The 68,678-nt window shown below is 44.6% G+C and overlaps 1 protein-coding gene across 1 annotated transcript; it reads right to left on the bottom strand.

The window, feature by feature from the left end:
• Positions 1 to 22,939: 22,939 nt before the first annotated feature.
• On the bottom strand, positions 22,940 to 64,548 carry Slc17a8 (solute carrier family 17 member 8). Its single transcript, XM_041671788.1, has 12 exons — positions 64,433 to 64,548; positions 53,553 to 53,808; positions 46,728 to 46,846; positions 44,338 to 44,452; positions 43,023 to 43,110; positions 36,195 to 36,281; positions 35,731 to 35,870; positions 34,792 to 34,941; positions 33,223 to 33,355; positions 28,190 to 28,300; positions 26,870 to 26,997; positions 22,940 to 25,309 (listed from the first exon to the last, which is right to left on the bottom strand). Exons 1-12 carry the CDS (start codon positions 64,531 to 64,533, stop codon positions 24,956 to 24,958), a joined length of 1,782 nt encoding a protein of 593 aa, XP_041527722.1. The 5' UTR covers positions 64,534 to 64,548; the 3' UTR covers positions 22,940 to 24,955.
• Between the last annotated feature and the right edge of the window lie 4,130 nt (positions 64,549 to 68,678).

Raw genomic sequence — 68,678 nt, 5'->3', positions numbered from 1 at the left:
CAGTGTGAGAAATCGCTGAGTCACAGGAGCCCAGGCTGGGACAAAGGGTAGCCAAGGAGGGATAGTGAGATAACTTACAGTTGGAAAGGCTTTGGCTGCAAGTAAGATCTTGTCACAACCCTGGAGAAGTTTGGTGACTAGAGAAAGGGTTCCACGGATAAAGCGCGCTTGCCGCACAAGCATGGGCGTGGGAGTCTGGAGCCTCCAGGCAGGTAGAGCAGCCTGCCTGGCTGGAATCCAAGCCAGGAAGCAAAGACAGGGATCCATTGGGCAATTGTCTAGCTAGGCTAATCTCTTCAGGTTCCATGAGAGACCCTACCTTAGTAATAAATAAAGCGAAGGGTAGTTGGTGAAGACTCCTGACTTCAACGATTTACTTCCACACAGACACAGGTACATGCACTGCATATGTATGCACGCGTGTGCACGTATGTATACACACACACACACACACACACACACACACACCATATCCTTGCTAGCATTTGTTCATTTTCCTGGTGCTAGCCATTTTGCCAGTCTTGAGTCTTCGGTAGATGTCGACCTGGTTACTCATGCCTCCAACACCTGGTGGGGGAGTGGGGGTCCTAATTGTGCGGTTGTGGCTTCATTTTTCCTTCCTGAGCCATGCTCTGCTTCTTCCACTGTGTAGGGCCTGGACAATAGGCAGAAGATCAGCTGGCTATCTGCACTAATCTGTGGGGTTCTGCGTTTCAGAAACAAACTCAAGCTCTTACAGCTACCATTTATCACCGTTTATCATACTGGGAAGATATAAGAAAAGGCGGCGCTCTGGGGAGGCACTCGCTGCAGAGTGATGAATCACTGAAGATCTGTGTGGGCCCAGCCCGCTATTTCCTGTCCCTAGGCAGAGGATGTGAGTGTATCTGTATCAAGCTTGACAATCTGCTATCTAGCAGAGATAAAGCTAAAAAGACCGAATGGCCTGTTATTTTATCAAAGCTCATTTTGAAATTGTTATCTTTCCCTGATACTGTTTTTGACAAAGGTAATCAGATCATCATTAGAACAAGGCTCAGCATTGCTTTATTAAAAAAAAAACAACAACAACTGGATCATTACTCATTGGATTTTAATTACCTAGTCTAATTTGTTCATGGATGCTGCCTTTAATTCTCTTCCTCTGATGAAAATTCTTGGAAGGTGCTCCTGTTAGCTGATTTTATTACCTATCTATGAAAATTAGATACTTAGTTTATTAACACTCTAAACTGATTTTTAATTCAGTCCTAACATCAGTCTCTATTAATCATTTTGGTAGTATCAAAAGACTTTGTCTTTGGGTAGTCATAGCCAATGATCAGCTACAACTACTATGGGCTTTAAAAAATTAATGACTAATTTATTAACATACTACCTTTAAAATATTAGGCACCTATCAGCAAATGAGGACTTCTCTGTACTTAAATGTTGAGCATATTTTATCAAAAACCGAAGTTTCTATCTGTTTAATAAATAAGCAAGTGTGTCCCTTGTGACCATACATAAGCTGTAAAGTTATCCTCAGAAACGGGAGCCATTTCTCCTCTGGAAGAGGACAGGAGGACTGGAAAAACCGAGCGAGTCTGTGGGCAACAGTGGAGAAGGAATAGACAAATATTCAGCTAGTAAACAGGCCAGGAGAAGTTATTTCCCTCAGCTCCTTCAAAAGCACACGATATCCTGTACCCTGCATTTAATGGACCTTGATTTGTGAACTCGGGAGCCTCAGTGCATTGTGTGATGAGGAAGAGGGTAGCTGTGGACACAAACCCTTCCTTCTTCAGTCTGTCATTCCTGCACTAACTCGTCCATTCACTTGGTGCACAGGTTGTGGGGAGGGGCTGTACTCTGTGGGAGTCCCCCGCCATTCAACAGTGCAGAAGTCTGGTATAGTTCCTGTCTAAAAACATCCTATCATGTAAAAAAAAGACTGAAATGGGAAAAAAAACTATAAAATTGCAAAACAGCTGAAAAAAATAGAGGTAAATATTAATTTAAACCTCCATGGCTTCACATATGAGACTCAAAGAAAATCGGATAAGCATCTGTGTTGGTTACTTTTCTCATCGTTGCAGCAAAATCCCTGATAAAAGTAACTCACGTATGGGAGGATCTCTTCCGGCTCACAGTTCAAGGCTCTAATCATTCATGGTGGGGAAGTCATGGCAGCCAGAGTATAAGGTGAGCATTGAGTCCACAATGAGAAAGGAGAGAGAGAGAGGGGGAGAGAGAGAGAGAGAGAGAGAGAGAGAGAGAGAGGCACTGGTGTTCAACTTAATTCTTCCTTTCTATTGAGTCTGGGACCCCAGTCCACAGTGATGGCGGCACCCACAGGCAAGGTGAGTCTTCCCCTCTCACTGGGCCGGTTCGGGAAACACTTGCATAGACACACTCATGGATGTCTCTCCATGGTGATTAACTCCCGCCCAGTTGACAGTGAGGATGAATCACCACGTCATCCTACGTGTCCTGTATCGACTGCCACTTTCACGTAACTATTTTAACCCCTACGCAAACTTTCCGAAGTGGATCCAGCTCCCTTTCTTCACAGTTGACACCAGGTCAGAGCTTGTCAAAAGCCAAAGGTTAGCAAACCCATCCAGTGACACTTGAACAGAGGCCACACCAGTCTCCTGGCATGACACTCTCTCTCTAGAGGAATCTCCGGGAAGGAGTTTGTCCCCCACTATGAACCAGAGACTGTAGAATGACCCGCTAGGCAGTAAGACATGCCCCTCAGTCTAAGCAGAAAACCTGCACAAGACAGTGTCCCTCGTCTGCTTTGTCACACTCCGTATTATTGGCCAAAGTTATCTAGGTGCCCACCTGAGCATACTCCCTTCTGCCCCTCCTGCTTAGTGGTGGCTGGGTTGGGAGAAGGCAAGGATGGTTCTTTCCTGATCAGATATTAGAAAACACAACACACAATAGCCCATGCGGCCATTCTTAACTGATCTCAGCGTTTGTCTGTAAATACAATGGAGAAGGTAAAAGGAGAGAAAAGACCAAAATGATGTGAAGGGGGACTAGATTGGGACCTTGGTCATTTAATATCCTATCTACCGACTCTCTCACCTGACTCCATTACACTTCATCGGGTCTAGGGGAGGCTGTGATTTCTTATCAGCCCGAGTCTGTTGTGATTCTACAATGTCTGAGATCCGTTATTGCATGAACTAGCGCAATAGGAGACAGGGATACCGAGAGTTAGTTTATTTCTTCATAAAAATGTTTCATAGGGATTTGCCAAGCATTTTTAAACGTCATGAAAATGGATTTCAGGAATGAATAATCTCAATTTCTTCAGAAATGATGTCTTCCCATTTATGTTATCCTGTCGTTAATGTCCTCATGATAAACTGTTTTACTAAGTTTGTTTATATGCCTTTTTATGCCAGGTATAGAACTCACATGTTTCCCTCTTTGCTACTAAATTTAATCTGGCTAATTTTAGCTTAGTTTGTTAATCTATTTGCTCAATAACTATTTCTGTGGGAAACTATCAGTTTTATGGCATTGCTCCTTCTTGAAAGAGCTTTTGGCTCCCCTTTCCTCATCATAGCTGCTGTCTATATACATTTATTAAAGTGCTTTTTTCTATACACATGTTTTGGAAGAAGCATATAAATATACACCACGGACAGCTAAACAGTCCTATTGTAAAGATTACAGGAGCTGAGGCTCAGAATGAAGCTCATCCCTGCCCCTCCGGCAGCAGAAAGTGAACAAACTCTGCTTTCCAAGCCTCAGTTTCCACTCTGTGAAACGAGACTAAGAACCCCTAGGCAGCATGTTTAAGAAAACTGAGACTGTGTATGAAAAGCCTGGCATTGTCTGGCACACAACTTTCGATAGTTACTACTTATATTTTGAAAAGCAACTAGTTATACAATGGGATCTTCTCTCTAGTTCCTGAGATGGGTTGAGCTTGGTATTAATGAAAATCAAAAAGCTTTCTTTTCTTTCTTTCTTTCTTTTTTTTTTTTTTTTTTTTTTTTTTTGCCTTTTGAGACAGGGTTTCTCTGTAGCTTTAGTGCCTGTCCTGGAACTAGCTCTTCTAGACCAGGCTGGCCTCCAACTCTCAGAGATCCACCTGCCTTTGCCTCCTGAATGCTGGGATTAAAGGCGTGTGCCACCACCGCCTGGCCCAAAAGACATTTTTAAAAGCTGAATTTTAAATTAATTTCAAACTGCTTCCTTTCCGTTTTCTGTCAGATTCTTAGCCACGTTCCATCTCCCCTTATTGCCTTGCTGTCGGGCCTCTTGTCTAATTATAAACTAAAATTTGGCTCGTTAGCAGCAGAGATTTTTTCTCAGGCTCCGTCCTATAAACAATACCAAGAAATCCCAGATGCTTTGGAAACCATAAGGGCTCTCCCAGTCTGCGGTTTTGCTTTCTTGGTTTTTTTTTTTTTTTTTTTTTTTATTTCCTCTTCAATCTGAAAGACACCACAAATTACTGCAGCTTTAAAACTTGTGTGTTTGGCATCAACAGGCATAGCCCATTAAGTTTTTCCACTCTGTAGCAACCTAGCTCTGTCTTGGATTGTTCTCCATGGCTGCCTGGCCTCTGGCAGAGTCTTTGGAAGCTGACAGACATCTCGCTCCTCATTCACAGACTGCTCCTGGCTCAGTGGCAGATGCAGATAACAGATGCTCACAAATACGTGTTACTGTCACATGGAGACTCAACACAGTGTTCACCAAAGAGCTGGTCACATGAACGAAGGCATTAAACCGACCTAGGTGTTTATCCGTGCAGGAATGGATAAAGAAGATGTGATATGCACACACACAATGGCAAACTTTCCAGCCCCAAAGAAAGAACAAATTTATGTCGTTTGCAGATTAATGGAGACGGCTGGAGATAATCATAAGAAGGGAATTAAGTCAGCCTCTGGAAGACAAATACTATGCTTTCTTTTCTATGTAGCTCTTAGGATCCATTCAGACACATGAAATCACATGTGTGTATGTGACATGAAAGTGAGAGGAAGGGGGACCAATGGGAAGGGGATGAGAAAGATAAGGGGCATATGGGGAACATGCTCAATGTAAAACACATAAGTTTTATAATAAATCCTTATAAAATGCCCTCACATAACACAACACCATGTGCAATGAATATATGTGACAAAAACGTTAATGAATTTGTTGAATTAATAACAGTCAACTAAAAGCTTTAAATGATTGACTCTCACTTACTAGGTCTACTTGGGATATATAGAACATTCAAAGCATTATTGACTTCAACATTATTTTTAACCTTAAGCTACACAACAAAAGCTTTTTAAATCACAGAAGCCGCCTGCATCCAAGACATTGACAATTTTATTCATGACTGTTTTGGTGATGATTTTCACCCAAATTCTAAACCAGTATTACTAACACAAGTGTGTTGAACTCAGACAGTGTTCCGGCGTGGAGTCCTGGTTCTGTGCTGTTTCTCTAGTGATGAGAGCCTGGGCTTTGTACGTCTCACGAGTGAAGGCTGTGGTGTTCTTTCTAGTGCCGAGGCATAGCAGCATGACTGAAGAAGACACCCTGAAGTGAGTCTTGGGAAATAATGCTTCCCAATAAAACTGGATTCACAGGTGACGGTTGAGCATGATGCTGAGGGTGGTGGTGAGTACACTGGTTTTGGAAGATTCGTTCTGGCATTCTCACAGATACCCAAATCTGCAGGTGCACAAGGCCCTCATGTAAAATGGTATAGTGTTAGCATATAACCTGCCCACACTTTCCTGTATACTTTCAATCAGTTTGAGGTTACTTGAAGTACCTACTACAACATGAATGTTGCTATATTGTATTGTCTATGGCATAATCACAAGAAAAATTATCTGTGTCTGTTCAGTTCAGTCGAAAACATTTTGTGTCGTGGTTGGTTGTATCCAAGGGTGTAGAACTGATGTATCAAGTGTACCCCTATGCTACCCCTTGTGAACTGGTCCATTCATGCACAATATTTGATCCCATGGGTAATCAATTCTCCTCCTGGACCCATATATAAAATTCAGTCTCGCAGAGCCTTTCCTTGTGTGGCAGACCTAAATAAATTTGAGGTGTTCGGGCTTGGATAATGGAACTTGACACTCTTCTGTATCCCCTCCTCACAAATAAAAATAATCCTCGCATATTAATTTAACTTTAGAGAGAAGCATCCAGATATCCTTTACTCTGCCTTCTCTTTGCCATTGTCCTGTTTCTTTCTGTCTGCACACCCTAATAACCCATAAAGCTTTCATTACTAAAGAAAGGTTTTTCTTTCACTTAGAAGATTCTCATATCAACTGGTGAAGAGTTTCTTTTGTGATTTGAGCAGAAATTTCAAATTGTTGTCAAACATCTATACTTGCCTTTCTACTGAGGGCAACTGTATTTTAGAGGGGCACATAGACCGCTCGTAATAAAAACTGTCTCAGCCTCCCTTGCAGCTAGGTTGCAGTCGTGGAATAAATGCAGAACCGACGTAAGTGACTTGCATGGAGCATGTGCCCTTGTCTTCCTCTTCCTCCTGTGTGTCGGTTGAAGGGATGATGATAGCCAGAGCTGCACCATCGAGGACAGTACAAGCTGAGAATAATAAAACCGATCTGGAGAGATAACGCAGTACAGAAAGTGCTAGCCTTGCAAACACTTGGACCTGAGCCCCAGCACCACCCTCCTAACAGGCACGTGGGCTGCGGGGCGATGTGCATGGACAGACAGACGGACGGACGGGGACACACACACACACACACACACACACTGCAGACAGAACAAAAAGCCCAAGGAACACTTCTGAACACCTTTGCCAGCATCACTTAAGGAGGGAGGGCAGGGGAGATGCTTTCCCTTGTTTGAGCTGTCTTACTAGTTCCCAGTGGCAGGCACTAGAACAATACCCGACCTGATAGACATTTGACTCAAACACTGGCGAACATCGGCAGCCCCCATGGCTGTCATGACAAGCATTCTAACTGGATTACCTAAGCATAAATTCTGCTCATTTATTTCCTTCCTCTTTTTTTTGTCTCACTCTTTATGAAAAATCACCCCACAGGCTTTTTATCAAGTCAACAGACCTTTGTTGTTTTTGTCACAAATAAGAAATTTTGCAGTCTACATGCACCGAGCTATTTATCAACTAACTAATTAATGTAGCACGCTTCTAAATTTAACTTCAGCTTACATTTCGGTACCATTTAAATTTTATATTTAGATTTCAGCAAGTTTACAAGTTCTACTCCCTCAAGACTTCCATCTTTTTAAAAATAATTAAATGTCTTCAAATATTCAGGAACAAATATGTATTTTTGAACCTCAAGAAGTCAAAAGCCAAGGGGCTGGGGAAATGACTTCATGGGTAAGACGGTTTCCACAAAAACCTGAATTCAAATTTAACAGTACCCACATAAAAACAAATTGTGGCTGTGTGTGCCTGTAACCCGGTGCTTGGAGGCAGAAACAGGTAGATTCTGGGTCCCCGATGATCAACCAGCCTAGTCCATAGGATGTTGTTCAGGTTCACGAAGAGACCCTATCTCAAAAAAATGAGGCTGACAGCAATACGGAGAGATGCTTAATGTCTTCCTTTGGCCGCCAAACATACATAAGGGCATGTGCACCTATACATACATGGATACACACACACACAGACCATGGCAAGCTTTGTCTGTGACTATTGCTTTATACATTTTTACATCCTCGTAGCGTGTCTACTCATAAACCACTTATCTCATTCTTTATGGTGTTTTCAAAGTTTTGGTTAGTAAGATCTCATAAAGGTTGTTTTTCCTTTACACAGATTCAGTCAGTGCTGTAGGAAGGTTCTTACGTTCAACCTTAGGTGCCTCGGTTTCGATATCCTTTAGGATTGTATCTGGTAAGCGAAGTTGTAGTGTTGTGTGTACACACATTGTGAAGCTGCAGTGTTGTGTTGTACACACACTGTGAAGTTGTAGTGTTGTGTGTACACACATTGTGAAGTTGTAGAGTTGTGTGTACACACACTGTGAAGTTGTAGTGTTGTGAGTACACACACTGTGAAGTTGTAGTGTTGTGTGTACACACATTGTGAAGTTGTAGAGTTGTGTGTACACACATTGTGAAGTTGTAGAGTTGTGTGTACACACACTGTGAAGTTGTAGTGTTGTGTGTACACACATTGTGAAGTTGTAGTGTTGTGTGTACACACATTGTGAAGTTGTAGAGTTGTGTGTACACACATTGTGAAGTTGTAGAGTTGTGTGTATACACATTGTGAAGTTGTAGTGTTGTGTTGCACACACATTGTGAAGTTGTAGTGTTGTGTTGCACACACATTTTCAACTTTAAGTGACTTCATATTGGCTCCACCAGTTCATGCTCCCCCTTCACTGCCTCTTCTCTAGCATATGGTATTATCAGGTTTTAAAATATTTTTCTCAATGGAATAGGTTCAGAATAACACGCCTTTCATTTTAATTTGTATTTCTTTGATTATTTTTTAGGTTTCTTTGCTGTTCAGGTTTTTTTTTTTTTTTTTTATTTTTATTTTCGAGACAGGGTTTCTCCGAAGCTTTTGGTTCCTGTCCTAGAACTAGCTCTTGGAGACCAGACTGGCCTTGAACTCACAGAGATCCGCCTGCCTCTGCCTCCCAAGTGCTGGGATTAAAGGCGTGCGCCACCAACCAACGCCTGGCCAGGTTTTTTATTCTATTCTTTTCCTCTGATTTTTGCCTACTTTATCACTGGGTTGTTTGACTCTTGGCTGATGTGTAGTTATTCTTTATATCTTTTTTTTTTTGGCTGTGTGAACTGATACCATTATCTCTCTAGTCTTTTAATTTTAATATGTGGCTGTTAATTTTTTTTTCTTTCTGAGTTACAGATTCTGTCTTCTGATTAAGAAATCCTCCTTTATGAGAACATTCTTTCTTATTTTCAATCATTTTAAACTTTTACTTTTCAAATACAGGGATTTGATTTGAGGGGAAATAAATGAAAATTTTAAATGTAAAAGTTCTAATTCTAAGTACACCAGATGATGGCATTTTGAGGAATTAAAAGAGAAACTAATGATAAATTTTTGAAAAAGTAGGAATGACCGAAGAAAACAGAAACCAAACATAACTTGGAATTTTGTCCTCTGTGTGTATGTTGTGTGCCTGTGTGTGTCTTTTCCTGTGTTTATCTTTCTCTGTGTGTATTTGTGTGTATGTGTCTGTGTGTCTTTCTGTGTGTGTTTCTCTGTGTGTGTCTTTATATATGTCTGTCTGTTTCTCTCTCTCTCTGGTATGACTTTTCCTTACATCAAATTTTAAGCCCCTTAGGATCCCCACTCTTCACGTGACCCGACTGATGCTTGGTGCTTGTGTTAAAATCACTCCATGCCCTGCTGAAGATCCGGCCGCCCTCATGGGTTCTCCAGCCTTGGCTGTTTGCCTCTCTGCCCAGTAGCATCAGTTACAGAGATGGCTTGTGTCCCAGACACTGCCACCGTCGCCTCATACCCTACTGTTTCCAATTTTCTCTCCTCAGAGATAAGGTCTGGGCATGGAGCACAGGCTGACTGTTGACAAACCCACGGAGACTGTCTCTAAGCCGATCGTTTTTTGTCCAAATGAACTATCACTATAAAGAGCAAGAGGGTGAGTGTAGTTGTTCGTTTGTTTTAACTCTTTGGGATCCCCACCCAGCTCTAAAATAAATACGTGGAGACTTATTCTTTCCTTATGACTGCCTGGCCCTAGCTCAATTTGTTTCTAGCCAGTTTTTCTAACTTAAATTATCCTGTTTCTCTTTAACTGTATTTGCCCCTGGACTTTTTGCCCTTCCTTCTCCTGTATCTTCTTTATTCTTACTCCGTGACTGACTGTGTGGCTGGGTGGTTGGCCCCTGATGTCCTTCTTTCCTTGCCCAGCAGCCCCGCCAATGCCTTACCTGCCTTGCTATTGGCCGTTCAGCTCTTTATTAGACCAGTCAGGTGGTTTAATAAAGACAGGCAAGATAACAACAGTTTCGCAGTGTTAAACAAATGTGCCCTAAAAGAATGCAGCACATCTTTGTATCATTAGACAAATATCCCACCACGTAAATGAAGGTAATGCGCCTTAAACTAAAATTCCATGACAGAGGATACTGACTGCCAATGCTCGCTCACTGATGTGGCAAAGATACTCGGTGAGTGCGTGGAATCGCTACTCCTCAGAACAGGGGAATGTGGAGCAAGGAGGCAAGAAACTGATCTGCGAGCTCATTCGTAAAAACCCGCGACTTCATCAAAACCTGACCCTTGTGGCACCGAATTCCATTGTTTTGTTTTGTTTTGTTTTTTTAAGAAGTCAGGAAAAAAAAAAAACGCCAACGTTAAAAGGCAGAGAAGAATCTGGCAAGGGCTATGACAAAGATTCGCCCAGGGGATACCAGCACTCCACAGCACCGCGGGTCCTGAAAGCGCTGTGGTAAAGGAAAGAGTGGGAAGAAACGGGGCTTTGAAAACGCCGTGTGGTGGCGTGAGAAGACGCGAAGCCTCGTGCGCACATCCCAACTCACAGACAGTGCATTTCCAGGCGTAAACCATACGGAATTCAGGCGGTGATGTTGTGTGGGCTCCTCAGGTATAACCAAGGTGGCGTCGGGTGGGGGACACCGATGACTGCGGAAGCTGCCACATCAGGGAAGGAAGGCATATGCGGCGAGCTTCTACAGCCTGCTCTCAATGGCACTGTGATGCCCAAACTGCCCCAAACCGTAAAGTCATTTAAAGGAAATACAGCTTGAAATTACCGATTTAACTTTTCAATCGCAACTCTGTTCCAATATTTAGCTAAAGGCACTGGGGGGGGGGGGGGGGGGGGAAGAGTTGGGAACATGGAGACCACAGGTTTTTGAAAATGTGTGTTTTTCTCGAAATTTCTGGAAACTACCATCATACTTATTTCCCCACCACCACCACACTGTTTGAATCAAGAATCCGCTTGAAGTCATTTGAGTAGAAAAAGCATCTTTAGCATCCACGCTCATGGAATTCGCTTGGCACTAGAAGGATAATTGCCTCTCAGCCTCCGGCTAGGCTGATGAATAACTGTGACAACGTCACATGCCGAATTAGTGAACTGGCCAGCTTCGCGTCCCTCTTCTAGCTCCTGCTCTTGCCAAGTCTAATTGTGCAGGGAAACGATAAGCTAGCCCTCTTCCGTCACTTAGAATTAAATATTTGTAAGCTCTCTGACATTGCACTGTATGTGTAGCGCGTCTCCTCTTCTGTGGCTCCGTGGTGTCTTCAAGGAGCCATGTTCTTGCTGGAAGGGGGAACAGCAAATGAGGTCAGGGTTCGCTTTAGGCGAGATAGTTGTGGACTTCTGGAAATGCCTGAGGTAAACTAATTTAGCACAAGGGGGAAGAAAGGGCATGGGAAGGAAGATAGACAGGGTTTGGTGTTGAATTTTGACCCCACTTAGAAACTGAAATTAAGTAAGTCTCTCATTTTCCTAAGTCTGCTCTCCATCAGTCAGATGAGAATTAAAATATCAGCTCCAGAGAACTGCTCCGTGAACTAAGGTTGTGCCTCTCAAGAGCTAGCCCACTGCCTAGCGCGCCCATTGCTAAATAGTTTACAGGCTTGGTCCAGCTAGCCCAACAGTGGCTGTCTACCAACAGAAGGGCCAATAATCCAGTAGCTGCTCAGTCCATAAGGCTGGGCGTCTCAAGTAGTCTTCAGTATATGCTGGAATCCAGAAGAAGTCGGTTCCAATGTCAGTGAAGGCATGGATTTGCCAGTGAGAGCAAGCAGGCAAAGACAGCAAGCTCCTGTCTTCCATGTCCTTATAAGATAGAGGCTGCCAGAGTTGCTGAGGAATTCCATCTGGACGGAACCTTCATCTGACGATGGATGGAGATAGAGACAGAGACCCACACTGGAGTACTGGACTGAGCTCCCAAAGTCCCAATGAGGAACAGAAGGAGGGAGAAGACGAGTAAGGAAGTCAGGACCAAGAGGGGTGCACCCACCCATGGAGACAGTGGGGCTGATCTATTGGGAGCTCACCAAGGCCAGCTGGACTGTGACTGAAAGAGCAGGGGATAAAACCGGACTCTCTGAATATGGCGGACAATGAGGGCTGCTCAGAAGCCAAGGACAATGGCACTGGGTTTTGATCCTACTTCATGTTCTGGTTGTGTGGGAGCCTAGCCAGTTTGGATGTTCACCTTCCTAGACCAGGATGGGGGGGGGGGGGAGGACTTTGGACTTTCCACAGGGCAAGGAACCCTGACTGATCTTCAGACTTGAGAGGGAGGGGGAGAGGAGTGGGGGAAGAGGGAGAGGAGTGGGGGGACCGGGAGAGGAGTGGGGGGGGAGGAGTGGGAGGCTGGGAGGAGGCGGAAATTGTTTTTTTCTCAATAAAACAAAAAGAAAGTTAAAAAAAAAAAAAGATAGAGGTTGCCAGCAGAAGATGTGACCCAGATTACAGGTGGCTCTTCTCATCTCAAAAGATTCAGATTCAACTGGGTCTTCGCACTTCAAAAGATTTAGTTAAGAAAAAAAAATCCTCCAGTGTGGGTCTCTGTCTCTGTCTCCATCCATCACCAGATGAAGGTTCTATGATGATATGCAAGATATTCGTCAGTATTGTTCTCGGATAGGGTCATTTCAGGTTCCCAATCCTCAGCTACCCAAGGAACTAACTGGGAACCTCATGTTGGGCACTTGGGAGCCCCTCTAGGGTCAAATCTCTTGCTCACCCTAAAGTGGTTCCCTTAACTAAGAATTGTGGTTCCGTGCTCCCCTATCCACCTTTCCTTTATCCCAATTCTCCTGATTCCCCAAGTCCCCCCTCCTTCCCTTCTACCTTTTCTCTCCCCATCTCCCCTTACCCCCATCCCACCCCACCCCCAAGATCCTAATTTTCTCCCCGGCAATTGGGTCTACTTCCCTTAGCCAAGAGGATAACTATATGTTTTTCCTTGGGTTCACCTTCTTACTTAGCTTCTTTAGGTTCACCTATTGTAGACTCCGTGGCCCTAATTTATGGCTAGAAACCAATTATGAGCGAGTACATCCCATGTTCATCTTTTTGGGTCTGGGACACCTCACTCAGGATAGTGTTTTCTATTTCCATCCATTTGCCTGCAAAGTTCGAGAAGTCATTGTTTTTTACCACCCACTGAGACAGTGGAGCTGATCTACTGGGAGCTCACCAAGGCCAGCTGGACTGTGACCGAAAAAGCATGGGATAAAACCGGACTCTCTGAACATGGCGAACAATGAGGGCTGATGAGAGGCCAAGGACAATGGCACGGGGTTTTGATCCTACTTAATGTGCTGGCTTTGTGGAAGCCTAGCCAGTTTGGATGTTCACCTTCCTAGATATGGACGGAGGGGGGAGGACCTAGGACTTACCACAGGGCAGGGAACCTGGACTGCTCTGTGGACTGGAGAGGGAGGGGGAGAGGAGTGGGGGGAGGGGTAGAAGGGTGGGAGGAGGGGGAGAAGGGTGGGAAGAGGGGGAGGGAAATGGGAGGCTGGGAGGAGGTGGAAACTTGTTTTTTGTTTATGTTTTTTTTCTTCTTTTCTTAATAAAAAAATTATTAAAAAAAATAAAAAAAAAGAAAAAAAAATCCTTCACAAGTATACCCAGACACTTGTGTTTTAGTTAATTCAAGATGTAGTCAAGTTGATAACCAAGAAGAGCCATGACAGTCACCATATAGAAAAATGATCAGTAATCAAAAAAATTTTTTTCATTTAGAGAATATTGTCTTAGTTAGGGTTTCTATTGATATGAAGAGACACCATGACCATGGCAACTCTTATAAAGGAAAATATTTAATTAGGGCTCACTCACAGTTTCAAAGGTTTAGTCCATTATCATCATGGTGGGAGGACATGGTGCTGGAGAAGGAAGTGAGAGTTCTAGACCTTGATCCGCTGGCTGCAGAAGAAACTGTGTCACAGTGAGAGTGGCTTGAGCAAAAGAGACCTCAAAGCCCGCCCCCACAGTGACACACTTCCTCCAACAAGGCCACACCTCCTAATAGTGCTACTCCCTATGGGGACCATTTTCTTTCAAACCACCACAAATATCAACCAGGTATTTCACATATAGCAGTTTGTCATGAGAATGTCATTGGATTCACTGAACAAGGCTTGCGTAAGATCAAGCCAGCCGGTGATCAGCATGGAGGGGATGGGACTCAACACGACTCTACTCCTAGCTGAAAAGCCACCAGCAAGTACTGACTGCCGAGGGAGAGAGGGTCCGTTTCTTCAGGCGTGTTGCCCCTGGTAGGCTGCGCAAGCCCCAGTGGATGGCTCTGTACCTGCATGTTTGGGTAGCACCCATTGGCCCCAGTGGGTTGTTTAAGAAGGAAGTCTAGGAGGAGGAGCGGAAGGAGGAGGAGATAGAAGAGATGAAGTGGGGAGCAGGCATGGTGGGGGAGGACCAAGGAGAAGTTGGAGGGGGAAGTGGAGTATGGATATGACATGCGTGAAATTTCCAAAGAATACATTTGACATTTTTACATGTAAAAACATGTATTATTAGTCCAGATATTTAAATATTGTATTAAATACATTTTAGAAGTAGTTCGGGGGGTGGACTTGAAAATCTAGGGAACTTAAGGATGGTCCCTCAAGCTTTTTATTTACATTCATTTAGAAATATAATGTCAAGGCAAAGGGTTGAAAGCTGCCAACGTCACCGTTTGATTCAGTGTTAAGGATTGAAACCAGAGGCTCACATCTGCTAGGCAAGGGGTTTGTCACTGAACCATGGCCCCAGACTACCGCATTGTTTTCTAACTTGCCGTCATGTGAAGATCACGTGAGCAGGAGCAGTCTCTCATTCCTTGTCCGCTACAGGTGTCAGAGATCATTTAGGAGGTAAGTGGTCAGGGAAAGAGAGGGAGAGTTTTTAGCGGTAGGAGGGATGGCTGGTACTTGCCAGGGTTTGGCTGTCCCTAGTCAATGTGTTCTACTGATGTCAGGCCTGGAGCTCCCTAGCTTCTGAGCTCCGCTGTGTCCTTGCTGTCTGTCTCTGGGCAGAGGCCTGGTGTCAAGAGGCTCTCTAACAAAGCTGGTAAGAAGACAGATGTTCTTAATGTTTAAAAATTACATTCATCAAACCGCTCTTACGTCTGCTGTCCAGATGCTGTTGGCTAATGAAAAGGATGGGGGGGGGGCACCATGGGCTAGAAACCCCCAGAAGGCATCTCTGGTTATTCTATTACATGAACAACCAGAATGACAGGCTGAGCTGAAGCAAAGTAATTATCTGGTGAATCCAGGCCTTGCTGCAAGCTGCCTACCTCAGCGGCTTCCTGATTCATGATAATTAACCTGACGTAGATCTATGTGTTTTTCTCAAATGTCTTTGAGAACATTCTCTTTCATTTAGTCACCCCAACACTTATTAAGAACTTACTATGTGCCAGGCACCTTCACTAAGTGTCCTGGCCAGTGGTATTCCCAACAAAGCCACTGTTCTCATGGAAGTCCTATCGGCTGGTCATCAAGGCCAAAGAGTAACCAATATTTCACCATGCCAGAAATTAAGGCCCAGAGAGGCTGAGGGCTCTGCTTGACCACAGCCTCAAGAATGCCCAAGCAGAGAGCTAAAGGAATTAGGTTCTGACTCTTGCTACTTTCAAGGTTATACCTTATAATGGAGAGTCTTGATAAACCACTTTATAGTATTTTAATTTCTTCTCTGACTAAAAACTACTTGTTGATGCGTCACAAACTTTGTGAAGGTTCTGGAAGCCTCCATCCCCTGTGGCGTTGTGCTTGGAGGACCTAGTCCTGGGAAAGAGGTGGATCTGTCAGGAGTGGGATAGGCATCCTTGAGTCCTCTCTTCCCTCCAGTCTCTTAGCAAAACTTATCCAAAAAAGCGCCTCTGCTACTGCTTGGTTTCAGCTGCAAGAGCTCTCCTCTGCACTACTGACAACTCTGACCTGCCCCGCCCTCCTTTCTTACCGTCCACTCAGCCAGCGCCCACAGATCCTTTTAATATGTAGTCTGGATTCTGTAATTTATCCTCCAGACACCTCCCAAGGCTCCCTCTTCACCGGAGGAAGCAATGTCTGTCTGGACAGCGGTCTTTAAGGCCTCACACTACCTCACGCCCATTTCACCTCCCCGCCCACCCACGAGGCTCCCCTTTGTGCCCATGTTTCTAGTAAGCATCTCTGCTTGGTGCCCCTCACATGCAAAGAGATTTCTCTGCCCCACAGCCCTTGCCTCTCTCTTTTCTACCTCACGGTTTTCATGCAGGATGTCTGCATCTCCTCCAAGGCTGCCTTCCGTGACCACGGCTCTTGATCTTTGGCCACCTTCACTTCTTCGACACTTTGCCACCATATTTATCCCCCTTAAAAAAATGAACAGTGCATTTATTATCTCTACTTCTCCACAAATGCAGGAATTTTTCTTCTTTTAAATATTTATACATTCCCAGAAGTTAGAGTATGACGCCTGCTATTGCTAGAGATCTTCCCTGCTAGAGATCTTTCCTTTCCTTCTGATTTGAGTTACTGAAAGCTGTGTCAAAGTTGTTTACCAGCTCTGCTTCACGAGCACGTATTGCCTTGGCCTTAAGGATCAGAGGATAAGGTTTTCACCTGTTGGCCCACCTGACTGTAGGGTAAATAAGCCTCCGTGGGGCTATTGAATAAGGGGCTTCTTACCAGTGACTAGAGGTCCGTGTCTCTGTCTCTCTGTCTCTGTATCTGTATGTTTCAACCTCCAGCCCTTTGCCCAAAGCTCGGAAACTGTATGGCAATGCATAGCGCGCAGACAGGTGATGTGCGCTACAGTCAAGGGACTGAAATGACCAGGTCCTGGGAGACAGTGTCCCACTTAGACACATCATCATTTTAAAAAAGGCCAAAGATTGTCCTAGTCGAACATGACTAAGATCCTGGGTCTGCCGTGTACTTGAAACCTTGGGCAAATGGTTTAACCTCCATGTGTCTTCATCTCTTGACTGTTACATGGGAATGATCAAACCTGTCTCATCAGGTTTCAGCCCTGGCCGTACTGATGCGAAAGTGCCAAAGGTCTGCTTTGAACTGAGAACTTTTAGCATTCAGTCTCTCAAACCAGCAATTCCTGTTTACCTCAGCCAGACTTTACTTTATAGAGGTCTTGAGTCTGTTCTTCTGCTCCCTGGTCACTGTTCAGACAGCTGTTTCATGAAAAGGGGGCTGACAGGGCCTTGGGCCTCCCAAGTCATTGCTTCACCCTTCCTGATAGGTTAGCTAATCTATAGCTGTCGGTCACTCAGCCCTTCAAAAGTCAACAGATAATAACGGGAGATAAATAAAACATTGCCACTCTCTGCTGCCTCAGTTTAGGACAAGAGCTGCCAAAAAGAATTGCGACAAGAACCTTTGAACAGCCCAGCAAATGGTATGTGCTGATGAACGCTTATCGAGAACGAAGTGTCTTTTCCTGGAACTTCTCAGTAATTACCCAAGTGTTCCAAGACCCTCTTAGCTGGAAATGGGGAGCAGCTGACCCGAAGCTTCTCATCACCAGGCATTCCCTTTGTTTCCCCGCCATCTCCCCCACATAAATCCCAGGCTTCCAACTCTTTTCTCCCTACCAAATGCATTGATGTGTTACAAAATCATTTCTGTTTTTTTAAATAGATCTAATTGATGGGCCTGGTCAAAGACCTATACTCGTTAGGACTCTTGATCAGCCACACTTCCAGCCAAGCACAAACAAAGCTGGAGTTTTATATAGTCCGAGCCAGCCAGTTGGTTTAGAAACTCAGTCATTTTGCATATTCTGCTGGGCACAATTCTATGTGCCATAGATGTAGTAGTAAAGGCAACACACAAGGGATCCCTCCCCTCCACGTGCTCTGCGTTCTCGTGAAGAAGATGGGATATATACTGGAAGGCCCTAAGGGGAGCACAGGCATATGTTTGAGCATCAAATAGAAGCCCAAGGAAAATAATGTGCAGGTGAAACCCAAAGAAATGGAGTCAGAATCAACTGAGAAGGGTCTGAGGATGTGGTGAGGACCAGCTTTTACTCTGGATGAAAAGAAAACCATTGGGAGGTTTTTAAGGAAAATAAAAAAATAAAGCATAACCCAACCTTCGTGTGTGTGTGTGTGTGTGTGTGTGGTCTGTACAATCATGCTTGCATGTACCCTTGTTTGCACATGCCATGCAGAGACCAGAGCAGGACCCCCCTGTCTTCATCTATTGCTCTGCCTCATTGCCTCGAGGCAGGGTCTTTAACTGAACCAAGAGCTCTTTGGGGCTAACCAGCGGACAAGCTCTCAGGATCCAGCTCTCGGTAATTCTGTCCTCAGTATCTACCTGCCTCAGTCCCTGCCCAGCCAGAGCTGAGGTTACAAGCAAGCACAGCTACGCACAGCTTTTTACGTGAGTTCTGGAAATTCAAACTCATTATACTTGCAAAGCCAGTACCCTTAACCACAGAGTCACCTCTCAAGCCCCCATAATCTTCTCTTTTAATAACATCCTTCTAATAACTGTGGGGACCCAGGGAGATATTTCTAACACATCCTTAAGGTATTGAAAAGGGTCCATGAAATAGTTGTCAAAGACTTTCTTAAAGAGGCAGGGCTTAAGCACTGTTTATATAGAATGTCTAAAAAGTAGAAACAAACCAAATTCCTATCAACTAATGCATTGAAATAATGTGAGTGTGCTGGGCAGCGGTGGCACACGCCTTTAATCCCAGCACTTGGCTACAGTCACAGAACTGGGTGCAGGGCAGGCCAGTGGAGAAACCATCTCGCTGAACACAGCCCAGATTTCCGACCCAGAGAACTGTGAGCAAGTAAATAGGTTTACACACTGAAAACAGAGAAACTTAGAGCCAGTTCACCATGCACTGGTACATAACATACAGCTCCTCAGTGCTGCTGTCTCAAATACGCTGATGAATTCATCCGTAAGACGCATAGTCTTCATCAGCTCTAATATATATATATATATATCAGAGAGAAAGAGCAGCTCACATGGCTGTGTTGGAACAATGGACCTTAGAAACTCTCCTGCTCAGAGCGAGCTCTCCTCTTGAGCATAGTCAAACCGCTACAAAAGCTAGGAAAAAAAAAATCATTTGTCTCGGCCCCCATTCCTACAAAAGATTTTAAAATTCTGATAACAATCAGGGTAATATTTATATCAGGACTGCTATGAAATTGACTCCCAAAGAAGAGTTTTAAAAGGAAGCATCTGTGAACCCCGCGGTTCTCTGATCCCATGAGGCTGAAATAACCAAGGAAGCATTGCATCATCCTTAAAAATGCAGATTCACTGATGATCTTTGGCCATGAAACCTTGGAAACAACTTTGAACAAGTGGAACTCTTAAAACACAAAAAGCTATTTTGTTAAAAAAAAAAAAAAACAAACCCACAAAAGTCATGTAATTAGTAAAAAGTGTATTCGTGCTGGGCGTAATCATTTAATCCAGAGAGAATCAAGATTCGCTTTGATTATATAAATAGGCCTATTTCGAGCAATTATTTAAGTAGTAGTGTTTATCCCGTCTTTATGGCTATTTATTCCCAGTCCCTCAGGGGATTTTGCATTAATTTCTCAAAGACATTAACATTATCTCCCTAGAGCAGTGGTTCTCAATCTTCCTAATGCTGCGACCTTTAATACAGTTCCTGGTGTTAGGGTGGCCCCCAACCACGCAATTATTTCATTGATACTTCATAACTGTAATTTTGCTACCGTTATGAACTGTAATGAAAAATATCTGATATGCAAGACATCGGATATGCGATCCCCTGCCCCGAAAGAGATCGCTACCCACAGGTTGAGCATCACTACCCTGGAATGTTGGTCATCTTGCTTGGGTACACATTGGAATCAAGTGTTGCATGGATTGAGAGGAAACTATTGCCAGAACTTTCTAATTGAGTTCAACCTTTTTAATTTTAGTGGCTTATTGTGGCCGTATGGAATGGTAGGGATGGGTCCCAAAGGGCTCTTACTGGAGATGTCTGCTGCTCTCATTCGGACTGCGACCCAAGGCCGTTCCCTCCTTTTCTGAGTCAGGGAAGATTCACACCCCCCCCCCCAAAACATCCTAAATATAGCTCTTCTCCACATGGTTTTAAACTTCTAATTACAATTAAAAAGCAGATATAAATGCCTACATCTGATCTGTCGTATCTAACAAGCCTACCTGGACGGCGGCATAATTCCCCATAGATATAGCACAGTAGATTTTGAAGGATGAGCCCACTGGGCACCCGTACATGCTGCAGGTCATGTGACCCTAGCCGCCTGAGGGGGAAAAAAATTCAGTAATCCTCCTGCCCCCCCCCCCAACTACTATAACTACGGTGCAGACAGGGAAACAGGAAACCGGAGCCCCCTGGTTCTCATGCCTCACTCCAGCTGAGCAGTTGGTGAGAGGCAAGGTCAATGGCTCAATTGGTTTTCTCCTGTGCTGTCCTGGGGCCTGGCCTAAACGGTCAGCTCCTTCCCTCAGGTTTCTGGCTTCACACTAAGATTAGCAAGACTATCCTGACGCTGGGAGCACCTCGGTCTGGAGTTACTGCCCTAGAGAAGAAGCTGAGAACAAAGCACATATGAAGAACTAAGCTGGAGATAAATTAAAATTAGACTAAAATAAGAATTTAATCTTAAATTCGATATTTAATTAGTTCACTCATTGGGCGAAATCGCATATTTAATTAGTTTGAATGAAGAGTTGGGGCTGCTGGTTAGGACAGTGGTAGCATGTGCTTACATGCATGAGGTTCTATGTTCAGTCTTCAGCATGAAAAATTGATAATACCAATTTATTAATCTTTTAAAAGGTGTTTGCTTCTATGTTTATGTATGAGCATGTGCAGGTGTGTAGGTGCACCATGTGTATGCCTGCTTCCTTCAGCGTCCAATAAATGGTGTTAGATCCCTGGAAGTGAAGTTACAGGAAGTAATGAGCCATGAACGAGCATGCCAGGAACTCTTGGTCCTCTGCCAGAGTAGTAAACGTTCCTAACACTGAGCCACATTTACAGCCCAAAATGAATTAATCTCATTTGTAAATTAAGGAGCTAGAGGTGATGGGGAATGCTTCTTATCCTAGCGTTTAGGAAACTGAGGCAGGAGGATTGCCATGTGTTGAAGATTGGTGTTGATTACAGAGTGAGTCTCAAGACTCCCAAGGTCATAGAGCATTATTCCCACGGACAGCGAGAAGGGTTCCTTCTGCAGACATCCTCACTAACAGTTGCTCCTTTTCATTTCTTGATGACAGCCTTTCTGACCCTGGCGAGAGAGACCTCAGGGTGGTTTGTTTGGGTTCTCGTTGCCCTGCAGGCTGGTGAAATGTTTACTAGCCATTTGCATTTCTTCTCTTCAGAACTCTCCTCAGAGCTATGGCTCATTTTTGTAATGAGTTGTTTTGTGATGCTTTTGTTCTTAGTTGCTTGTATATCCTAGATATCAATAACATATTGACTTATAGAGCTGCTCTCAAAACCAATCAGAAAGCAGTTGGTTACCCCCTAAATACTGATGCCACTACTGCACCAGTACAAACATCTTCTTGGCAACGTGAATTGGCTCTAAGTACGATATTCAAAAAGGTCTTTAGTTTATACTTATAGGCAAATGCTGCTGTAAACCTTAATCAAAAAGGCTTATCTCTGCAGTGACTGGCAGTGAACACAAAGACACCTTGCTGTGCAAGGTACAAAGAGGAAGCGAAGATGGAGAGCTCAACCATGAAGAGATCTAGACCACCTCTTCCAAAACACACGAGACACTGTACGAGAGGAGCAGGAAGATTGTAAGGTCCAGATGATGGGAGAAGGGGCTATGGAATGCTGTCTGATGGGCAGACCAGCCGTCCCAATCAGGAATTCAAGTCACTGTGCTTACCCATAAAGCCTGCACTAGAGTGGACTTGTCAGCAGCAAACCAGCATTGGAGAGGAGCTCAAGGGACCCTAAAAAATAAAATATTCAAGACATCATTTTCAAAAGAATTTTCCAAAATGATTTCTGTATTTTCATGATGTATTTTTATATGGTGGCATCTCTATCTGTAAATTTTTATTTTTAATTATCTGTCACTTTAGTAATTTTATTTATGTTCATAAAGGGGAAATTGGCATTTTACACAAACATGAGTAGAAAGTATCATAGTTAATGAGAAAAAAATTGATATATGGATATAGAATAATTAAGTTCTAGTGTTTTCCACTAATACACTATAAATATCATTTGAAAAGGGGGCATAATCAAAGTAATGGGGGTGAAGATGAACAAAAGGCCCTGTATGTGTGTGTTACTGAAGCTGACACAATGACACCCATTGTTATGAATAATTAATATATGCAAATAATTTTTAAAAATAAAGCAGTATCTTGAGAGACGATTTTCCAAAAGTGTGTCAGACATGGAAGTATAGATGAAAAAAATAAACTAGAGAAATTTGGTAGAGAAAAGAGAAAACTCAGGAAATTTTCTCAAGTCAAGGACAGCTCTGAGAGTTCTAGCTTGAATGATGACATTTTTAACAAAGAAAAGACAAAAGAAAGCAAGTTTGCTGAGTTTGAGAGCCCGTGGCATGAAACAGAAATACTGGGCTCCACATTGGATTTAGCAACCAAGGAAACATAACAAGAGCCCATTGAGTTTAAAACATTATTAATTCTTATTCTCACTTTGAAGAATAGTCCAAACTGTGATTGTTTGAAAAAGTGCAATCCAGACTTTATTTCAGTAATCCAGCATCCTCAGGACCCCTCCTACTGGAATCAACACTCCGCCTCCAAAGGGTGGCGCTACAAATAGACCCCAAGGGCAAAATGCACAGAAACCGGTGGCTGTCACTTGTCGATGCTGTTTAAGGGAAATTAATGGCCCCGTGCAACCTGTGTGTGGAAAGAAGATCACTACAAGGCAACATGTTTTATAATGTTTAATGGCATGATCCAGCCCACCATTAAAAAATTTACTGCACGTGCAAGTTATACACAAAATATAGTGTTTCTGCATGATGTCAACACTAACTGTGGATTGCGTCATAATCTACCACATTGGCTTCATGATCATCATGAGGCTTTTTCATACATGGAATTACTATGCTTTATTAACACATAAAGAAATAAACACTAGTGATTCTTTTCTTTTTTACTTAGAAAACAGTGCAATTTTCATTATAAACTCTGTGGCCAGTGAATGAAATAACACAACTTCTTTCTTTACAAGTGACATGGTCACACAAGAGTTTAAGGTGATGAGGATGGGACAGCTATTTCTTAAGAACTCCTTCACGCCAGGAACTCCTCTAGGAGACTTACATGGATTCACACAATAAGGAGATTTAATGTCTGATAACACAAATTATGTACAAATAACAGAAAGAATATTATTTAATGGGAAGTCAGCCACTCTCTTTTAAGATCTAACATTAGACTTTTTAGAAGGTACATTATAGTTCCTTAAGTCTAACAAGGGACCAGAAATGAAATAGGAAAAACTAGAGAACAAATATTATACACTAATATACAAGTAAATCTGTATTTTATCATCATGTTAAGTTTCCTTCTGAAAATATCAACAATTTTTAAAACCAAGGAGCAGGAAAATCATTTTATTTTCTAATAGCCTCTTACATGCCAACACTGCAGTTTTAATTACGTGTGGGAGTACCCATTCCATTGCCTAAAACGATTGCAGGTGAATTTTTTCAACACCAATTACAGGCCTACTTGTCTCGGACATTCTGACTGTAGCATTTCTCTATGAAACTACTCTATCTTTTTATTTTTAATGAACATTCTAAGTACAGACATTCTGAATATTTTGAGCATAATTTCCTATCATCTGGCCATACTTCCTATTATACCCACAGGCAGGGAAAGCTGGTGACACACTTTTGTTTAAATAAGACTTTTTTCAAGAGACGAGTGGCTAAAACTCGCCTGAGTCTAGTTCTTAGATTATTAAATGTTTTATGGGGTTATATTTAACTCGGGACACTATTTAACCACATTTCTTATGCTGTAGAGGGTTTTAATTTAATAGCCAACTCTTTGTATACTTCTTTTAAATCATTTCTGGAAATTGAGCTAGCTTGCTTAGCTTTATTTATTTATTTATTTATTTATTTATTTTTTACTAGTCGGTGGCTTTTAAAGAAACAAAAGCTCTTGTTCACCAAATTCTTTGGTTCCTCAGGTAATACAGGACCTTAAGAATTTTGAGTCCAGAATTTCATAAGTTTGAGTTCACCCTGCCACATTAGTCTATACACACACACCCTTGACCAAACATGGAATTACCCACAAAACAGCTGACTCAGGTTTTGTCACGGAAAAAGTCCCCACACTGAGCTGGACCCCTCTTCCTAAAACTCCCTGTCATCTGCCAGTGTCAGCCTTGGCCCCAAGAAGATGACCTTGGGTGGGTCATTCTGTTCCTTCAATGTCCCTAGCTGTAAAATGGGTGCAATATCTATATGTAATAGGATGGGGGGGGGGGTCAAATAAGTATGTTCATGTCCATAAAGCACCTGGCACAACAGAGGGCCTCCGTGAGTGGTTCCCTTCATCGGGTTGAGGAAACTTTCCTCTGTATGAGTATCTTAGGAGACGAGGTGACACCCACCATGTACTCTTCCCTAGGCCAAAAAGGGATTTATTTCAATGTTTATTTGAGCAGCAAACTACTCCTTAGACTTCTAGCGATTTCTGAGTAACTAGCTCTTCGAGAGAAGGCGCAAATGCCAACATCCGCCTCAATTACCCGACCCTGCAAAAAATACAACCAATTGTTTTATCAGCTGAGAGCAATAGTTACGTTCCTATCTCTGGAAGAAGGTGTTTCTCTGTTCTCTGCCATTGACTTAATCTCCTCCTCCCGTACTTCCAGTATCCCATGATTTGGCCCCCTGGCAAGCCGAGGTATGGGAAAGGCAATGGGAATGGGTTATCTCCGGTTGTAAGCTGAAGAGAAGGTGGGCGTTAGGATGTTTCTGAGAAGCTGCCTTCCTCGTTCTGGTAGGACAATGCCTCTTCCCCCTCGAAGGCATCGAAGGCTGCTTCCCTCTGCTGCCTCCATCCGCTCCTCGGGACCTCGCAATTCTGAGTGGTGGCGCCGTAAGACATCTTCTTTCTGGGACTAGCGCTAGCCTCGTGGTTGAGTTCTGTCTCCTCGGCTAATTCGTCTTGGTCAATGATTCCACATTTCTCCTCAGAGAGACTCTCTGGGTCAGCCCAGTCCTGTTTCTCCCCAGAAGCGAAGACCCCATAGAAGATGACACCGCTGTAGTGGACCAGGGCGGCTATGAGGAACACGTTCTGCCACTCCTCGCGGGTCTAACAAAGGATATATCCGGTTACTATTCAGTTACTGTTTTAAGCAAAAACAGAGGTTGACAGAGAGCCCTAAAGTCCTCCACTGGGATAAAAACATTCCAAAGGCTACACTGGGCTTCTGTTGATAGACTCAACATCCAGAATCTCCACTTAATTTGAGTACTTGAAAATGAAAGACGACCATGAATGCCCTTTTAATATAAACTACATATCAAAATAAATATGTAGAAAATACAGGTCACATGTGCTTGAGAAGATGGGGGAGTTAAGTGCCCTGAATGTCCTTACAGAAGACCCAGGTTCAGTTCCTAGCACTCACATGGTAGCTGATAAGTATCTTTAACTCCAGCTCCAGGGCATTCGATGCCCCCCACTGGCTTCCATGATATGTATGTGGCATGCATATACACAAGCAGGCAAAACATTCACTCACATAGAACAAATATAAATACAATTTTAAAGATAAAAATAAGTTTAAAAACCAAAAAGGTCCAGTGAAAACTAAGTACCACATCCTTGAAGATTCAGGGGTTTGTATACTCTGTTTATGGGTGTTTTGTCTGTGTAACACATGTGTGCCTGGTAACCATGGAGACCAGAAGAGGGTATAGTGGCTAAGTGTGTTGGACGTTCTTGTAGAGGGCCCAACTTCAATTCCCAGCATGCACAGGTAGCTCACAACCATCTGTAACACCAGCTCCAGGGGATCTGGATATAATCCAGGGGTTACTAATGATTGTGAGCCATGTGGGAGCAGGGAACAGAATCCTGGGCCTCTCAAAGAGCCGCAAGCACTCTGAGCCTCTGAATCATCTCCCCTGCTCTCTGCTCTCTTGTGGGTCCTTTTTCATTTATTTAAATTACATTTTTTTCACTTATTTTACATACAGACTGCAGTTTTCCCTCTCTCCTCTCCTCCTGCCCCCCTCCCCACTCCTCCTCATCCTTATTCAGAAAGGGGCAGGCCTCCCATGGGCTAGAACAAACCACTGTACATCAAGTTGAGTCAGGACCAAGCTCCTCCCCTTGCGTCAAGGCTGGCCAAGTTGGTTCTTAAGAAAGGTCACTAATGCCTCGTTTATTTTCTCCTAAACAAGGAGGCACACTGTACCAGTACTTTATGTGTGACAGTCTAATAATGGGTGGAAATAGGCTATCCATATCTAGCCCTTAAAATCATACAACAATCTGAAATAAAATGTTCATTCTGGGCTGGCTGCCTGAGTTTCTTTGTATCTCTAAACAGTCTCTACAGCCTTTACTTCTCTCCTCCAGACATTTATTTCTCAGCTGAGAAGATGTGGAACTAGATTACCATCAGCTCTGGTGCCATCAATAAAGGATCGAGCAGAAGAAGCGAAGGAAGGGGAGGAGGAAGAAGAAAGAAGAGAAGAAGGCAGTTGTCCAAGACTCAGCCAACGACAAGGACACACACTCACACCCTGGGGTAAGTCACTGAGATCTCAGGCTCCAAGGACAAGTCCACACACTTACACTCTGGAGAAGGTCACTGAGATCTCAAGTTTGGGCAGTGCTTCTACCCACAGAGCAGATTGTTACCTTGTGCTTGGTCATGGCTCCGACAATGAGGGGGCAAACCATTCCAGACAGGGTCCCCACTCCGTTCGAAATCCCCATGAGAATGCTGGCATAGCGTGGAGCAATGTCCAGGTGGTTGACATTAAAACCTGTGGTAAAGCCAGAACCCTTGTATCAGAGTTGAGAACAGAATTCTTAATACCCTTTGGGTTACTTGCCCCACGGCTCACGGATCAGTTCGATCTTCTCTAGGATATGTTTAATGGATATTCTACCAAAAAGGCCTGGCTGGACATTGCCAGGCTGTCCCTGCCCATGACCTACCCTGGGGGTAGTTATGTGAATAACACACAAAGGGTTTTGAGTGTCCTCAGAATTGAATCTGTGCTTGATCACAGTAAGCCCTCATCATCATCATCATCATCACTATCATCATCACCACCATCACCACCATCATCATCATCATCACCATCATCACCATCATCATCACCATCATCATCGCCATCATCATCATCATCACCATCATCATCATCATCATCACCATCATCATCACCATCATCATTATCATCATCATCATAATCACCACCATCATCATCATCACCATCATCATCGCCATCATCACCATCATCATCACTATCATCATCACCATCATCATCACCATCATCATCATCATCATCATCACCATCACCATCATCATAATCACCACCATCATCATCATCACCATTAACACCATCATCATCATTATCATTACCATCATCATCATCATTACCATCATCATCATTATCACCATCATCATCATTATCATCATCATCATCACCACTACCACCATCATCATCATCATTCTTACTTGTTCTGAGGAACTTCAACCCCACTCCAGACCTGCACCTTCTTGTTTGGAAAATTAAAGCAATGAAGTAGATAAGAACTCCTTGAAAGCTAAAGAAATCACTCTAAACGCTCAATATGTTTGTGACCAAGGGTCAAATAACCTGGTCATTGAGCTAGAATGAGCAGTCTCTTAAAAGGAAGTGAGTCTTCCAGGTAGGGTGAACTGGGGACTGGCCAGGGACACATGCCTGGCCTCTGCTTTTGCCTCAGGGAAATCAGCTGCCTTACATATTTTCCTCTGGTGGAGTTAAGAGGGACAACCCCTGCTCTAATGGGGTTTAAGCACATCCCTGGTGGATTTTATGTCACCCCACTTGGTGAAACTGTGCCGTGGCCCTGCTGTCCCTTGGGGATCCCTGGGCTACTAAATGAAGGACAATTTCTTTGTCCTTCCTCCCTCCTAAGACTTAGTGAATCTCCATACTCAATTCAGAAACCCGGAAGATGTTTTACCTGAAATAGCAAAGCCACTAAAGCCTACAGCAAGCACCAGGAAGGAGATAGCCACTCCTTTGGTGTGGGAAAAGCCAACCACCAGAAGCAGGGTTGCCTCCATGCCAAAACCTGCAAATAGAAACAGAAGAAGCGTCATATGCCTGTCAGTCTGCCAAAGCTATTGACTTGGCACATGAACCCACATATCATAAAGCGTAGTTTTCAGTGCACACATCCTAGTTCAATATCTACAATATTCCCCAGTACTCATGACTGCATGACTATGCTATTACCTCAGTGTTTTGTGAAATTTCCACCGTACCCTGAGGCACCTTCGAGAACAAACAACCCCAGGATGAGAGAAAAGAGTAGATAATCCTTGGGAAGTTGCTCCTGCCAGTCTGAATGCTGTCTAGACGGCCAGTGACCCCGGAAGTTGCTCCTGCCAGTCTGAATGCTGTCTAGACGGCCAGTGACCCCTTGTGTCTATGTAAGTGTTGGCCTTCTACATAAAAATAGTGTGACAACAATCGTCCAATATTTTTCTTATAAAAACAAAATCTGTAGTAATCGCCTAAAATAAAAGATCCTCAGTCAGGTGTGGCGGCTCATGCCTGGAGACTGACTGAGGCCAAGTTAGAATGATCACAGATTTAAGGATAGCCTGGGCTAGAAAGTGAATTTAAAATCTGTCTATCTCATAGTGAACCCCTGTTTCAAATTTTAAAAAAATGAGACCAAGAAGATTTCAGTACTTGGAAGGCAGAAACAGGTAGAGTTCTGTGAGTTCAAGACTACAGAGTCTACATTGCAGTCTAAAAAGTGAATGCCAGACCAGGTCTAAAAAGTGAAGGCTACATGGTGAGACCCTGTCTCAAATAAAAGAAGGAAAGAGAGAGAGAGGAAGAAGGAGGAGGAGGAGAAGGAGGTGGAAGAAGAGGAGGAAAAGGAAAGGAGGGAGGAAACAAAAAGAAAAAAGAAGGGGTGGGGGAGGGAGGAGAAGAAGAGAAAAGAGGAAAGAAGAGAGGAGAGGAGAGAAGAGGAGAGGAGAGAAGAGGAGAGGAGAGGAGAGGAGAGGAGAGGAGAGAGGAGAAGTGGGCTGATGAGAATTCAGTGGTTGAATGCTCCCCTGGCATGCACAACTCTAGGCTCCATCTCTAGCAGGAAAGGGGAGGACTAAATAAATAAATAAATAAATAATAAAACAAAGTAATGCCCCACTTCTGGGGCAGCATAAATCAAATCTTTCCCACTTCACCAGTTCGCCAAGTCTTCAGGCCTCTGAAGAAGTGTGAGACGGTTGCACAGAAAGGATAGGAGGGGTAGCATACTTTCTGTTCTTTCCATCCAGAATAAATGATTCCAGTGTAATCAAAAAGATGAGATAATTAAAAAGACATCTATTCCAGATGTGTGTGTGTGTGTGAGAGAGGGAGAGGGAGAGAGAGAGAGAGGGAGAGAGAGAGAGAGAGAGAGAGAGAGAGAGAGAGAGATCGTTCATCCAACAGCAGACAGAGATGACATGACTACCACTTGCGCCCACCAAGGGTGAGGGATAATTAGAGAGGAGGCTTCATTCTGGAGACTTCTGAAGACAAGCTGCTGAGTCCACACATCTCCACGTGATGGTCCTACAGTTACTCTCAGGGCAACATGACTAACCGAGTGTCCATTCCTCTTGTTTTCACGCCTAAGAACCCAAAGCACACCGCCCCTCCCACGTCTTTCTCCCTGTCTCTGATTAGTCTCCAGCCTAGCTGCATTTAGGGCGTTAGACTATGGAGTCAGAAAGCCTGACTTCAGATTCTGCCTCAAAACCATGCCTCGTGTCACCTTGGAATAGTTTATCCTAGTGCTTCAACTCCTCGTGTTAAAAAGCAGAGCTAATCAGACAGCCTCAAGGAACAGTGGAAAAGGAAAGGAATACAAGCCATTGAAGCCGCACAGGGGTGCCTATGTGGTCATCAGACAGCCCAGCAGAGACTTCCGTCTTCAGTTTTCACATACAATTGGGTGTCTTCAGCCTTAGAAGTCACTATCTAATCTTACTTCTGCGTTCTCCATCTCTGCCTTCGTCTCTATTCTGGGCTCCATCCCTGTCACCTGCATCAATTAACCTGACTGGTGACCTTCGCTCTTTGACTTCTTCTGACGCATTTGCCACAGAGTCTTCCTAAACCACACGCTCAGTGGAACTCTGTGTGTTTGTCAACGGCCCCGCACTGGTAGCACCATCTAGGAACAGCGCTTCTTTCTCCTCTAGCTCCCTCTCTGCCAGCCTCACCTCCCTTCTCCCCCCAATCCTAAAGGCAGCCTTCTGTGTAGCAGCAACACAGCCCTCTCTCTGGCTGCTTCCCAAACCACTGCATACTCAACCTCTAAAGCCAGATTCCTCCCTTCTCCTATTCCTTCTCTCCTATTTTCTAGAACTTATCAATAATGCTTTATAAATTTTTCATTTACATTTTATCTCTGCTACAAATTTGTACATTTTTGCGCATGCTAGACAACCTAGATGGGCCCTCACCACTATGTTATGGCCCTAACCCTTCGCTTTTTGAGATTGGTTTTGATAGGTAGCCCAAGCTGAGCTGATGCTCTCCTGCACCCAGTTTCACAGCACCCAGCTTACAAGACTGTATTATTTTTGGCATGTGTGTATATGATTTGTGCATGGCATGCACACACGTTTGTGTGTATTCACATATCTGTGGGCACACACAGGTGCACAGGTATGTGGAGCCCAGAGGCTGATGCTGGGTGTATTCCTAGATCACTCTCCACTGAGGCTGATGCTGGGTGTATTCCTAGATCACTCTCCACTGAGGCTGATGCTGGGTGTATTCCTAGATCACTCTCCACTGAGGCTGATGCTGGGTGTATTCCTAGATCACTCTCCACTGAGGCTGATGCTGGGTGTATTCCTAGATCACTCTCCACTGATCGAGGCAGGCTGTCTCACTGCTAGAGTCCACAGTTCAGTCAGTTACTCTAGCTTGCCAGCTTGTCTCAGGGATCCTCTGCCAAGCAGACACGCCTGCCCAGCTAATTTTTTTAATGTGAGTGAGAGGGATCTGTCCTCACACTGTATGACAAGAACTTTACCCACTAACCCATCTCCCTATCCTAAAATGACACTCTTAACACAGAATCAAGCTAGCATGTAAAAGGAACTGAATAAGCAACAATTAATTGATGCCAAGGAAAGATAATGGGATAAAAATACAAAGTTGTATACTGGGCCAATGGGGGGGGGGGTCATCAATGGTTTTATCCAGCAGTGGAGCCCACACGCTGCAATAAGGCCTGACAGGTAAAACCCACCTACTGGTGCAAAGTGCCATTAATGTTACAGATTAAGACTCCCTGGTTGTATTGGAGGCCTTTTCCATGGAAAGAAATTTATGTCTGAATCTGGTCAAAGCACTTCACTAAGAAGTTCGTAGGCCTTGGGGAGGAGCTTATTACGGGGGCTTTGCAAAATGGACATTTTACCAGGCTGTATTGTTTCACGCTTATAGCCATAGGTTAGTGCTGGGTTTTGTCAGAAATGCTTTTTGTTTTTCAGTATGTCACACCCCACCTACCCCAACATAAGTCTCAAAGAACATCACAGAAAAGGGGGCACACACACACACACACACAAAAAAAAAAAAAACAACCCAAGAGCTGGAGGAGCAGGAAGAGGACTGTGAAACACTGTCTTCTGGACATGCTGTGGCCATTGCATGGATAAACCGGACCCAACTCAAGATACCTGCACAATGTATTCACAAGATCAAGCCAGTTAGCATTCCAACATAGGTGGGGAGGGGTAGTCCTGCCTGAAAAGCTACGGGCAATTAATGACTTCTGAGAGAGGGGGGTCATTTTTCTTCAGGAGTGTAGCTGCTAGCAAGTTGTCCATGGTCCAGCAAACAACTCACACCCATACACATGTAAGCAACCATAATCACACTCAGCAGAATTTTTTAAAAAGATGTAAAAAAGAAGGCATGTTAGAAAGCAGAAGGATTTCTGAGACGTGAGGCATGAATAAAAGAGGGAATTTAGGATGAGTTTGATCAAAATACATTATACATTTGTGTGAAATTGTCTAAAAATAACTTTTAAAATGGATTTTTTTTTTTGGCCAGGCAGTGGTGGCACACACCTTTAATCCCAGCACACAGGAGGCAGAGGCAGGCGGATCTCTGTGAGTTCGAGATACCAGTCTGGTCTACAAGAGCTAGTTCCAGGACAGGCTCCAAAGCTACAAAGAAACGCTGTCTCGAAAAAAAAAATACTTGTATAGAGAGAATGAAATATTGTTAATTGATTTTCTAAATTGATGATTTTTTTTCAAAACTACTAAAGAGAAGGTCAAAGCATTAATATTTCTTTTAGATGGGTATCTTATGGGTACCACCAAAGGGTAAAGCATCATGCCTTTAAAACTGTAGATCTGTGAGCTAGAGAGATTGCTCGTGGGTCCGGTACTTTCTGCACATCATAAGAACCTGAGTTCAGTTGAGGGAATGGTATTCATGTACCTCATTCATAATCACTTGTCCTTTGTGTTTTACCCAAACATGTATGTACACATAAGTTGAAGAAGAAGGAGAAGGAGGAGGAGGAAGAAGAGAAGGAGGAAATAAGCCTTGTAAGCAAATAGTAAGTGGAAGAATTATGGAAAAGACAAATAGCAGGCAAATACATTACCAGAAGTTATATTACTTTGGCTTGAGAATAGAAGGAAGAAGTGTTTCTTGGGTTTTAAGTGTGTCCTGATCCATCATCCATCAACTAAGTTGTCCTACCACGTGGCAGGTATATGGCGGACAACGCTCAACTGTCTACAAGGAGATGGGCTCAGGTCTTCAAGATCCATTCCAATGCCTAGACTCAGCCTGACTGAGCCTGACAAGCCCAATCTCAGAAGCTAAGCAGGGCCCAGCTGAGTTAGAACTTAGATGGGAGACAACGTCTGGGCTGGCTCTAATGTAGGCTCTGTTATTCTGTTAGCTCTAATCCTATAGGAGCCATTGGCGTGTCTTTGGAGTGCACAGTACCTCCGCAGTTCATGATCTTTCGGACGGCGGTTGTGGTTAAAATCTTCCTGCTTCTTAAATAATCAGCCAGCTGTCCTCCAATAGGTACCACAATTGTCATGACCATGTGTGGGACGGCTGACAGCAGACCCACCTTGGAGGCAAAGAAGCAAAATCCCAACTTAACTTCTACTGAGAGGTCTTTACAAGTCCCTGCTCACCCCCATTGCACAGCCCCACAGCCATTACCAAGTTCAATTCTCTAATGCGGAATCTCAGGAGGTCTGAACTTCATGGCCATTAAGCAATGAACGCAGAGAATGATTCTGCGTATGGACCGACTGTCTTCCCCACCCGACTCATCGGCCCACAGACAACTGTGACACATCACAAGGCCCCGGTATCCAGAATAAGGCCTAGCGTAGGAATACCATACTTGGTCTCCATCATCACACTACTGTGCTGGTTCTTCCAGTCTCTGCTTAATAATGCTTGCAGCTAGTCAGACATCTACCTGTGCCTAGCTGCAGCGCTTTCTCTTGAGGAAAGGATATTTTCATGTTTCATGTTGATTACATTGTTTCCTTCCTAAAACACAGGCAACCCCATGACAATGACTGGAGACACTCAAGAAGATTCTTTCTAAACTATCCAAAGCAACTATTGTTACTGTTACATGCACCATAATGAAAAAAAAAATGGGTAGGATGGTCTGAAACATAGTGTTCTTTCTGCCACCCAATAAGTAGTTTATTGCATTTATCTATTTGGGGGGAAGGAGAAGGTCATAGCACACATTGCTGAGGTCAGAGGACAGTTTACAGGAACTAATTCATCCCTCCTACCATCTGAGTCCTGGGGACCAAACCTAAGTAATCTCACTTGACCATTGATAGGGGATGCCCCTCTGTGCGCTGTGAATATGTTTTATTACCATTGGTTAGTAAAGAAGCTGATTTGGCCAATAGCCAGGCAGAATAGAGCCAGGCAGGAAATCCTGGGTGAAACAAAAAGGTGGAGGCAGGGAAATGCCAGCAGCCACTGGAAAAGCAAGATATGAGGTAACAATCCATGAGCCTCATGGTCAAATATGAAATAATAGAAATGGGGTAATTTAAGTTGTAAGAGCTAGTGAATAATAAGCCTGAGCTAACAGGCCACAGAGTTTATAATTAATATTAAACCTCAGAGTGCTTATTTGGGAATTGGTGGGTGGGAAAGAAACCTCCAGTTATAGACGTAAGCCTTTTGTCTGCTGAGCCAACTCACTAGCCCATAATGAGAGGTTTAGAAAGAGAAAAACCCACCCCATCAAATATGTTTACCTTTAATATTTAATATTACCTTTAATATTTAGTGTTTGCATTAGTTTCAGAAACATCCTGAGATTAGATTAAGAGGCACTGACTTTAAATGCAGATTAATACATGTTTGATCCATACTAAAAAGAAATTAAACATAAGACTGTTGTCTGAGCTCTAGGATGCTAAGCATCCCAGAACTTTGTGAGTGACAGCAATTTTAATTATTTTATCATGTAATGGTTATTCTTGGCCAGATCAAGAGCATCAGAAACCTCTGTATATTTACCTTACTTATTGCAAACCCAAAGACCTCTTCAAAGTAGGCAGGCTGGCTTATTAAGAGCAAATAAAAGGTCCAGCTTCTACAGAAGTTTGCCACAATGATCGCGTAGACAGGCAGCGATGTGAAGAACCGTCTCCATGGGGTGTTGAATTTCTAGGGGGTGAAAAAGACCACGAGCTTTTGAGTGAAGACGCCGACCTCTTCTTTCTGTAAGGAGGCACGCAGAGCACGAGGTCTTTGTGCTCACAGGTAAGCACAGGTAAGCACAAGGAAACCAGGAATGTGAAGCATGCGGGCTTGTCTCTGCCATGGACGGGATGCGTAGACCTGTTTTCTACCCAGAAGCCTGGGAGTGGATGTGGTTAATAACCTGGTGGCCTTTGCTATCTGTAGGGCCAGGCATCACCCAAATCTCCTAGACTATTGTTTATCACAGACTCTCCCTCCCTAGACCATTGTCTTGAGCGTTGCTTCTCAGTCAATAGAACCCACCTTTTAGGAAGATGTCACTTGTACTTTAGAACCCTGCAACTTCAGCACTATCTGCATGACTGAGATCACACCAGATCCTAGTCCCTTAAGCCACACAACCCATCTTCATGGTAGAGGTCACGCGTACTTTGCAAAAAGAGTTCCCACGTAGTCACAGCTTCGGCTTTATTGCGCACACGGTATTAAGATAATTGCTACCAGAAAACCTATTTCCAAAATGGTCCTGTCTAACAGGTCTAAGATAAGCTGCACAATGTCAGACATTAGAAGTTTGAACCAGCAATGGCTAACTAAACTGTGCCGAACCCGATTTCCTTCTTGCCTTTCATGGATCACTCCTCTGCCAGCAGTAGTGTTTGCAGGGACACCCTCCCCCACCAAGAAGATAACACAATCATAAAGAGAAACATGTGGGAAAGTGCCCAGACTTTACCTTCTGTCTGTACTTACACTCGGACTGGCCAAGTTGGCCCCTTCTCCAATGCTTGTCTCGATGTAGGTCTTTTCCGCATTGGATATGGTTGGGTGAGCTGCTGGGCACTCATACGCCTGCAGCAGCCAAAACATGTACCAAATAATCCCAAACATACCTGCAGATGAGAAACCAGATGGCTCAGTGGCAAGACCTCACTTGCTTCGATCTCCACAGTTGCTAATTTTTATAATAATTTATGTTCACTGAGAAGTATCTTGCTAGTTTTTATCTTCCGTGATTGAGTCTTAAAGAAAGGCACTATTCTGCTTGCTTAAACTGCCAAGTTTGATGTAAGTATCAAGTTGATCACAAGCAGGCTTCCCCATTGTATAATGACCTTACCTTTGTATTTCGATTTTCTCATAGCAAACCCTTATATAATAACCTTGTATTATAAAATATATCTATGTGTGTCAACTCATGAAACCAAATCACTCACCGTAAATGTAAAAGACAGAGGCCCAGCCAATGTACTGCACCAATACTCCTGCCAGGGGCATAGCGACGACTGCCCCAGCATAGGAACCTGGAAGCAGAAAAAAACTGAGGGACACTGACCAACCGTCATACAAGCCTTGCTAGCCTAGGCACTGTGTGCGTGATGAAGTCCAAGTCCTATGTCTCCGTGACAGCAGTCAGGGGTTCCCAGTGAACATTATTGCTGATGTTAGTGGGCAGGGGACTAAAGTCCCAACCTTGCAACTGAGCTACACCTTGGCCCCCAAGCGTGTGGTAAAACAGAGAGTCTAGGAGAGGGGAGTATTCCTGATGCTCTTCAACTTCACTGAGAGACACATCCAGGGATTAGACCAAGTTTGCTTGGGTACCACAGTTTAGAATTCCATGCGCAAACAGAACCCGGAGATGAGAAAAGTATGAGATAATAGTTAGTACAGCCAGGCACAGCGCTGGGTGCTAAAGGCAGAAAGAACAGGAATCTGGCGCCTACTTTAGAGGACCGCACCCAGATGGTTTCAGAACCTTTTCAAAAACAGAAGAACACGCATGCGCACACGTGCGCACACAGGCGCACACGCGGTCACACACCACTCAGCAAGATTCCAGTCTGGCAGGACGACTTTTTTCTCCATCCACTTCCTAAATGGATACATTTTAAAGATCATTTCTATTGAATACAAATTACAGGAAACCGGTTAGACCAGCCGGGCTGTGGTGACGCGCCCCTTTAATCCCAGCACTCGGGAGGCAGAGGCAGGCGATCTCTGTAAAATTGAGGCCAGCCTGGTCTACAGAGCAAGCTCCTGGACAGGCTCCAAAACTACAGAAAGAAACCATGTCTCAATAAAAAAAAAAAAAAGGTGGTATCTTAAAGTTGTCTTGATTTGCATTTCCCTGATTGCTGGCCTAGGTCTGAAAAAGCATGGGATAAATCCGGACTAGCTGAACATAGCGGACAATGAGGAATACTGAGAATTCAAGAACAATTGCAGTGGGTTTTTGATCCTACTGCACGTACTGGCTTTGTGGGAGCCTAGGCAGTTTGAATGCTCACCTTACGAGACCTGGATAGAGGTGGGCAGTCCTTGGGCTTCCCACAGGTCAGGGAACCCTGATTGCTCTTCGAGCAGATGAGGGGGGGGGGGGGACTTGATCGGGGGGAGGGGGAGGGAAATGGGAAGCGGTTGTGGGGACGAGGCAGAAATCCCTAATAAATAAATAAATTTAAAAAAAAAAAAAAAAAAAAAGGAAGAAAAGAAAAGAAAAAGAAAAGACAAGGCATCACAGGAGACCAGTGTTTTAGATGTTGTGAATTCTCACACTGGCCCCAACAAAATCAAGATGGAGTCAGTAGTTCCAGGGTTCTTCACCACCAAGACAAAGCTAAGCTATTTACCAGATTTTTTTAGAAACCAGGAAAAATAACAAGCTAGGTTCCAGGGTGTGACAAGAGACTTCTGGGTATCTCTACGTTGATCCTCACACTAAAAGTGTCACCTGATGCTAACTGGGAACGGGTTATTTCTCTACAGTCCTGGGTCTTTGCCCTGCAGCCATGCATGGACAATCACTAAACTTTGTTCTTAGCTTCTGCCCTTTGTCGCCCTTCTCTGCTCAGGGACCACCCTCTCCTGCTTGTCGCTTTTGCACCCACAATTCTGTTTTATGGACTGAACTGTTGATGGTTCGAGAAAAGAAAAATGAAGGCAGCTGAACTCTTTAGGCGTAGACTTGGGTGATTTTGCCCATTGATGTTTCTTGCTTTGTGAATTCTGAATTTTGTGAGGTTGTGAGAACGTCTGTCTTGCTGTGAGCACTAGAAGCAGTTGCTAGGGAAACTAGAGGCCCTGTCAACTCCTAGTAAACACTAACTGAATCCTCCCAGGCCACGAATGAGACACTTCTCCTTAAGAACAGTGAGCAGCAGAAAAGGAAGTCTGTCTCCCAAATCCAACACCAAGAAAGATCTTCAGAAAGTAGGGAAATAGGAAACTATCGCACCTGCCTAAACTCGGCCTGGTCCCTAAGACAGGTGTGGCCTGGGACCAGGACTGTGGCTGTGAGATCTGAGGAAGCAGGGAGACTCATTCAAAGATAAGATAGAAAGGCCGCCTCGGCTCTTGGGGGTGTTATCTGTGCTGTGGTGTCAGATGCTCTGTAAGCTGGAAATGGTCTCTAAAGGCTGGCTGCAGCTGCCTTTGTTATCTACAGAATTGAAGCACGTTATTATAGGGTAGCCTAAGCTGGCCTTGAACTCCACACGTGTGACTTTGAACCTTTGATCTTCCTGCCTCCACCTACCAGGTTTGTAGGCTGTGTCACCACATCTGTTCCCAGGTGGTACTGGGATTATAACCCAGGTCTTCCTGCAAAGTAGGTGCTCTCACACGTGAGCCACAACCCCAGCCCTAAGGCACACTGATTTTCAAGCTCAAAATTCTTCACAGAAATAAAACAAGCACTCCAGAGCAGATATAAGCTTTCTCTCTGTCTTTCTCTATTTCTGTTTCCTTTACTCACTCTGTGTGTGAAGGAGAAAGAACATGTGTATGTGTGCATGTGAGTGTGCCATGTATGTGAGCACATGTGTAGGGATACATTCGTTTACGCCGTTACACACATGCATGAGAAAGAGCATCTGTGCATGTGTGTGCATGCGTGTGCATGCGTGTGCATGTGTGTGCATGCATGTGAGAGAGCATGTGTGTGTCACTCTGAGAGAGCATGTGTATCTACGTGTGTGTGCATGCGTACGTGTGTATGTGTGCATATGTGTGTATGCTCATGCATGTGTGAGAGAGAACATTGTGTGTGTGTGTGTGTGTGTGTGTGTGTGTGTGTGTGTGTGTGTAGAGTGGTCTTTTGCCCCAGGGAGCAGTAGGACGAAGTTCTCATAATGCAAAAGTGTGCTTGAGACAGAGAGAGTCAGAAAGAGTTAAGGACCAGCTACTATGCATGCTCTATGCTAAGTGGTGGACCAACCATCCCGAACCGGTAATTTTTATTTAGCTTCTTTCAACCTAATGAGGGAGATAAAAAAAAAATTATTCCCCTTTATAGGGAAAAAAAAAACCTGGGGAAATGTGAGTTCCCTATGGTGACACTTGCATAAAAACACAGAGAAGACCAAACTGTGGTTTTTATTTTATTTCTTACTTTCTTTTTTTCTTTTTTCTCCCCCCTGACACAGGGTTTCTTGGTGTAGCCCTGGATGTCCTGGAACTTACTCTGTAGACCAGGCTGGCCCCTAACTCACAGAGATCCTCCTGCCTCTGCCTCCCAAGTGCTTTGATTAAAGGTGGGCTCCACCACTGCTTGGCCTCTGTGGTTTTTCAACCCTGCCTCAATCACCAATCTGTCTCCCTGTCTGTGGAACTCCCTGTCCGTGGAACTCCCTGTCCGTGGAACTCCCTGTCCGTGGAACTCCCTGTCCGTGGAACTCCCTGTCCGTGGAACTCCCTGTCTGTGGAACTTTCTGTCTGTGGAACTCCCTGTCTGTCTGTGGAACTCCCTGTCTGTCTGTGGAACTCCCTGTCCGTGGAACTCCCTGTCTGTCTGTGGAACTCCCTGTCTGTCTGTGGAACTCCCTGTCTGTCTGTGGAACTCCCTGTCTGTGGAACTCCCTGTCCGTGGAACTCCCTGTCTGTCTGTGGAACTCCCTGTCTGTCTGTGGAACTCCCTGTCTGTCTGTGGAACTCCCTGTCTGTCTGTGGAACTCCCTGTCTGTCTGTGGAACTCCCTGTCTTCTCAGTCAACATCATCTCCTATCCCACACTCCCAGCCCCTTCAGCTTGTTCCCAGTGAGGCAGATATGCGGCCTCAGGTTACCCCAGGGAGCAGAGTGGACATTAGCTTCCATGCACTCACCTCTGAGAGCAGGTGAAGCCCTCAGGGAGTGGTGTGTCATGCAGAGGGGACAAAGCCGCAGGGTGGGAGACCCTCCTGAGTTCTCTTCTCTCTCTCTAGACATGTTAATTTCACCTCTTTTCCCTGTTTTCAACTCTAAAACAACGGGCTGTGACCCCATGTTTTCTAGTCTCTTCCAACTCCAGTATCTTACAAAGTTAAGAACGGATGAACCTCAAGCTTAAGTTTCTTTTTAGTGCCATTTTCCTGTTCTCTGAAAGAAAGCCACACCTTAGCTGGGAAATATAATAAGGCCTGCAGCCTTGACCGGGTGTCTTTCCTTGAGGTGAGCCATGTTTAAATCAGCCCTTTTAAGGCTATAAAACCACTCTGAGAATGGGGAGCGGCTACTAGTCACTCTCATTTTGCTGGCAAATCAAAATGAAAGGTCTTGCCAATCAACTGGCGGAGAATAGGAAGGCCAAAGGTTACACCACCCATGGTAAGAGGGCAGTCTTCCGTCTCCAGAGGTTGGTGGTAACTTTTGTAGGGTGGAGCTACACCCTGGCAATCAAGAGGGCAGACAGGAAGGTAAAGGCATCTCACTCTTTTGAACTAGAAGCAAACAGGGGCTCAGGCACTGTCTCCCACCAAACTCCCGGGCAACAGTTTATAACACTAATGATAATTTAAAGGAGATACGGAGACAATAAGAAAGAGAATTAATTGGGCTAGAGAGATGGATTCGAGGTTAAGTTTATTAGCTATTCTTCCAGAGATTGAACCCTGGTTCAGTTTCTAGTGCCTACATGGCAGCTTGAAGCCCATCTATCACTCCAGGCTCAGGCAATCCATTGTCACCTTCTGGTCTCCATAGGCACCAGGCATACGCCGTACATGTGGCATGTGAACATATATGCAGACAAAACAGCTATATACATAAAATAAATAATTTTTAAAAGAAAAAATAAGAACATCCATATTAATAAAGAGGAGGGTTTATTTCTCCTCTTGGAGAAGAAGTTCCGATCAGCTTATCCTAGGAAAGACATGACAGTTGAAAGAACTGGGTAGACATGGCAGGCTAAAGCAACTGCCACCAAGCCTAACTGCCTGAGTTCAATCCCCTGACCCCACAGGAGAGAACTTCAACATATTCCCTGGAATGTGTGCGTGTGCGCGCACGCGCACTCATGCATGCATGCACGCGCGCGCACACACACACGCACACAAATAAATAAATAAATTATAATTTTAAAAACAAATCAGATTGTTAGGTGCAGTGGTGCATACCTTGCAGCCACGGCACTAGGAGACCATAGGCAGGAAGATTATGAATTGGAGGCTGGGAGGCTTGCCAGGGCTACATAACCAAACCCTGTCTCAAAAAAGCCTCCAAAGTTCAAGTTCCCACAGACAATTTAAACAGCTATTTACGTGCCAAACCATCTTCATAACTGAAGAAACCAGCTGAGCTATGCAAGGAAATACTAAGGAGGCGTAAAGAGAGAAATTAGCAGCTTTAACGGTTCTTTCATTATGAACAAAACGATCTGATGTGTGGGGTCTTGCTGATAAAGTAATGGCTCACAGGGGGAGTGAGGGAGAATTCGGCGATCTCACAAACCAGCTTCACCAAGGAAAGGGCTTCAGTTCCTTTGGTGAGGATTGAAAATCCAAGGATTACCCGGACCACAATGGTAATTAACACTCAGTAACTCAGTCTCCCCTCGTTTATTGAAAATGAACCCCAAGTTGGGGGGTGGTGGTTATATCCTTCTAGAATAAAAGCCAGGAAGCAGGGCTTGGAGAAACACGGGGTAATCCCCACACTCTGCAGATGGCTACAGAAGGATCAAGAAGTCAAGGTCAGGCGGGGCTATGTGAAACTGCCTCGAAAAAGCTCTGCCTCGAAAAAGCCGAGCAGGGCCAGGAGATGCTCAGTGGGCAAAGGGCTTACTACACAAGCATGAACCACATGTATGTCCGGTGCCATAGTGGGCCAGAAGAAGGCATTGGATCCACTAGATTTGAAGTTAGCTGTCATATGGATGCTGGGAATTGAACCTGGGTCCTCTGGAAGAGTAGGCAGTGCTCTTAACCACTGAGCCACCTCTCCGGCCCCCTAAGTTCTAATCTCAACTGCCTGGCCATACTGTAACTTCTGTGGAGTAAGGTACTTTTGCCCTCCTGGGTCCCTTCCTCTATACAAATACATTTTACATGCGTTTTGTAACTGTGCTGGTGGTTCTCATTTCTTTTGCTGGTCCCTTCTGTAATAAACCTGTCAGGACACTGACTCCTCCCAGCCGTGCTTAGAAGAGAACCTTGACAATATAAAGTTCAGAGACCCAAGAATTGAAGTCATGTCACTACTTGGGGACCTCTGGTCTGCTTTCAGGTAAGATGAATGGACCCTGTTTCATTTTTTATCTGGAATATAATGCTCACAAATAGGTCCCTCGGTGACGGTAGCAACATGGTAGTTATGCGTAGTGAGGAAAGTCCCATATTCTGAGCCAAGCAGTCTCAGCTCAGCTCCAGGTCCGAAGACCTTTGCAATCTTGCACAAGGCATTGTAATTTTTATTCCATATGAAAATGAAGGGGGCGGGGCAGAATTTGGTAATCCCATCTCTTCTACTTCAAAAATATTTTATCATATTCCTGTTTATTTGATGTGCATATGAAGGGCCCCACACACAAGCCATGGCACAAGGTTGGTGGTCAGAGGACAACCTGTGGAAACTGGCTTTCTCCTACCATGTGGGTCCCAGTGATTTAACACACAGCCCGAGAGCCTGGGACAGCTCAGTGAGCTTTAGACTCAACCCCAGCAACTATTTACTCTAGGGATTCTGTCACGTGGGAAAGTAGGTCCTTTTGAAGATTCTCGGTAGACTTCTCAGCTACCTGAAACCAAAAAGCACTCCTGAACCAACGTATGATGCTAACACGCTTACCACAAAAAGAAGTTGTAGCCAATCGGCTTCTCTCCAGGGGGGGCGCCCACTTACTCCACATCCCGTGGCAGGCTGGGTAGGTCACACCCTGGCAGAAAGATGAGACAGGGATGACCAAATGTTATTCCAGTTCCCTTCTGTGTTTAAGATGCAAACGCCGCTGATTCCCACAAGCTAAAATATAAAAGCACAGTTTGTATACACGGCAAAACACAAAGCCTATGTTCTTCTCAAATCTCTATGTTGAAATTCAATCCCCAGTGTGGTGGTGCTTGAATGTGGGCATTGGGAATCCGAAGGGCACAGAGGCAGCGGCCTCATGAATAGAATTAGTGCCCTTCTAGGAGAGACCCTGCAGCACTGCTGCCCTCCCTGTGACATGAGAACACAGAGGGGACCGTCAGCCTACGACCCAGGAAGCAGGCCCTCGTCGGTCACCGAACATGGTGACCACAGAGGTCTTGGACTGCCTAGCCTACAGAACCATGAGAAATAAGCACCTGTTGTCTGTGTTGTTATGTTACTGACACCCTAACAGGTTTTAATTAGTTCCATTCTTTTTAAATCTAACGGATTTTGACTCATAACACTGCTCCGGACATTCAAAGCTATAGCTCTAATGGAAGTCTGGAGGAGAGTCAGAAAGATGCTGTATCTGTGTTTCCTGTTATTGGAGAATTTGGGTGTAGGAAGTGACTTCCGCAGGCAGCCAATCTGTCTCCTCATTTCTGGGTACAGGATCTGATGCTCAGAGTCGTTAAGCCCAGCGTGGTGTCACAACTACAAATGCCCCATTCTTCTGCCACATCAGTAGCCACCAAGGTTCAGCACACGTCCTTCCAACAGGTCTGAAGTTGGACTGGAGACCCGACAGCAATCTAAATCTTTCTGTCTTTTCTCCTTGTAGAGGGTAAGTGAGACTGAGCATAGAGCTTTGTAAATGCTAGGTAAGAATCCTACCTACTATGCTCTTTCCCCTTCTAAGTTTTATTCTGCAACAGGGCCTCCTAAGTTCCCCCAGGAAACCTTGAAACTTGAGATCCTCCTGTCTCAGCCCCTTGAGTAACTGAGATTATGGGCCTGAGCCACTGAGTTCGACTACATTCTTAATGACTGCTGGCAAACATATATCCTATGTGTTTTACATTAAAATGTAACCAGCCCACCCAATCTGTGATTTCAAAGTTGCGAAAAGGGGGTCCTATAGAGAAACCTTAAAACTGAGAAAAAAGGATTTTCTTCGAGACCTGAATGTTCTAAAGCACCATGCTTTCTCTGGCCTTGTAGAAAACCGCAAAGAAAATGTCTCTCCTACCTCCACCAGACCCTGCAATATCCTCACACACATGACACAGCCATAGTGGACCCTGGCTGCAGAAGGGATGAATATGTTCAGGGTTGATGTCAAGAAGATGGCGGCTCCGAAGACCCTAGGGGACCAAAGCACTGTATTATTGGACAGGATGACGATGGTTGATATCCTTCAGTTAAACATCAGGAGACAACTTAAAGGTTCATGCAAGACCATGATGGACATGAAGAGAAATTCATTCAGAGAAATAGAGTACACTATAATCGGCTGTGTCCCCAGGAGTCTCCTGGGCTGCTTTGATTCTCAACTCCCAGTCCATGGACCATCTGTGCTCACATCCACGGAAGCACAGAGATGCACGGAGCCCTAGAAGGCGACAGGACGGCTGTGTTGAGGTGAATTCCATGTAGACTCGCATCCAGCCTGGGTTCATCCAAGTGACCTTTCCTACTGTGTGTTTGGGGCTGTGTCTCCTGCTTCCCTCTCTGCTCTCAATAGATAAGAAGAGGATACTGACAAAGGGTACTGACAATCCAGCTTGTGGCTTGGGACCAATTCTCATAATTTTCTTTGAGGCAGATACACACACACACACACACACACACACACACACACACACACACACAAATAGCCCAGGCTAGCCTTGAACCCTATCCTAGCTAAGGATGACCTTGAATTTCAGATCCTCTTACTCTGCTTCCTGAGTTTTGGCATTACAGGCCTATGCCACTATACCCAGTTTCTACACAGGGCTGGGACTAACCCTGGAGTTACGTGCCTATCAGGTAGGGACCCTACTGACAATTTCGTCCCCAGGTGTCCCTCTTCAAATGTTCCAATGATAACTGTACCTTTTGTACTACTAGGAAAGCTTGGCATATGTGGATTTCTTTTAGAGACGGAAGTAAGTGTAAGCTGTAACCAATGAAAAGTCAGCTGCAGTCAGATCGCTTTTTAAAAGAATACAATGGGCAAGTGACAAGAGGAAGTAAAAAAAAAGCAAACCAGACAAGAACACAAGCAAAGAGAGTCATGCATGCATATACATGCATATATGTACACACACATAACCTATGACAGTGGCTTTCAAGCACTTTGACATTGACCCTTAAAAATACATTTCCTATTAAGCTTGGGAGATGAGGCCTCAGTGAGTAAGGTGCTTGAATGCAAGCCTGAGGATCCGAGTTCAAACCCCCGGAACCCACATAAAAAGCCAATCCTAGTGTGAGCCTATGACTCCAGCACCAGAGAGCTCAGGACAGAACAATTTCTGGGACTTGCAGGCCAGGTCGTGGTAGTCTAGTTCAGTCAGTTAACTCTAGGTTCAGTGAGAGACCCTGTCTCAAGAAATTAAGGTTCTGTGGCTGAGAAAGGCACCTGGCATTAACCTCTGGCTCCTACTCACATGTGCCTGCACTTGCATGCATACACACACATGCCTATGTGGTATACATATATATTTCATACAACAGTCCAGGCTATACTTATATACATACATGCGTGTAAATGAGACCAGTTTCGGAAACCAATACTTATTCTCATAAACAATATATTTAGACATTTCATTGTCTCTATTTTCTTTGACTACACTCTTTTCTGTTACTCTATTTTCCAAATAAGATTCCCATTGGTAAACCGCTATACTGATTTAATGACCATATCTAGGTTGTGATTTCAGAGATTGGGGGAAAAAAAAACAGCCTTGCAAAATTTGATATACTCCATGAAGTTCACTTCTGCAATGTCTCGCAACAAACATACTGGGAGGACCTGGATATCTGGTCACAATTCAGTCTACAGCATCTCCCCGAGATGGACACACATTATTTACAGGGACCAAGTTTAGGGACAGAAAACACACTTCCTTTTCAGATGGCTCACCCTGTTCTGGGGAGTTAGACCTCCCGCAACTGCGGGATGATTTAAGTGTGTTACATGTTAAAAGCATCCTGTGGAGTAAAGGCGAGTCCTTGGTGCTCATATAACAGAATTCCTACTGTGGTGTTGACATAAACACCCGGAAGTAGAGAATGCCACTGCTCCAAAATACAACTTAATCTAATGTTTCATTTGTCAGATGAGAAAACTCCCTCGGTAGGGTAGAAGTGGCTCAGGAGAGGCAGTTCAGTGTGCCCCACTTCCCCTGACCCATAAATAATTTTTCTTTTTACCACAGAATCACTTAATGAGCTACCAGGTAAATTACACTGTGCGGGCGGGGGGGGGCAAATAAAAAGGCGCCATTTGGGATCAATGTCTCTGAATCGCATCTGCCTTCATGGCTCCTGTTCCCCGTTCTCCACCCTTCGCTGAGAACAAGCACACAGGTGTGACTGAAGCACAAGACCCCATTACCGCCTTGGCGGTACTATCGTGTCCGTTGCCCTTACCTGTTAGCGGCAAACTTGTTTGAAATGAAGCCACCAGGAATTTGTGTCACAATATAACCCCAGAAGAAAGATCCGTGGATAAGGCCCACTGTCTCCGGGTCCCAGTTAAACTGTGCCACCTGAAATCAAGAATCAGATGCGGTCATGTTTTGTAAGGGACAACTGACACCGTTTGTCAGCCTGTGACAGTGTCATGACGTCTTCCTTTCTCAGCAGAAATTTCTAGAAGATGCCATGACTACTTCGGTTACAGCGGTGGGAACGTGAAGCCAAGGGTCCCTGGTCTTACAAACTTACCTTCCAGGGAGAGGGAAGAGATGCACAAATGTAAGCTCACACCCACATGTGTGTAAAATGTGACGTGTAAAATAGCCGTGTGCGCTAAGGAGAAAATCAAACTGAAAATCAATCAGATGTCAGGGTGGTGAGAGCCTACCGATAACTACAGTCTCAGGTCTCTCAAGTCCTTTTACCTTTTTTCATTCTTTTTAATATTTTTAAGAGCTGCAGATGTAGTTTAATGGCTAAAGCACTCAATTTCGAAAATAGAAAAATAAGTTAGCATTGTATTACCAAATGTATTTGCTGGGGATGTAGCTCAGTGGTAGAGTGGCTACCTTGCTGTCTGAGGCCCAAGGTTTAATCCCTAGGATAAATAATAAACAAACAAATACTTTGTTTTGTCATTGTTTTGAGATGGGGTCTCATTATGTAACCTAGGCTGGCCTCAAACTTGTGATTCCCCAGCCTCAGCCTCCCGAGTACAGGGATTATAGGCATGCACCAGCATGCCTAGCCGAGTCTCAGTTCTACCATCCAGCTGTTAAATGTCCGTGCCACCATCTCCTTCCTACACTTTTCTCTGAGCAGATGGTCTGTGAATAACAGGGGTGAAGCAGTTGAAACAGAAACTTTACTAAATGGCCAACAACCATACAGATAACCATTGGGGAATTGTAAATATCACTAGCCTTCAGGGAAATACAATTATCTCATCATATTTGTCAGGATGGTGTGTAGAAGGCCCCAAGGGTGTGTGTGTGTGTGTGTGTGTGTGTGTGTGTGTGTGTGTGTGTAAAAAGAGGAGGTGAAAGAGAATTGGTGAAGACGTGAAGGATGAAATGTTCTGTGTTGCTGATGGGAATGTGGCATGGTGCAGCCACTCACGGAAATAGTATAGAATGTCCCCCACAAAGTTAAAAAATGCTAAAAATGTGACTGAACATTTGCGCGGTGGAGTGTGTCTCCAAAAGATATCAGAATCTCAAAGACATCTGTATTCTCCTGTTCGTGATATCTGAGATTCGGAAACGACCTGGACGACAACGGAATTTGAACAGAGTGTCATGTACCTCCAGTGGAAAGAAGACATTATGTAATATTCAACAGCCTGGAAGACAGAAATAAGCCATCCATGGAAAGAGAAATCCTGTACGGTTCCACCTAGAGGAAGTATCTGAGATAAGCAAATTAATATTATTAAAGAGGAGACAGCGGTTTTCAGAGACTGGGGGAGGGAAATGGAGGGTTATCAATCAATGGATAAAATATTTCCCTCAAGCCAGTAAATGAGCTTTGGGGATCAACACTGCACCTACACTCAATGACAATGCATCATACACTTCAATTTTATCAAGAGAGTTGCTCTCAGCTGGATCAGTGGGCACAGGCCTATAATCACAGCGACTGAGGAGGCTGAAGCAGGGGATCAAGCTCAAGACTTAGTCAGACTACACAGTGAACTCAAGGCTAGCCTGGGCAACTTAGTGAGACCCCATCTCCAGTATAGAGTAACATAAAGACAAGAAATACAGCTTAGAGGTAAGGTACTTCCTCTACCCCAAAAGATTCGCCACCTGAAAATGCTCCTTTAGGTGGAAAACAGGTGCAAATGTGAATAGGCCAAGAGTCTTGAAATGAGATATCCAGAATTATCCTGCTTAACCCTCAATCTAAAGACAAGAGTCCTTAAAAGGCGGGGGGGGGGGGGGAGGAGAAGCAGAAGGGAATGTGAGTCAAAAGAAAAGTAACATGGCGGGCGGGGGGGGTCTCTGAAGATGAAGGCAGTGGTTGGGTGGTTCGGTCACAAGCCCAAGAGCTCCTGCTACCACCAGAGATCACAAAACAAGGAGATATTCTCTGCTAGGGATGTGGAGGTGTGAGGTCCTGCCAACCCTTTGGTTTCAGACTTCTAGTCTCTCCACAACTATGAGAGAATGAATGTGTGTTGTTTTAAGATATCAAGTTGCAGGTGATGGCTGTCCTAGGATGCTTACATAGGTGCTTAATTGAAAGCATCTTATTTGATTCCCAAGCAGTCCCCTCCTCCCCCATGGCCCATTGGCCACCAGGCCATGGAGGCAGAAGAGGTAAACAGGGCCTTGTGCAGTCCATGAGTACGACGGAGAGAGCCCCCCAGGAGGCAGCCCTCCAGAAGACAGCTTCAGTGAGTCTGCTCAGCTTCAGTCTGGAGTACAGAAAATAGATAGCATTGGGATGGTAGCTGGCTTGCATTAAACAACATGATCCTATCAGAAAGCTCCTAGGACAGTCTTAGCTATCATCTGTAGAAGCATGGTCCTATGGGAATGTTCCTAGCACAGTGTCTAATTACCATACGGGCAGCAGTGGGGAAAAGCTTCTGCAGAGAACTGCGTCCAGGGTCACACTAGAGATAAGTCAGGTCTCCGGGCCTAGGACAGTCTCCAAATAAGGTCAGGTAGAGAGCAGGGCGCATTCTGGGGGAAAAGGGGAAGGCAGTCAACCATGTCGCCAGGCAAGCTGGGAGAGAGTACCAGGCCAAAGCAGACTGCAACTTCTAACCAGCAGGGCCGCCCAGCACTCCTCATCCCATTATAATAAGGTCCACGAGGGTCAGCAAAAGGTTGCTAGAAATACTGTCTTGTGTCTTCCTGTTACCCTCCTTCCGTGAGCATTCTGTCTCCCTCGTCACAGAATACACCCCTCTGTCTACCACAGCTAATAAACACCAGAAAAGAGAGCCACATCATGGGATCACAGGATTCGGTTGCGGGGACAAGGCAAAGCCATAGTAAAAGACAGAAGGTAGTCTGTCAGGACATGTGGGAAACTGAGGCAGGTTGGGAGAAGCAGGTGAGAGCCGGTGGGGCCCACAAGCTGGAGACCTTAGCAAAGACCTTTCCAGATCCCTAGGGGTAAAATAGTCTACGTCCCATAGCGACTGTATCCTTGTCTCAAGAATTACCCGAGATGCCTTTGCTCCCTTGGGAGAGGGCATCCTGGACCTCAGATCCCTAATCCCAAAATGGCGCATCTACACCGACTTCCCCAGCCAACCTGCTTTCTGTATTTTGCTCTCACGGAATCCCACTTGAGTCATCTGCCATCCCCTTGTTAATATGAATTGTTCTCACTGGACTTCTGCTGTTTGCAACCAGCGATCCCTGACCAGGAAGGACACAAAAGACATCTTTTCCAAGGCCCAAGAGCTAATAATCAATTAAGTATAAAAGCGGCAGCTTCGATTTATCAATTTATTAAGGATCGGTCAATCCTGAAGTCCATCACTGAACCCTTGCGAGCCTCGTGAGTCCTGAGAAACAGTGGCTGAGAATTTCTCAGCCTTCAGTTGTTCTTTTCCCTTACCATACGCCAGATACTAAGGGCTGTGAACGCTTTAACTTCTAAGTTTGCCGGGGAGATGTTCCAAGGGTTGAACCTGGGGCTTCACCTACGCTAAGTGCATGCTCTTCCACTGAGCGGCAACTTAACAGCAACTCATGATGTTGAACTCACTAACATGTGACTGTCCACACGTCAACTAAATCGTCCTTTGCGCCACTTGTAGATGGCATGTCACACGGTAGGTATCTGAAAGACTTGACCTGCCCATGGCATTTACCCTGCCCCACAAATGAGGTTTCCAAAAATATCTGTGCTAAATACTCATGCTTTCCCATGAAGCAAAACACAGAGACAGAAATGCCAACCGTTTAGAGCCAGTTGTCACCCAGCTGATACCTAACTTGTTCTGTGTAGGGGAGAGAACAGCCTGCCATGAATCAGCTTTCCTCACTAGAGCGTGCTCATTCACTGTTCTGTTTTGGGCGAGGCTTTTATTTTTGTTATCAAGTGGATTATTATTGTATGAGGTCCTATTTGGGGATTAGATTTTTCCTTCCTCCCGCCCCTTCTTCTTTGGTTAGTTTGAGACAGGGTCTTGTTCTGTAACCTAGTTGGTCTTTAAACTCACTACTTAGCTCAAGATGGCCTTGAACTCAATCCTGCCCCTCTGCCTTGGTCTTCTGCTGATTATAGGCATAAGCCACCATGCCTAATCCTCAACTCCTGCTCTTGATGCCAGGCAGAATGATATAGAGCATGGTTTATATCCTAATCAGATCTTCTAAGCAACATCGTAGAAACTGGCGAGCCCACAGAACATTGCTCCTTCATTTTTATCAAAGTGTCTCTTCTCTGCCCTAATTTCTTGGGCTCTATTGACAGAATGGCTTTGCAGGTAACAAACGCTAACAGAATCTCATTTTGATTTGTGCCTCATTAGGCAAGTTCTAATCAGCTAGCCTTGCTCACAAAAGGCTGAGGGGACGCAAGTGACACACATCTGAAGCCCCACTGGTGTTCCTTTCTGAAAGCATCGAATGCTTCTCTCCCTGTCTCACCTCCCCCTCCACCACCATCCCCCCCAATGAACAGAATATCTTTCTCAGACAGACTCAGCTGGGGCATAAATCAGGCTAATGCATCTCCATGGTGCTGCTTTGCTCCGGCAGAACAATCTCTTAGGAAGAATGGGGAAAGCCTGCGTGACGGCTGAAGACCTCTTTTCCGTGAACCAAGCCAGTTCTTGGCAAAAGACTGTTCTAGGTGATGCTAACAGATGCGGTATCAAAAATAAGACTGCCAGGCTCTCAGCTGAGGAAATAGTACCTCCATGACCCTGCCTCGGGGTCACACAGCGCTCAGAAACAGTCCAGGCTTCACATGCACAGTGATGATGCCAAGCAACACCATGGTTTCCCAGACCCCAACATGGAAACTCAGGTCTAAGACAGAATCCAAACACAGACATCCAGAGAACCACCAGAGGCCTCTCTGAGGAAGACCATTCTCTGCCACAGTCACTTTGTGCCCACATTCAGTTCAGTGAAGCAGACAGTTATGGGGCTGTCTACCGGGACACATTTTCAATTATTCATCCCATAATTTATGAGCATAATTTATGAGGCCTTTTTTTTTTCAAAAGTGAAATTTATGCCCTGGCAATGCTGAAGCATGCTGGGCAGCCCATATATGGTGGTTCTGTTGAACTCGAACTTGTCCATATTGGGTTTCATGGTCTAAGTGGATGAGGACAACTGACTAGGTCTCTTCCTCAAGAGGGCACCAGATATTATTACAGATGGTTGTGAGCCATCATATGGTTGCTGGGAATTGAACTCGGGATGTTTGGAAGAGCAGGCAGTGCTCTTAACGGCTGAGCCATCTCTTCTACCTACCTAGGTTAAAATAAAACTATGTTTACGTTTCCAGTGTGCATAAAACAGTTTATGGAATAACATCAATGCTTCCACACGACACCACCAGCCTGAGAGTGTTCACCAGGCCTCTTTCCGTCGGGCAGTAATGATTCTGGGATATGCGGAAGAGTACAGTGTGTCTATAAACTTAGATGGGGGGGGGAAGTTAGGGTTTTTTATTTTAATATATAATATTTTTAATAAGAGTTTGCATTCATTAAAATATTTTGCAAAATAATTTCTTGCTTTGTATAATATCTAGGGTAAAACTTTGGAATAGAATATTCTAGGGTGAGTTGCTTTGGCTTGCATCTCTAGAACAGGCCTTTCCCCTGGAATTCCATGTCAGTGGGTAATGTGGTAAAGTCGCAGTCACGGGGTCTAATAAACCACAAAAAAGTTAGTGTTTTTATCTTCACTGCCTGCTGACTGCAATTCAGAGTTTCTGCAACTATAAACACAGTGTAAAAACATGGTAAAATCAGTCCTACTACTGTGACATGAGTGACAGCCAGAAACATGTTCAAATTATATTATAGTTGTTATCAGAGTCACAAAGTGTTGCTTATATGTCTATTAAAATTATAGCAACTTCAGGAGCTTTGCTAGGTTCTGTTATCTGATGTACTATTAAGGAAGTCCGTGCATCTATACCATAAATTTGATTTTTAAATATTTTCTTCTACACCTTAATATAATTGCCTGCCTTTTGAATCCTTTGTCTATTAGGCTAAGAATTTTAGGCATTAGCTTTGATCAATGGTTCACCAGGCTGTTCACAGGGTTCGAAGGGGTTTATGGCATAAAATAGTCCCATGTCTCGCTTCCCAACATGTCATGATCTGTCTATCTACCTCCCTCATAGACCTTTACTGACAGTGCTCATTCTTCTTCCAATATTCTTTCCACCCCACCAAATCTCTGTCCATCACTTTCTCTGAAAAGTCACAACACCAAAATCGTGGGTGTGCTCACTCCTACAGGCGCCCAAGAGTCTAATGAAGCCATACTGACCCAGCAACTGGCACACCACGTTGTCACGTAGGCTGTCCGTCTCCTGGAGCTCAAGGTCCCTCTCGGCGTTATTCAGCGTTCTATCCCTATCGCCACGTCCAGGACCCAGCATGAGGCTGTCACTCTACGTGTTTGTTACATCAATGAATTGTCCTCTTCGCCTTTACACAACTGTCACACACATAAACACACACGCATGCACGCATGTACGCACGCACATACGTACGTACGTATGTACGCATGCCCGCCCGCACGCACGTATACCCTCCCGCTTTAGCTCCGTACCGACCTGAATTTCCGGTTTCCCATCCACATAGACGGTACTGTTGTTGACCATTTCCACAATGGCCACTCCAAGGTTGCACCGAATGCCAAAGGAAATACAGAATCCCAGGCCACTCATGATGGCGATGATGTACCGCTTGGGGATGCCACAGCAGCCGCAGTCACAGACTGGGAGCCGTGGTCTGGGTGTCTGCACCGGCCTTCCGTCTTCATTCAGCTCAATGGTATCTTCTCCTTCTTCATTGGTCCCATCGATTTTTCTGCATCAAAAAAAGAATAAATGGAGAATAAAAGCCAGTATTCAAGGTGCGGGAAAATGCACAAAGTAAAAGAAAGAAAAAGAAGTTGCCAAGGAACAAGAGGAAGAAAACCTACAGAAGGGTGCAGCTTATATTTTAAAAGTTGCTATCATCATCACTATTATTAAACCTACAGAAGGGCGCATCTTGTATTTTAAAAGTTACTATCATCATCATCATTATTAAAGGAGACAATAGTGGCTGAAATGACTAAGGTTTTGATGTTGTGTCGGGTTTCCATAGCACCAAGTCACTCAGACCTTCTGCAGTTGGCGGTGTACACCTGTCAGTCATTCCAGCATGGGGCGTGGGGACAGGAGAGTCTCAAGTGCAAACCCGATGAACATAGCAAGTGTGATTGCAGCCTGGGCTGCAGAGTGAGACCTTATAGACAAAAGAAAAAGTCTCTTAAATTTCTTTCTTTCTTCTTTTTTATTTATTTATTTTTTTTTATTTTGTGGTTTTTTGAGACTGTTTCTCTGTAGCTTTGAAACCTGTCCTGGAACTCGCTCTTGTAGAACAGGCTGGCTTTGAACTCAGAGATCCGCCTGCCTCCGCCTCCCAAGTACTGGAATTAAAGGCGTGTACCACCACGGCCCGGCTTTAAATTTAATACAAACACAGTGCTGGAGAGATGGCTCAGTGGTTAAGAGCACTGACTGCTCTTTCAGAGGTCCTGAGTTCAATTCCCAGCATCTACATGGTGGCTCACAACCACCTATAATGAGATCTGGTGCCCTCTTCTGGCCTGCAGGCACACATGCAAACAGAACACTGTATGTGTAATAAATAAGCACTATATACATAATAAGTAAATAAATAAATAATCTTTTTAAAAAATTTTATACAAACTCAGTGTTGCCCTCATGCCCTTTATATAGGAGAAAGTTTCATTTAAGAAGGTTTGCAAGCCCAGATTCCGATTCTGTGTCCTTAACAATAAATATGCTGTACTGTATTCCTGCTGAAAGAAAAATGGTACAGCCACATGACATGACCCAACCATTTGGGTCACAAAACCTTTAGTTTAAAGTCACTTGAAGCTTGTTAAGATTATATGAAGGCGGGAAAAATCCACTTGCAGGTTCTTTTCACTGACTTCTGTAGGTTCAAGGGATGGTGTATCCTCATAATTACCTTCTTCTCAACCTGTGGGTCATGACCCTCTCATGGGGTTGCATATCAGATATCCTGAATATTATATTTATATTATGATTCAGAACAGTAACAAAATTATAGATATGAAGCGGCAATGAAGATAATGTTATGGTTGGGGTCACCACAACATGAGGAACTGTATTAAAGGGTCACAGCATCAGGAAGGCTGAGCACCACTATTCTAAAGCAACAGAAGTAATTGAGCAAACAGCACTGTCAATTATGAAAAGAGTTTTTTTGGGGGGGGGGAACTGAAGAGATGGCTCAGTTAGTAAAGTGTTTGCCATACAAGCATGAGGAGACAAATGTGGGTTCCCAGCACCCATATAAAAATCTAAGCCCTGGAGTGCATGTCTGTAACCCAATGCTGAGGTAGGAGGTAAAGGTGACCTAGACAAATTGGTGAGCTCTGGGTTCATTGAAGACTCTGCCTAAAAAATAAGGCAGACAAGGAGCCTCAGAAGGGAAAAGTCCTTGCCAGGCAAGCCTGAAGACTTGAGTTCAAATCCTAAGTCCCATGATAGAAGGAGAGAACCAAGTCCTAAAGATTGCCTTCCTGACTTCACATGTACACAGTGGCAAGCACACGCATGTGCGTGGATGCTCTCTCTCTCTCTCTCTCTCTCTCTCTCTCACACACACACACACACACACTCACACACACACACACACACACACACATATACACAGTGATATTTATAAGCAAACAAACAAAGAATAAAGTGGATAGCAATTGAAGAGTACACTCAAAATCAACCCGACCTCCACTCTGGCATGCGCGCACACATACACACATGCATGCACACGCATGTGCACACATGCACAAATATGTATACACGAACAACACAAAGAAGAACTATTTATCGCCTGTGAGGCCATAATCCTGAGTATGATTTTCGGTTTTCATAAATATTAAATTGATATAAGTAGCACAATTATGAACAAATCAGCTGCTTTCGAAAACAAGTTCCTTTTCTCTGCTAATGCATACGGAAGATGATTTGCACGGTGACTTTTGATAAGATTTGAAGTGCAGAGACAGAAGAAAAACAATCCTTGGACTCCTGTAAGCACAGCAGACATTTACTAAGCACCTACTGCGTGCCAGGCACTGTGCCACTGATGAAGAACAGCGATAAAGATGGCGTGTTCCCCACGTTCCTCCAGCAATGACTCTGGTAGCTAAGGAAGACACACACATTCGCAGCCACAGTCACTGGATGACCCACTGCAGTGTGATCTGAAAGTCTTCCCCCTCACTTGGCCGCCTTCCTTCTCTTCCTTGTGGTCTGCATGATCCCCAAACACCTTCTACTTCCTCCTCAGTGTCTCTCAGCACATGTTCCCCGTGTCTAGTAGGTCTTAGTGAGTTCGAGCCAGCTTGGATCTACATAGTTCCTCGACAGCAAGGGCTACATAGTGTAACCCTGTCTCAGAAATAAAATAAATTCCTGGGGTTTTGCTGTGTTTTGTTGTTGGTTTGGTTTGGTGTTTTTATATCGGCAAGCTCAAAGAGGAAGACTGAGAGACAAATCACACTGCCAATAACCAGACAGCCAATATGTGGGGACTGGCTGTGACTTTAGGCAGGTACCTTGACGATTACGAATCTCCATTTCTTCGTCTGCACAATAAATATCAGACATTACAGAGCTGTTAAGATTTTCCGCTACCAAGACTAAGACACTGCGGTCAGTAAGGGAGTAAGCGTTGACTCAGTGATGGACTCTCTGCCGTCCTAGTATGCCATGTGTTGCTTTGGCTTTTCTTTCATTTGTTTTGCATGAAGCACATTTTCTGTAGCCCCTCCCACTGTAAGACTTTCTACTCCTCTGTCTGGATGCTTATCACATTGAGTTAGAGAGGGTTTTTTTCCTTCTTCAGTATAGGGGGTGAAGTGTAAGTGTTCCACGTCATGCGTGCGTGAATGGATGGAGCTGGGCCCACCTGGTGACTCTGCACACGCAGAGGGCAAGCGCCATGACCTTGTCTTTATCGCCAGTGTTCGCCGAGTAGAATTGAAGGTTAACGCACACACTACACCCTGGCAGCCCTTAGAGACAGGGTGAGAATCTATCCATTCCTGCCCCCAAAATAATCTCTCTAAAAAGGATAAGGGGTACACTTGGTCAAGAAAAAAGAATTCCTTTCTTAAGAAACAGAGGACACTAATTACCCATAAGAGATGTTTATACCCCTCCGGTTTCTCTCCATGTTTGCCTACGGTTCCTCTTTTTGATGAGAGAATCCTCTTTCTTCCCAGGATGACAGCCTGCATTGTTGTTTCTCCAAATATAGAAAACTGCAGACTGGGCTGGGGCCCTTTCCACACTAGGGAGGCTCCTTCCCTTGTCCTCACGGACGATCGATTGTCTAGTAAGCATCTAAGCTCAGGATCCTCAGACCAGACTTCTATTCAGAGCAGTTAACTTGTCAGTAACGCCAAGGGCTCCACGGACCACGGAGAAGGGTTTTCACGTGGGAGGAAATCGCTTAATATGGCTCACACGCTGCGAGCAGAACACAGAGATCACGTAACGAGTGTTTAAATTCCACTCACGTGCCAGCTTTGAGCAAACATGTATGGCGAAGTCCCAAGTAAGATGAGGGTAAGTCATCTCAGGTCTGTGCTGTGAACTAAAGGAGTGTGTGCATGTGAACACACACACACACACACACACACACACACACACATTGTTTAGATGTAAAATGTTCTCCACAGGCTCATATATTCAAACATTCCGTCCCTGAATGTTAGTACCATTTAGGGAAGTTGCAGAACCTTTGGAAGGCCCAGTGGAGTAGAAGGTTCACCAAGTGGGCTAAGCCTTGCAGTCTATAACCCAGCCCTGCTTCCCGACCCACCGCTGCTTCCTGGTCTACCCAGATGTGAGCCACCGCCAGCCTCACACTTGGACCTCCGCAGCCACCATCCACTCTTGGCACCGTGCCTTCCCCGCTATGTCCCTTCAGGCTAGGAGCCAACGCTGACCTCATCTCCGTTTGTATTGTCTTTTGGCAGGTATTTGGCTACAGCAATAATTCAATTAGCAAGACATATACTTTAAAAGGGAAGCTTCGTTAGGTGCCTCAAGTGAAGTCGTGGTCCGTGCCTTTAACTTCCTTCCATTTCAGCGACCAGCCAGGCCTCACTGAACATATGGGAAAGACAAACAATAAAACAACACCCGTTCTGAAGTAAATGTGACTCTGCAAGCAAGAACACTGTTTGGTAGGACATCCATGACATAATTCCACACGGGGGGGCGGGGGGGATGTAAGTAAGGGTATCTTGTAACAGGTCTTGAAGCTGTAAGTTCAAGGTTGAGCTTTTGGCCAGTTTGGTCTCTTCTGCAGCCTCTGCTCTTGACTTGCAGATGGACTGCTACCCCTGGTGTCCTCACATGGCCTTTCCTCTACACCCTCGAGGTCGAGGTCTCTTAAGTCTTTCTAAATGTCTCCTTACAAGGACACCAACCCTACTGGATTAGGATCCACCATAACATCCCGCAATTTCAGAGGTTTGGAGGTCCATCCGTGCTGTTCTGTAGTTTCCCCTTCCCTGCTCCAGTGTGAGATGTTTTAAAACTGAGTCTCGGTGCAGGCATCACTGATTTCCATCCTAAGACCTCGAGGCCACTGGTAACACACCAGCAGATCTGCGGCCACATTTGGCCTTGGTGTGTTCACAGAGAGGGTATTTTAGGCAATCTGGATTAATCTCCAGAGGTTAAAAATCTGAAGTTGGTCTGGAAATAAATGGAGTTTGGGTCAAATTTTGAAGACCTAGAATTATAAAGCCCACACTCTCTCCTGGCTGCAAATGAGTCTCCCCTTTTGTGACAGTCCCCACCAATCTCTATTGCCACTCCATAGACGTGCAGAATCCCTACAGCTAAAACTCAAAAGAAGAAAATATATTTAGTGATTTTTAAGCCACTTTCCTATCAAAAGTAGAAAAAAAATCACTTCTAGGAGCAAATAAATTCAGCAAACGAATGTTATCCATAGGCGCCCAGTGTCTTAACTGCCTCTTAAGATGCTGATCTTGCAAAGAAAACTGCTTTTCCTAGAGTCTCGGGAGCGACCTGCATAGTTCCAGGTAAGTTCTTTGTCATCAGAAACACTTGAGCGAGATGAAGGAGGAGAAGGAGGAAGAGGGAAGGAAGAAGGCATTGTACTTAGGAGAAGAATTTACAGAATTTAACTATTAGACGTATGCCTATATAAAAATATATAATATATGTAATGATATATATAATACATAAAAATATAAAAGAGAATCTTGAGACCAGAAAATAAAGCCAGGAACAGTGGCCTACACTCTTAATAAGAAGTTGCTCAAAAGACCAATGAAGAGGACTGAGCCCAGGAGGTTAGGACTCGGCCACAGTACAGGGAGATCTATGTGTAGGTCCTGTCATATGAGCCTGTTACCCAGATACTCAGAAGGCTGGGTTGAAAGCCAGCCTGGGCTGTTAACCTTGTCTCAGAAGCAGAGTAAAAACAAACCTCCAGGACTGTTGCATAGCCCTAGCATAGAACACAGGTTTCCCAGGAACAAGGCCCTGAGTTTGTTTGCTAGGAATAGAATGAGGAGGAAGGAGAGCCGATGGGAAGAATGAGGAAGGAAAAGGGGGGCAGTTGGAGGGGAAGAGAGGAGAGAGGGTCGCTAGAGAGGACGTAAGGGGAGGAAAAAAGTGGAGAAGAATGAAGAGGAGGAAAGGGGGGTGGGAGAGGAGGAAAGAAAGAAAGAGAGTGGTGGGGAAGAGGGAAAAGGAAGGAGGAGAGGAGGGGGAGGAGAAAGAAAAGAAAAAGAAGGAAAGAAAAAAGGAATGGAGGAGGGGAAGATAAGAGAAACAATATAGGAGGAGGGAAAAGAGATGAGAGAGAGAGGAGTGGGGAAACAGGAGGAGGGAGGAAGAGGTTTCTGCCTGTGATTAGAAAAGGGACCCGAGTGTTCAAATCTTAAAGGTTCAAATCAGGGCCCTGCTTCCTGACGTACGTCCTTGGAAGTGAGCTCAATGGTGAGATCTTATGAGATTAACGATGATTTCTAGTCAGAGACCTTCAGGAACGTCTGTGGGATATCGTAGGGATCTCCTATAACTAATAGATAACATGTTTTTAGAGCTCATTAGCAAAAAATGACAACTACTCTGAATGCCTCATAAAACACATGTATGAGAAATAAATGCTTTAAAGATTTATAGGTACACGTGTACACACATACACACATACACTCACACATACACACACACATGCACACACACATGCACACACATACACACATACTCACACATACTCACACATACACACACATACACACACATACACACATACACACACATACTCACACATACACACACACACACACACACACACACAAGCTTGATTTGGAGCATTCCAGAGCATTCCCTCCCAAGTAAAGGAAAACTACTTCACTTGGCATTTGCTACTATTTAAGGACACACAGAGCCTAGCGACCCTCTTTCAGCTTTGGAGACACTGTGTTCCACATTAGAAAGTATTGTTCTGATGTATTTCTTCCATGATACAATCCATACACTGAAAACCCCACTTTAAATAATATCCAAAGGCATGAACATGGCCCACAACTTACCCAGGATACAAGAGGGCCATCTAACTGCTAGAGCCATATTATCTAACATACCCATAATACTATGTGAGGGGAAGCGGCAGATGAGCTTCCTAACAAAATCTCAAAGAAAGACAACATGCATTCTAGAATGAAGTCATGCCTCCCTAGTAGGTTAGACCCAGCTCCTGGCATGCTGAGGGAAGATGGAGCACATCAGAGTATCAAGAGACCGTGTAGCCAAAAATACTTCTCAGGAGCTGGCACACTCAAAACTATGAAAACAGAATGTGTAGGGCTGGAGAGATGGTGTTGTATTTGGACGAGAAAGGCTCAAATATTTGCATGCTTAGCCCCCAGTTGGTGAACTGTTTGGGAAGGATTAGGAGGTGTGGCCTTGTTGGAGGAGGTGTGGCCTTGTTGGAGGGGTGTGGCCTTGTTAGAGGAGGTGTGGCCTTGTTAGAGGAGGTGTGGCCTTATTGGAGGAGGTATGTCACCGGTTTTGAGGTTTCAAAAGCTCACACCAGGCCCCCTTCCTCTCTCATAGGACTTCTGGTTTAAAGCCCAACCTGCACTTTAAGCTGTGTGCCCTCAGACAGCTTACTCAACCTCTCTGTGCCTTGATTTCTTCACCTATAAAACTGCAAAGGTCATAGTCTCCTCTTCATGGATTTTTAAAAGGTATTAAATAAATTACAGTGTCTGGAACATGCTATGCACTTGCCGTAATCATGGTATTTTCACAGATGAACAATCATGCCCTCATCGTCACTCAAAGCTGAACAAATTTGCTTGCTCGTTTCAGGGCGCGCGTCCCTGGATCAGTGCAAGGCTCCACTGTAAGAGCGGGCATCTTGGTTCACTCCTCAATTCTGAACTATCATTGTGCCATCAGGTGAGCCGCTTCTCCTCCAGGAAGGGCTGATGATGCCTGCCTGTAATCAACCCCATGCGTGAACTCTCAAAGGCTTCCCTGCCTGGCGGCCACTCCCCTAGCCAGGAGGAGCAGTCCATGATTAAAAAACATCTCAAGAATTCCATTGAGCCGGCACTCTGGGTCTTAAATATTAGGAAAGACTGTGCCCGTAACTCCCTTCCCCCGTGGAGTGGACAGCAAGGCTCTACCTTCCCTATGCCCTTGCACACAGAAAACAATTAAACACTGTGTTTAATTGCTAAGCTTGGAGGATAGCACCTGGTTTTATGCAAGCAGCCACAAGGAAAGGCGGAAATGTCCCCTGTATGCCGGATTCTTGGCAGGACACTTTACATATAATCATCTTATAGACTTGTGGCAGAGCTGGTCTGGATAGTTCTAATGCAAAGATCACGAAGCTGAGGGTCCGCTAGGTTGCTGCTCAAGTATGATTATTATCAGGTATGATTATTATCAAGTATTCTGTCCCTCCCAGCAACTGCTACCTAAGGTCCACCTATGAACATTCTGAATCTTGGGTTTGGTCTGTCTATTCTAAAGCCATCCCATATTATGTCAACAATGACACTGTCCAGCATACGTCTAGGTACTCTCCACCTAGCCTTGTGCTAGCTGTTCTAGGGTACCAGTCTCTAGACCAACAGTTCTCAACCTGTGGGTCGTGACCCTTTGGGGGGGTCGCATATCAGATATTTACATTTTGACTCATAGCCTAGCAAATTACAGTTATGAAGCAACAACAAAAAATAATTTTATGCTTGGGGGTCACCACAACATGAGGAACTGTACTAAAGGGTCACAGCCTTAGGAAGGTTGAGAACCATTGCTCCAGGTGCTGGCCAAAGAGCCTTGGATGCACAGTTCCTTTTCAAGTTAAGGCTGTGTAACTTGGGAGTTACTAACTCAGTTCTGAACTTGGGCCAGCCGACTTGGTACGGAGTTCTCCCCTCGTGCATCATCCAGCCAAAGGGTAAAAACAGCTCTTAAGATAGACATTTCCAGCTAGGCGGTGCTGGCGCACGCCTTTAATCCCAGCACTCAGGAGGCAGAGGCGCGTGGATCTCTGTGAGTTCAAGGCCAGCCTAGTCTACTAGAGCTAGTTCCAGGACAGGCTCTAAAGCCACAGAGAAACCCTGTCTCAAAAAACAAAAACAAAAAACAAACAAAAAAAAAGATAGACATTTCCTATTTCTAAATAAATGATAAATTTTCAAAAGCAAAGCAATCAGTGGAAAGTTGCTTCAGATTAAATATGCTTATAATAAGATGGAAAAATAAACACTCTTTCTTCTTATTGATGAGATCCAACGTATAATAAGTGAGGACAAAATCGGACCCTACGTCACTCATGGGACCAATGGAACCATGGGAGGAATGGGCTGATAACAGCCTCAGTGGGGTTCAAAGGTACCATTTCTGATGACTAAGTACTTGTCAAGTCTTCACAAACTCAGAAGAGGGTGTGGCTCCAGTGGTGGCCCTGGCCCAAAGCCAGGGTTTCCGTTCCTGACATTGCCAGATTTCTTTGTCATCCCTTGGATAAGCCCAGGACACTGTGTAATGTGTAAAGTGTGATGTGTAATGGCTTTTTTTTTTCACGTTTATAATCAAGTGACTGCCACCCCAATAAGATGCTACCTGGAGAGAGAGCAAGGAAGGGGATGAAACACTCATTTAGAAAATATTATAATCATTTTGCATGTTTGGCTGGTTCCCGGGCTATCATGGAGATGCATTTCCGTCTGCACATGATGACCAGGCATCGCAGAGGGAAGTCTTTCTGTTTTTAGTTACTAAAGCAAGAAGGTTGATAACTCCATCCTCTTTTGGGATGAACCCTGATCCGGAGTGACAAACTCAGCACCAAGAGGAAGATATGGTATAACATACGAGAGAGGGGAAGAATCTGAGACCTCACCCAGGTTACCTGGATGCGGTCTTTTTAAGCACTAAAGCTTTAACATTTATGTTCAAGGAAGAAGCCAAATCACATTTTTCATGCTAGGGTTAGAAGTAATTATTCAAACACACACAATGTATATCAAGGCTATTATTCCCATTTCCTATATCGGGAAATAAAATAATTTTACTACACACACACACACGGACTACTGATAAATCTGAGAAGACTCTCCCTGTTGTCTGGAGCCTGGACAGATTAAAACGTGACACCAGTTCTATCATACACAGCAAACTCTCCTGCTATTAGGAGTATAACTTACATTAAAATATTTATAGGGGGCACAGACTAAAACCTCTTTGAATTCACTGACAGCCTTTGAATTTTTCCCACTGCCCCTACCTACAGTTTTCTGCCTGATGTTTTAAGTTGCCGTCTCAACCCCTCTCTTTTTTGACAAAGAGCCATTTTACAGACTCTGTATTGTGCATTTTGTATTTAAGCCTAGAAGAAAGAGAAACGTTACTGAAAGTGTTTGACTACAATAGTGAACATCTCAAGTTATCTCAGCTCCAGGCAAACTCTCTCATTACTACGAATCAACATGAAATACTGCCTCCAAAGTTTCCGTTTGGTTCGATGACAAGCACATCACACCACACCGTGTATAATACCACCAGCTGTGAGTGCTAGTCTTAACAGACACACAGAGTGCAGATAAACAGAGCCTTCCTCTCACTTGTTAACACTCCCACCTAGCATCCCGGAGTTGAGGACTGAACCCCGGGACTTGCGCATGCTAGGCAAGACCTGGGACTTTTCGATGTATCTTTTTGTCTCCAGGCACAGCCTTGGCTCTAGAAGAAACTCCAGAAACCAGCTAACCTGACCCACCCCCCTTCCCATTAAAATGCAGTTTTATCAACACGATTCAAAATATGTTAGACGTTGGTACTCAGAAATAAACCTCAAGTTTGAGTTTAGCGTTTACCTTTGTAAGATCCCCAGCGAATCTCCCACGGCATTCTTCACTCCTTCCTTCCCAGGTTTCAGAATTTTTTCTTTGAAGGAATCAAATGCTTTAAACGGCATTTTGAATGGTGGGGGGGGGGGGGGCACCTCTGAGCCCTTGGCAGGCGGCCTCAGGAGCTCTTGTCCTTTCTCATCTCCAGCTCGGGGGCACTGTGTTTGCCCTTGAGGAACACCCGAAATTCAGTTCTCATGCGGGGAGAAACTACTTAAAAATCAAAAATAAGGCGAAGGCCAGTCCAGGTGTTCCGAGAAGAGAAACCCCTCTCTTTTTGCTCCAGAATAAGCAAAGCTGAGGGGCTGCTGGTTAGGAATCCAGCCCCTTGCACCGTCTACCGGCTGAACAGCAAGCAGCCTGTGGCCGCTGTCTCGGGCAGCCACGCTCAGACTGAGCACAGCCCGTCTCTCTGGCAGCTGCTGGAGAAGTTAAAGTGTGCTCCAGTGCTCAGGGGGTCCTGAGAGCAGCAGCAGCAGCATTGGAAGCAGCCCCAGCCCCTCCTGCCTCCCTCAGCTGGCCGGTGATGGTGCTGTCAGCTTCCTCCCCGGGTGATGCTATAGAAACCAAGACAGCACCTGCCCCTCCGCAGCCTGGGCTTATTAATGGGCTCCCAGCCAGGGCAGAAGCCCAGAGGGAAGTTTATGAAACATTTACAAGCCCTCTCCTTTCCTGAGGTCCAGCCCCATGCACGGGCTCTCGGCCACCGCCTCGTGCCTTTTATTCCCTTCTGAGTAGCAGGGAGGCAGTTTTTCAGTGGGCACAAGCCTGGATATTGTGCACTTTTGGTTGAACGCATACTCCAGGCGACAGCATCCAGGAGGGATGACACCCTGGCACCTTTAGGACTAAGCAAGGGCACCTGAGCTTTTTCTACCACCTGTGCGGCACCCGAAACTTCTCCGGGGACGCTGCCCCTTGTTTCCCTTCCCTCTGCTCTCCACAGCAACACTAGCTCAACTCAGCAAGTTCCCTGTTGCTTCTGGGACTTTCCTCAAGAGATACTCCTTGCCTGGGTAGTTTTCCTTGTCCCTTCATCTCCACAGCTTCCGGAGGCTCTGGTCTCACGAAGGCATCACTCCAAAGCCTTTAGACTGGGCAAGCCGGCCCTCTTCCATGCCATCAAATTGCCTGGACCTGGATGATAATGACTGTGACCTAGGCACCTGCTGGACCTTTGTGAAAATAGCCAGCTGCTTCCACGTTACAGGCTTCAAGATGATGTCTCCGTGACTAAAGCTGCCCTGAGGAGACAGCGTTGTCTTGGAAGCCTGAGACTCCAAGCCCAAGATTGCTGTGAGATATCCTGTTCATATCTAGACCTTCAGGATCCCAGAAACTATTTCCACAAGGCTAGTTGTGTTCTCTACACAGAGCAGTCCAAACCCTTCTCCAGATCTGAACTGAGTTAAATTAGCACTGGGTCTTAGTAAGCTCAGTAGAACTAGCGCCTACCAAGCTCTTCCCGTAGTCAAGGCTGTGCTACACACTCTCTCCACACACCATAGCGATCGCCCTGCTGCAGCTTTATGTTTAGTGACTTCTTTTTCCCAATTTTACTGCCTGGAAACTGAGGCAAGAAGAAGTTAGCTGTGCCTGAGATCACACAGCTGTTTATTAGCATTTCCAAAGAACATTGTCGTTTTCTTCCAAAGTGGACAGAGCAATGAGGCTTTGTCAAATTTGCCAACGTGCACAATCGTCTCCATAAAGCCATTTTCAAATATTTCTACCACCTGCTTAGATCCCACATACTCAGTGTTAATCTCCAAGCGCTCTCATAATCACCGTTAATCATCACACATACGGCCTTCTGGCCCTTGGCAGCCACACATGTACCGTTTCTATAGAATAGCCATTTTCTGGCCATTTCCTGTTAATAGAATCATGTGTAGTTTGGTCTCTTGTGGTTTGCTTCTTTCAGTAGGAGAGATATCCAACTCATAGCATGTATCAGTTCCTTTTCACTATTACCGACATCTCATTACTATGGATGACATAATAATGACATCATCACTTTTATGGATACACCTCATATGTCAATGGCATGTCATTGTGTGGATGCACTGCATATGACAATGGCATGTCATTGTGCGGATACACTGTATAGTCAGTGGCATGCCATTGTGTGGATGTATTGCATATGTCAATGGCATGTCATTGTGTGGATACACCTCATATGTCAATAGCATGTCATTGTGTGGATGCATTGGATATGTCAATAGCATGTCATTGTGGATTCAATGCATATGTCCGTGGCATGTCATTGTGCAGATGCACCACACATTGTCCATCCACTGATTTATTGATGTGCATTTCACTATTTTTATTTTGATTGTCATGAGGAAAACTATGATGAGCATTTGTATATATGGCTTTCTGTTTTTATTTCTCTTGGGTAAATGCTTAGCAGGTGATAGGAAAATGTGCACTTCGCTTCTGAAGGAACCGCCCGATTATTGTTGAAGTGGTTGCGGTATTTGACAGTCCCTTAGGCACATACGGTGTTTCCCATCCCTCCATATCCATGCCAAGACTTGCTGGCTTTTTCCAGTGTAGCCATTGTAGTGGGTATAACACATGCCACTGTGCTTTTAATCTGCATTATGACTGGCGACATTGCCATCTTTCCATTGTTTAGGAGCCATTGGCATCGCTTTGTGTGGGGAGAAAGGGGAGGGGGGGACATAAAATTCCTATTCAGACACCTTGCACATTTTAAGTGGGTTTTGCCTGCTGATTAATGATACCACGGGCATGTGTTCTGGGCACAGGTTCTTTGTCAGTTTTGCAAATGTTTCCCTGGTCTCTTTGTCTCCTTGCTTTCTTCCTTCTATGTGTTGAAGGGCAGATCTTTTGTGTTTTGATGAGGTAAAAACTGATCCAGTTTTTTTTTTTTTCCTTTTACGAACTTTGCTTAAGCTGTTCTGAAGCCTCACGGGTTTTCTCCTGTCTTTTATACTAAGGGATTCTTTGTCTCAGCACTTAAGTTTAAGTCTATGGCCCATGGTGAGTTTATCCTTATGCATGCTATAAGACAAATATTCAAATGTTTTAGTGACTGAACCATCCCCTCAGTCTGGAAAAGCTATCTTTGCTTTGCCAGTGAATTGTATTGGCACTTTTATTTTGAACAAAACCATGAAGATCTTTGGACTCTGAATCTTGTTCCATCAATCTATATACCTGCTTAATCCATCAGTACCACACTCTCTGACTATAGCTTTATAAGCTTTGGATGAGAAAAATGAACTTTGCTCTTTTAAAAAACTCCTTTGGTTCATCCTACATATTTTTCATATGAGCTTTAGGAACAATTTTTCAGTTTACACACACACACACACACACACACACACACACACACACACCTGCCCAGCTCTGCAATCTTTAAGGAATATTTTCTTGCTGCCAACCTCGGCAACGCAACTGTGCACGATACAGAACCCTAAGGCCCCAGGAAACCCCATGTCTAGTTCTTCTACCCCCTATCCCCTCAAAGATCACTCACGTGCTCAAAGAAAATGATGCAAGTCAATAAAATATGAGAAGCAGTCTCTTCCACAGAAAGCATCCCCTAGCAGAGCTTCTAATCCATCCTCCAACTCCCAAACAGTTTCAGGATACTTATATATTACCTCCTGCGCTGGGAGCAGAACTCAGCAAATACCACTTGAGTCTCCAGGGTCCATGGCTGCTGAGGGCACCAGCCATTCCTGCAGAAAGCACTGGGCATGAGTCTGTTGGTGCTGTGGATGGCCGATGACAACAATCACTATGATTTGGGGAGCATTTCCCAGGTGCCAGGCTTCAAGCATTTACTATCCGCTGGCTCACTTAATCCCCACAATGACCCTGAGTAGCTTCTATCTTTAGGTGACACACAATGAGAGGACTGAGTCACAGAGGGGTTAAATAGACCAGCTGAAGCTCACACAGCTAAGAAACGTACCTGATGGGATAAGAAGCCCGGTTTTAGAACTTGTCTCCTAACTCTGTGCCAGAGCTGTTGTTAGATATGCGACCATGTTCTAGTTTGAATCTGAAGGGCCCTCAAAAATATCGTAATTAAATTATAGCCTCAAAAAATAGAGATATTTAAAATAGACCTAATTAAAATGAAGCACTGGATGGTGTTGACAGAATTTGCGAAACTTTAGCAGGTGTTATAACTTCATAAACACTACAGGAAAATATTTCTCTTACAAGCTTCCAC

The sequence above is a fragment of the Microtus oregoni genome, unplaced genomic scaffold, assembly GCF_018167655.1.
Source record: "Microtus oregoni isolate MIOR12 unplaced genomic scaffold, Mior012 000001F_ref0000356, whole genome shotgun sequence".
NCBI lineage: Eukaryota > Metazoa > Chordata > Mammalia > Rodentia > Cricetidae > Microtus > Microtus oregoni.
Note: the sequence above shows the minus strand (reverse complement) of the source record. Positions and strands in the feature narration are given on the sequence as shown.

Bases quoted from the DNA above. Each gene is read 5' to 3' on its own strand.
- Slc17a8 (XM_041671788.1), bottom strand. From the start codon at position 64,533: ATGCCGTTTAAAGCATTTGATTCCTTCAAAGAAAAAATTCTGAAACCT. The intron at 35,871-36,194 runs GTGAGTGATTTG...TCTCATCTGCAG, and splicing joins CTCTGTCTTTTACATTTACG to GTATGTTTGGGATTATTTGG. The intron at 26,998-28,189 runs GTAAAACATCTT...GCTTTACCACAG, and splicing joins TAGTGGCTTTGCTATTTCAG to GTTTTAATGTCAACCACCTG.